At 37.5% G+C, this 72089-nt stretch overlaps 3 protein-coding genes across 8 annotated transcripts in view; 2 read left to right on the forward strand and 1 right to left on the reverse strand.

Moving 5' to 3' along the window:
* Nucleotides 1-22877: 22877 nt before the first annotated feature.
* Nucleotides 22878-27693, reverse strand: LOC114314748 (receptor-like protein kinase BRI1-like 3). 4 transcript variants are annotated; one of them, XM_028261213.2, is made up of 3 exons: nucleotides 27279-27656; nucleotides 25224-27085; nucleotides 22878-25145 (listed from the first exon to the last, which is right to left on the reverse strand). In XM_028261213.2, exons 2-3 carry the CDS (start codon nucleotides 26956-26958, stop codon nucleotides 23275-23277), a joined length of 3606 nt encoding a protein of 1201 aa, XP_028117014.2. In that variant the 5' UTR covers nucleotides 26959-27085; nucleotides 27279-27656; the 3' UTR covers nucleotides 22878-23274. The 4 variants fall into 4 exon arrangements, with proteins under 4 accessions (XP_028117014.2, XP_082740658.1, XP_028117013.2 ...); XM_082884532.1 differs by having other exon boundaries at nucleotides 25224-26989; nucleotides 27279-27644; XM_028261212.2 differs by having other exon boundaries at nucleotides 22878-26989; nucleotides 27279-27693.
* Nucleotides 27694-65734: 38041 nt separating this feature from the next.
* LOC114314747 (putative 4-hydroxy-4-methyl-2-oxoglutarate aldolase 3) lies at nucleotides 65735-70023 on the forward strand. 2 transcript variants are annotated; one of them, XM_028261209.2, is made up of 2 exons: nucleotides 65735-66073; nucleotides 69182-70023. In XM_028261209.2, exon 2 carries the CDS (start codon nucleotides 69246-69248, stop codon nucleotides 69774-69776), a length of 531 nt encoding a protein of 176 aa, XP_028117010.1. In that variant the 5' UTR covers nucleotides 65735-66073; nucleotides 69182-69245; the 3' UTR covers nucleotides 69777-70023. The 2 variants fall into 2 exon arrangements, with proteins under 2 accessions (XP_028117010.1, XP_028117011.1); XM_028261210.2 differs by having other exon boundaries at nucleotides 65934-66073; nucleotides 69268-70023.
* Nucleotides 70024-71238: 1215 nt separating this feature from the next.
* LOC114314746 (RNI-like superfamily protein) overlaps nucleotides 71239-72089 on the forward strand; it is a 4135-nt gene continuing 3284 nt past the window's right edge. Inside the window, exons 1-2 of one of the 2 annotated variants that reach the window (XM_028261208.2) lie at nucleotides 71239-71554; nucleotides 71640-71851. In XM_028261208.2, the coding sequence (XP_028117009.2) occupies nucleotides 71348-71554; nucleotides 71640-71851 (419 nt within the window). In that variant the 5' untranslated portion in view covers nucleotides 71239-71347. The remainder of the gene's footprint in view (nucleotides 71555-71639; nucleotides 71852-72089) is intronic. The other variant, XM_082884533.1, reaches the window with a different exon arrangement.

The raw sequence follows: 72089 nt of genomic DNA on the forward strand, positions 1-72089 counted from the left end.
CACATTCTCTTCGAGATGGCGGACGATCTTCCACAGGGCGGGACCCCTCCAGAGCTCGAGATGGATCCCGAGGCCGACCCCTTGCCACTTCACATCCCGCCGTTCGATCCGGAGACCTACAGGCCTACGGTTCATGTGATGCTCCCCGATGGACTATGCCAGTTTCGGAGCTTCGAGAGGGGTGTGGCACCCGAGCTTCTCCTGCGTGAGCCCACCTCCCATCTGTCCTTCGGCCCTTCCGAGGTAACATTCTTTTTTCTGTTTTATTATTTTTTGCAACGTAGAACATAACTGCCATTAGTTGATTCTGTTCTTTAACTGCTTAGCCCGGATGCACCGATACACTATAGTTGATTGCAAACAAACTTACAACCGATATCTGTTTGAAACTCACACTTGCACACACACTGCACTGACCCTGAATCACTCAAACACATGGCGCACACTGTATTTTACTGCATACATTGCATTTTGTACTGATAAACTGCTCACGGCATTCGCACGTTGTATTGCATTCTGCACTGATAAACTGCTCACGGCATACTGATACGTTTGCCTCTTATACTTTTCAGTCTCCTTTCCCGATTCCCACTGTGGGAGGTGTTCCAGCTGGGCCCTCTATTCCTGCTCGAGGAGGGCGTGGAGACGCTGTACGTCCCCGTACCAGGGCGGGGCGTGTTCATGTCGAGAGTAGCTCTCGGGCGCCGATCCCTGATAATGACGATGTCCCTGGACCTTCGTCCAGGAAGAGGGTGAGGACAGATCCCCGGGCCCGAGACTATTGATGATGATCCAGATTGCTGCTTTTCTTCTTTTTTGTACTTTTTTTCTTTTTCTTTTTTCTTTCTTCTCTTTGCTGGTAGTTAGATTACCTTGTAATGCCGCAGGCAGATTTTTGTTTTCAAAGCTATGTACTTGAAAAAGATAATGAAATGAACAAACTTTTGGTTTAAAAAGTGTTACATTTACATATCTCATGTATTGCATCGCATCACATCATGTTACACCTTAATGTAAATGGAATTGACCTGTTGTCTGAAAAATTGAGCATTTGTACTGTAATGATCAGATAACCAAACGACCTCATAGCAAAACAGCCCAAGCAACACACTGCTCAAACTGAACGCACAGCCCATACTCTGTTGGGGTTAGTCTGCATATAACCCCTAACACCACACTCGATTCATTCTGCACACAGCAAATCCTGAACAAATGGCCCAATCTGACAAGACGGAACACAAAGATGGAACCAGTTGAAGTTGAAGCACGCTCAGATGCGATCTGAAAACCCAGAGGCTTCGAAGAGGCCCGTGTTTTCCTGTTCACACTTATCAGGGGTGGACCCTGCAGTTGGTATGAAAGAACCAAATCATGTTTTTGCACAAATGTGGAGAATGGCACTGCATTCTGAGCACAAAACGATCAATTTTTGAAATTGAAGAAGGGTTTTCCACCGGGTATTGAGCCTACAACTGAACACAGCATACCACGACTCAACAAAAGGTACATGGCCTAAACACATTGAGTAACACTCGGAAAAGACTCAAAACAAAGGTTGAGATAGACAAAACAAAAGACACGACACGAGGACATGTTCAACGAAAGACCTCAAATCTCGAGGAGCCAGTTCCTCCGGGTATATTTCCCACCCTTTCTGATTTGTGATTCTCATGTCACTCGGCCTTCAGGCTCGTTTTTTTTCTCTCAAAACCCTTTTTTCTTACTTTTCTCTCAACTTACACCTCTCTATTCTTTATTCTCTCATTTTTCGTCCCTCCCCAAGGTGATTGATGAATGAATAGGAAGTTGCGGGTTCATGCCCAACGCCGTTAGCTCACAACTATTTCTTTTGGTGGGTAGAGTGCCCTCCTGGAAAGTATGTTGACGACGGGGGAAAGACAGAACGCCTGACTCAACTGTGCCCCTAGTTCATCATTTTGACCATTTTTTGTTTTGGTTTTCTATTAAAACAGTTTTGATCAAGATGAGAGTCGGATCAGCGTACTTGTTCGATTTTTGATTTGAAAATCACGCAAGTCAGGCTGTAAGCACTGAAAATTTTCCTTTTTTGGTCCAAGAAAATGGTCCAGTTTTGGAAAATGAAATAATTTTTGAGAAAATGGTCAACCTCAGTAAAAATTCTCAAAAACTATTTTTGTAAATGGCCGCCGCCCAACGAGCGCGGAACTCACCCTCGAGATGCACAACCTCGGATCGGAGACAATGGAAAATTGCCCCTGGCTTGGAAGGGGTGGATGGCAACGGAAAGTTACCCCTTGTCTGGATGACGCCGTAGCATTTGGTAAACAGTCTTCGTCAGTGATGATTGCAAACGAACTCTCGGATGCTGAGAAGACGGAGATGGTCAAAACCAATATATGGACACAGTCACTTTGAAAGTGCGTAGGACTGGACTTCAGGGCGAAACTGCCTAGATACTCCAAACATGGGAATCAAGGATGATTGAAAACCATTGCATGGACTTAGTCGCTATGAGAGCATTGGGGGCTGGACTTCAGGACGAAGTTGCCTACGTATCCCAAACATGGGAATCAAGCCTTACGTAGTTTCGGCTGAGGTACACTCGGGTATTTTAACCTTCACTTTTCAGGCTTTAACTTTTGCCAAGGTGCCCGATGCGGGTTTTCGACCTTGCGAGCTTCTTTTCATTTTCTTTTCTTTTTTTTTTTCTTGATTTTTTGTATCTTTTCATTCTCTTTTTTTTCTTTCTTTTTCTTGATTTTATTTCTCCTCTTTTTTTGCATTTTTTGTATTTTTCTTTTGCTCTAATTTTTGCCTGGGTTGCCCTTCCGGGTTTTCGGCCCAGCGAGCCTCTCAAAGGGTAAAAGTGTAACAAGTCCATGCCAAATGGTTTTTGGAGTTGAAGCCTCTCTGTATCTAGGAGAACGGCTGTTGCAATGATTTTCAGAAGAATCCATTATGGCTGCTCCACGAGCTTCTTCTGGTGAGATCTAATCTTTTTTATTCGACTTTGGTGCCTCTTGTTCGAGGGTTGCTTCAAAACTGGCCACACGGGCCTCCTCTGACAGTTGTCCATTGAACGTTCTGAATGAGTTCGAGGTTCAAAACAAACAGGTCGAATCTTGAGGCTGAGAGCGATCCTAGGCTGCACAATCTCAAGAGCGATTCCACACAGGTCTTCACAGGACTGCGCAAAACATTTGTTTTTGAAAGTTTTTAAGAAAGTGACAAATCGCTCGCGCCGAAGATAGTATGGAACCAATCTGGATCAAGCCAGGGTCCTTCTCAGTACTCACGCTAACAAGCATGGTTTCATTCATTAAAGGCTTAGCATGCCTCTCTTTCTCTCAATTGATCAAATTTTTGCAAAACCGGAGGAATTCCTTCCTCTTTGTTTTTATCACAATGTTTCGAAAAAAGTTTTGAAGAACTTAGGTCAATGCAATAATTCTCAAGGCACAGAAGAGCAGGTAGAATGCAGGGCCGTTCCATTCAAAACCTCTGGCACAACTAGCCCAAAACAAACAATAAACACGGAAACATGATAGCCACAGCTGTTTCATTCAGGTTTCTCGGATGTAACTGGCTCCACAGCAGAGACAGACTCAAAAAGAAAGCAAAAAGGGTAAATACAAAAACGGTGTTCGAGGCAACAACCTCGGAATCACTCGACATCCAATACAACGGGACTGACTCGGTACCACAAGACAGACCCAAAAACAAAAAGATTGACTCAAAGTAAAGAGGCAGACTCAAAAACAAAATAGAGAACTGGCTCACAACCCAAGCCAGAAGCTACAAAACTGCATTTACAAATGCTCAAAAAGTGCGTGCCAGACGCCACATCTGAAATACACCGAGCGCCGCCCGCAGGTGGTCCAACCCCTGATCACATACTCGCAATATCCTCAAAGTCCAACAGCTCGGTGGTAACAGACTTCGCTGAGGTGGGTGGAAGAATGACCTCATTATCGATCAGATCCTGCACTTCATGGCGAAGGTGGAAACAGTTATCGGTGGCGTGACCGGTCTGTTGGTGGTACGCGCAGTACAAAGCAGCATCATGTGTAAGATGGAGATTCTTCGGGAGAGGCCGAGGTTCAAGGGGTTTGAGGTGCCCCCTTTCAGCAAGAATCTGAAGTGCCTTAGACAGAGGCATGTAGAGAACATGAAAGATCTTGCGCCCTCGGGGCAGGTACTTTGAAGTCTGAGTATTCTTACTAGGCGCACTAGCAAAAGGGTCGGCAGACACTGCCTTGGTTTTCTGATCTTTCCCAGGTGCAGGGTCGGGAATAAGAGAAACTGTTCTGGCATGACGGGGCCTATCCCGATTTTCTGACTGACTTGAACTATCCTCAGGTGGAGTAGGGAAAGCATCCTTCACAGTTTTTGCCACAACTGCGGATATCTGTTGCTTGTTCATCCCTCCGGCTTTCAAAGCCTCGACTGGCCGCAGTAGTTGTTCAATGGGATCGGCATCTGCCTTCATTTTGTTCTTGCCTCTGGCCTCGGCCTGATCAAGGGTTTGGGTTGCTACATCAGAGCGAAGCCCGGTTGTTGCTGACACGTCGTTGCAGTAGCTGGAAGCAACCTCTGGTTGGCTGAGCTCTATCACAATCTGCCCCAGTAGCGGGGGCTCCTGTGGTATGAAATTCCCGGCATACGGTGCCGCTGGCGGTGAAGCCGACATTCCATAGGCCAGATCGGCCACGGATCTCTGGAGGTCACCAATCATTCCCATCAGCTCGACTGTAGTAGGCTCGCGAGTCTAATACAACTGGGGGGTCCAGACCGGGTGCGCGACAGGCGACCTGGGCGGATGCGATACATCAACATTGGTTTCATCCCGCAGGGCGATCCCTTGATCTAGCGTAGCTGTCATAACCACAATCTCTTCTGAATTCTGCGTCATCATAAGTCCTGCCTCAGCAAAGGGGGAACACTAGCTATTCTGTATCAATTCTTTGGACACTCTGAACTGAAAGGAAAAACAAACAGCATTTCAGCCCAAACAGATCAATCACAGGTGTAGCCGAACAACTGCACTCTACTACTGATCACTATTCCCCAGAATCACTGTTCCCAAAACTGAACTTGATACCCGCAGATAACTGATTTCTCAACAACACTGATACTGGTGCCCTCGGGCCTGATACTCAAACTTGCAAACTAATATGTACGTTCCTGTAGAGATACACTTTAAAGCACATAGCAGATAAGTGAGAGCCAAAACACCCCTATGGAGGGGTAGGGTTTACCTGTCCTATTTTTGTCAGGAGCTAGGGTTTCACTATGCACGCAGCAGTTTTCAAACAACCTAACATCGGGTAAGCAACCTGTCTTAATTTGGAATGGTCACTATAGATTTCGATATGCACTAGGTCGAATGGTCGAAAAGGGTACCCTGGTAAAACCGGGGTTTGTGTTCCCATACTGTTAGAGCCCACAATTAGTCAGCCTTATGGTCATGTCTTGACAAGACAAGCCTCCGGTAAACCGTTCAGGAATAGCAGATGGCAAACACGGTGTCCTAGGCGCACCAATGCACATGCAATGCAAAGAAACACGTAAATGAAATCAAAATGGGATATCACGAGTTCGAGTCAAGCTCTCTAAAAAAATCCCCAGCAGAGTCGCCAGAAACTGTAGCACGTCCGCAAGGGACCCCGCTACAGTTCAGACTCGATTTGTGTCACGGTTCTTAATCTGAACCAGAGAGTCCAAATCCGGCAAATCATTTTGAGAAACAGATTTTTGAAAAGAAGTGCCAAACATGGACTGCTTTGCCAGATACAGAGTCGCCACCTAAATATTTTTATGGGGAAATTTAGGAAACCCTGACTCGGTGCCAAAGGCCACGTGTCCGTCATCACCAAAGTTGCCTCGGCTCGGGAGCTTGGGTACGATTGGGGAAGGTCAGCTATGAGCACCCCCTCTTGCCCGATCTGAAGATCGGCCTCTACTAACCGTGATATCCTTTTTTTGAAAACGTTATGTGTTCTTATTCCGATTATTAGCCTAGAATTACTATGCTATGCGCACAGCAAACAAGTATAGACCAAATTGCCTAAATTGGAACAAAACTTTTCATGTTTGTTTTGAAAATGGTTTGCTACTCGCAAGTAGGCTAAAATGCAGGTTTTGCCACCCTCAAGTGGGCTTTTAGAAAAGATGGTTTTGCCACTATCTAGTGGGCTTAAAATTCACAGTTTTAACGCGTTATCCCAATTTAAGCAATTCAACCTCCATCCACAGGCATTCAAGCAGTTATATCACATAAGCAGCTAGCCTCATGGTAATCATATTATCATGGCAACACTCACATGCATGCAAGGATGCTAAAGCATAAATACTTACATCGTACTCCGTGCCAAAACAAAGAACTCGTTAGCAATCAATGCATGATCCAAGTCCATGTTTAAATGTCTAATGCAACGCATACGGAATGTCACTAGAGTAGGCTCGACTAGTCTATGAATGACATGTGAAAATGCACAAGCAGCATACATTCAAGTTAAATTTGAAATACTAATGCAGTTAGCATGATGCGCCGAGCCCGGTGCATGCAATACTGCTGAATGATGCACACATGCATAGCATAAGGTATGCTAAATTAAACATGACCTATTACTAACCATCAAAACAGGTAAGTAAAAGGGAGAAAGAAGTGGGGGTTGGAAGACATGCACACACTCACCCACACTTATTACAAATTCGCCCTCGCTCGGAGGGACCAAAAGAATAATACAATTCGAATAATGAATTAACTATCCTAGCTAATTAATTATTACAGACCAACTAAATTAATTAAACAAATTAATTAATTTAAGAAAGCAAGAAAAAGGGCCTCGGGAAGAGGGCTCAATGAACGCGTGCTCGGGTCTTGCTCGGAAGTCCACTGCCATGCACAAGCTGCCTCTGTTTTCCCTGCTCTGCTTCCCTAAAGACTACCAAAGTCTCAGGATGTGCTCACTAGATGTTGGGGAATGCCACCGGCTGGAGGGAATCATCATCGGTTGTGATTTGGTGTCGATCGGCCAAAAATGAATCCATCGGCCACATATGGATTGCCGGTCGGCACTCTGTGCAGTCGATCGGCAAAAAGTTCCTGCAGAATCTGTTTGACAGCAGCAGAGGACAGGGCTTTGCATGGCAATGCAATTCAAGTAATGTATGCACCGACCATATCCCTTATCATGTTTTTGACTCAAAGGGACATGGTCCTTGGTTCTCGGACCATCAATCGCGCATTTCAATGCATGATGGCCCAAGAGACCAAGTTATGCATGTTGATTTCAAATGCAATGCAAATCAACAAACAAAGGCCCAACTCCCATCACTAAATCAAGGAACAAGGCATGCATGCTAGATGGAGTGCAACCTAGGCATGTGAACTAGCATGCAACATGGGCATACAATGCATCTATACAAGTATGCAAGCAAATATGCAAGGTAAGCATGCAAACAAGCAAAGGATGGACTTATGCACGGTTTAGGCAGCCTTTACTAGGCCTAAAACAGTGGCTAAGGTGCTCAAAAATGAAGGACTAATAGGCACACCAACATTCGTGCGAATGATCTCCAACACTTCAAGCATTAAAGAGCAATTCTCAAGCACACTCAAGAGGATGCAAACATGGACATATAGCATGCATTAAGCTCTAAAATCATGTTAATGATGGTGCCAAAACAAGCAAACAAGACAAGCATAGCATACAACAAATGATCTAAAGCCTCAGGCTCACCAAAGAAGCATTGAACTACACTTAGTGCAACCACACATGGCATGAATTAAGTGACTGAAAATAGAGATGTGACATGCTAAAATGAGCCTCAAAACCCACCTAAATGGCATCTAAATGGCTTAAGTATGGAAGCATGCACAAGGGCCCAAACAAGGAGCATAAGACAACAACCTTTTAACATATTAAAGGGATATCAAATGCAAGCATATAGGCATGCCACAAGGAATGAAATAACATGACAAGTGGTTCCAAACCACTGAAATGATGCAATGATGGCATGCTAGAGGGGTCAATGCTCAAGGTATACAAGAAAGTTCGCATGGTAGCTATACAAAGCAAAGCATGGATGACTCAAATGACCAAAAACAGTCCCTTAGCATACTAAAACAAGCATAAAAGCTTCACAAAGCTAGGCCAAAACAGATGAGCATGGTAGTCTAAATGCTAGGCACATGTTGAGGCAAATCATGGCATTACAAGGCATGTATGCTAAGCAAGCATGGTGTACCAAAACCAACTTAAAACAATGCTATTTCATGGCAAAATAAGCATAAATAACAGCTAAGGCATGGCCAACAAGAGCCTAAGCTAGATGCTCCCTCAAGAGGCGAAAATGGTCCTTTTCAAGGACAACAAGGAGAGGGGGTGACCCTCTCCTTCTTGGGACGTCAAGGCACCATTCTTACCACTGAAATCCCTCAAGATTTCAATGGTGAGGAGGCCCAAATACCAAAGTCCCGGAGCTCACACAAAATAGCACAAAACAAGGGCCAAACAAGGCTTAAGAGGGGTCAAACAACCCCAAAGCTTAAAACACTCTTAACAAACTATTTAGAGGCCTTAAAAATAGAACTTTTATGTATTATATGCAAAGCCAAAAAATAGTTGCAAGATAGGCAAAAGTAGTGTGCAAAAATGGGGTAAAAAGGGACAAGTTTCTTACCCTTGAAGTCCTTCTTCACAAATGATGATCTTGTTGCCTCCTTGAGCTCAAATCCAGTCAAGAACACCAAGAACAACCCTCTGGTCCCTCAACAACCAAGAGAAGGTGTAACACTATGTGTTTGTGTGCAATAGTATGAACAAACACACACTAGACACACACAAGAGAGAGATATAGAGATAGGAAATATGTATCAACCCTAACCCTAATCCAGAGCTCCCTCTGAAAATTTTGTAACCCTAATGCCAAGAGAGGAGCCCTCTTCTTATAGGCGACTCCCTCTTGTAAGGCTTTCAAAACAAGCCATCTAAGAGGGAAATCCCTCCATACACGTGTATGGATAGCTGGCACAAAATATCTACTAAAAGTAGATGAACAGTGATTGGCCATTCAAAATTGCCATTTTGGCAAAATAAATGGCCGACCGGCAATATACATTGCCGATGGCATAAAACCACTGGCCGGTGGCCTCAAGCTATGGCCGGTGATGTGTGGGGATGCCTCACAAGGCATTCCCTGCCCCTCCAAGGCAAAACACAAGTGTTTGGTGCAAAACCAGACGCAACACGGTCAAGTCGAGAGATCTCGAGGCAAGGCGCGCAACCGAGACCTCCGGGAACTCAAGACGAACACAAACTAGGGTAATCACCAAGTGTTCTAATGGTGACGTCCAAGTCTTGAGGACGGTCAAAAATGGGGTGTCTACAGCCTAACTCGTGGGCTGGCTGAGGCGCAGGTTGATCGGCGCTTGCGCTTGAAAACATGGCCGACCAAATTAGTAAATCTGCCCTTGCCTTAGCCAGGGCGTGAGCTTGGGAAACCGAATGGGCCTAACTCGTGGGCTGGCTGAGGCGCAGATTGATTGGCGCTTGTGCTTGAAAACATGGCCGACCAGATTAGTAAATCTGCCCTTGCCTTAGCCAGGGCGCGAGCTTGGGAAGCCGAATAGGCCTAACTCGTGGGCTGGTTAAGGCACAGATTGATCGGCGCTTGCGCTTGAAAACATGGCCGACCAGATTAGTAAATCTGCCCTTGCCTTAGCTAGGGCGCGAGCTTGGGAAGCCGAATGGGCCTAACTCGTGGGCTGGCTGAGGCACAGATTAATCGACGCTTGAGCTTGAAAGTATGGCCGACCAGATTAGTAAATCTGCCCTTGCCTTAGCCAGGGCGCGATCTTGTGAAGTTGAATGGGCCTAACTTGTGGGCTGGCTGAGGCATAGATTGATCGGCGCTTGCGCTTGAAAGCATGGTCGACCAGATTAGTAAATCTTTCCTTGCCTTAGCTAGGGCACGAGCTTAGGAAGCCGAATGGGCCTAACTCATGGGCTGGATAATTGTCATCCGTGTTTGGACGTTTGGGATTATTGACGTTGCCTCGGGAGAGCTGCATACATTGAAGGATAAATGGGGCGGAAGCACGCCAGAGGCCCTACTTATTTCTATTCAGGCGACTTGGGAGGGACGAAGATTGGCTGAATTAAATGTCGCAATGAGTCGCAGTAGTAAGCCTATGCGTACGGGAAAAAGAACGTCCAAGGATCGGGAAACACAGCAGCCCCTTAGTCGTCGAAGCAGATTGCCTCGAAAGGATAGGCAACAACGGGGAAATTTTTTGCGCCCGCAACCGAGAATTGAGCCTGATGCGACGCCACAACCGTTGAGTTTTGTGGTTTTTGTGAGGAATAGACCAATGATAGAGGCAGATTCTATCATCAAAGACCCAGGTGTGGCAGTCGAGTTCACTCGACAGATCTTCCCGCCGGAAGTCCAACAATCGATGGTCAGACGTCAAGATTTCGAAGTATTTCGAGACGGCATACATGGGGCCGTGAAAGGACTATATACTGCTTACGAAGTCGGCATGCGTCTGCGAGAAGCGCGACGTGAGAGTGAGAAAAAAGACAAAAGGAATCGTAGTCTGGAGATTCGCACGGAAAAGGTTGAGCGTGAGCTTTGGGAGCTGAAGAATGTTCAAACGAGCGCGTTGGTGGCGGCCGGTCAATCTAAATTGGTCGTTGAGGAGAGAGTGACCCAACGGACCTCGGGTTATGAAAAGGGGTTTCAGGACGACCTGAAGGTCGGGATAGAGAAGACCAAACGAGATCTTGCCGAGGAGGTCTGCCGATGTGAAAATCGTGGATTCAAGCACGGTTGGATCAAGGCCCTTCAAACCGAGAAAGCTCTCGAAGCCGTGGGCATTGATTCGACTTCGCCCCTATATCATCGTCACTACTTACCCTATTCTGATTTCGAAATTGAGAAGAGCGACGATGAGGGTGCCGAATAAATAGACTTTGGAACGCGAGAACAGACTTCGCGCCGAATAAATAGAATTTCTTTTATTTTCAACGTTCGTATTTGGTCTTGAAATGTTATGTGCTTAATTAAACGTATTATTTCAACTTAGTGGCAAGTTTTGTCTTGCGTGGTGCAAACGTTTAAACATGTATTGACCGGCTCGAATTAAGAACAATTCTCAGTGAATATTTATTCGGCCAGTGAAGTGGTCCGAATGCATCTCTCACAAAGGCTCCGAATCCAGAGACTATTTTGGCCAATCGTGATATCCACGAAGGGCGCTCTGAATTCGGAGTCTTAATCAACCTTAAGAGGTTTAATCGACCCTAAGATGTTATGCGCCAAAAGGGGCTCCAAATTCGGAGACTTTAATTTGGGCAATCATGATATCCACGAAGGGCGCTCTGAATCCGGAGACTTAATCAGCCCTAAGGTGTCATGCACCAAAAGGGACTCCGAATCCAGAGACTTTAATTTGGCCAATCGTGATATCCACGAAGGGCGCTCCGAATCTAGAGTCTTAATTGGCCCAAAGGTGTCATGCACCAAAAGGGGCTCCGAATCCGGAGACTTTAATTTGGCCAATCGTGATATCTACGAAGGGCGCTCTGAATCCGGAGTCTTAATCGGCCCCAAGGTGTCATGCACCAAAAGGGGCTCCGAATCCGGAGACTTAATCGGCCCTAAGGTGTCATGCACCAAAAGGGACTCCAAATCTGGAGACTTTATTTTGGCCAATCATGATATCCACGAACGGCGCTCCGAATCCGGAGTCTTAATCGGCCCTAAGGTGTTATGCACCAAAAGGGGCTTCGAATCCGAAGACTTTATTTTGGCCAATCGTGATATCCACTAAGGGCACTCCGAATCCGGAGACTTAATCGGCCCTAAGGTGTCATGCACCACAAGGGGCTCCGAATCCGGAGACTTTATTCTGGCCAATCGTGATATCCACGAAGGGCGCTCCGAATCCGGAGACTTTATTTTGGCCTTAGAAGGCTTAATCAACCCTTAAAGGCTTGGGGGCGAGCTTAAGAAAACGAGAAGCTTTGTATTGCAACCGTGGAATATGTATAAGTATCAAGCCCACAAGTCGGGTCAATGATAGAATTTACGTAAATGTGTTGAATTCCAAGGCCGTGGTTGGCTTCTTCCTGACATGTCTGAGAGCCGGTATGCCCCTGTTCCTGCGATGGATTCTATCTGATAGGGGTCGTCCCAGTTTGGACCCAATTTTCCATCGGCCGGTCTCCGGTCGGCTAGAAGTACCTTCTTTAGGACCAACTCTCCTGGCGTGTATCGGCGCAACTGAACTCGCTGATTATACGACTTGGCGAGCTGCTGCTGATACCGTGCCATGGATGCTAGGGCACGGTCTCGTCGTTCTTCGATTAGAATCAGATCCAGGGTAAACATCATGTCGTTTCGGCCCGTATCAAAAACTTGTGATTTCTGAGTTGGGAGGCCGATTTCCAGGGGTAAGATTGCCTGGGTTCCAAAGCATAGAGCAAATGGCGTTTCTCTAGTGGATCTCCTCAGCGTAGTACGATGAGCCCACAATAAACTCGGAAATTCTTCGACTCATTTGCCTTTAGCTTTTTCCAGCCTCGTTTTGATGCCGTCCAAGATAGATTTGTTAAAGGCTTCGACTTGACCATTGCTTTGGGGGTAGGCTGGTGTAGAGAAGTAAAGCCGAATGCCATATTTGCTGCATAACTCTCGATATACGCCACAATCGAACTGGGTGCCATTGTCTGAGATGAGAGCTCTCGGAATGCCGAATCGTGTTATGATGTTTCTCCATACAAAGCGTTTAATGTCGGCATCTCGTATATGTGTTAAAGCCTCCGCTTCGACCCATTTTGTGAAGTAATCTGTCATGATGAGTAAGAATCGCTTGTTCCCTAGGGCCCTCGGCAATGGTCCTACGATATCAAGTCCCCACTGAGCAAACGGCCAGGGGCTGGTGATAGAGTTCAACCCTTTGGCTGGCAGATGGGTTAATGGGGAGAACTTTTGGCACTGTTCGCATTTTTTTACATAACTCTCTGCGTTAGCTCTCATTGTCAGCCAATAATACCCCTGTGTTATAGCTCGATGGGCCAGGGAGCGTCTGCCAGAATGGGCACCACAACTGCCCTCATGTATCTCTGTTAGAAGCTCCTCCACTTTGTCGGGGTGCACGCATTCCAAATATGGACCAGAGAGGGACTTTTTATAAAGCCCTCCTTGCGGATCCAGATAGTATCGCAGGGCTTTATTTCGCAGCTTGTGTGCTTCTTTTTTGTCTTCTGGGAGTTGTTCAGAAGAGAGAAATGCAGCAATGGAGTCCATCTAGCTTGGTGCGGATTCTATAACGTTGACATGGATTTCCTCCGAAGGGCCAATACTCGGCTCCGGGATGAAACCTACTTCGATGGTCCGTTTGATCTCAGAATTGATGGTGGAGGCTAGGCACGCCAAGGCATCCGCGTGTGTGTTCTGGTCGCGTGTTATTTGGTTCAGTTCGTGATGGTCAAATTTTGCCAGTAAGGAATTGGCCATTTTCATGTAGGCCGCCATACTGTCGTTTCTTGCCGCGTACTCCCCCTTTAGCTGACTGATTACCAATTTTGAATCACAAAACACAAGCAGACGCCGAGCGCCAAGAAGGTGCGCATTTTGCAGATCGGCTAGAAGGGCTTCGTATTCGGCTTCGTTATTTGATGCTTCAAAGCCAAGCTTGACGGCCTGCTCAATTACTGCGCCGTCTGGAGACATGATTACAACTCCGGCGCCGCTGCCCATTTGGTTAGACGATCCATCACAATATAATTGCCAAATATCCTCAACATAAATTCTCCAGTTCGCCTTTGGTCGAACTTCGTCAGGTTTGAGGTTGGCAAGCTCGCCGGTGAATTCGGCAACAAAGTCGGCCAACACCTGCCCCTTGATTGCAGTTTTAGGTATAAACTGAATGTCGTATTGGCCGAGTTCAAGAGCCCGTTTTGAAACACGTCCTGATACTTCTGCGCTCCGTAGTACTGATCGGAGGGGATAATCTGTTAGCACCCCAATGCTATGTCCCTGGAAGTAATGCATCAGTTTTCTTGCCACCATGACTAGGGCTGAGATGAGTTTTTCCAGCGGAAGGTAGCGTGTTTCGGCGTCAACCATTGCCTTGCTCACATAATACACTGGTCGTTGCTCCCCCTCCTCTTCTTTTAGCAGTACGGCGCTGATGGCCCTATCGAAAACTGCCAGATATAGAATGAGCGGGTCACCAGCGGCGGGTGTTGTCAAGAGAGGTACTGAGCGGAGGTAGGTCTTGAGTCTGTTGAAAGCTGTTTTGCATTCGGTGGACCATTCAAAAGCCTTACCCTGTCGTAGTGTCTGAAAGAATTGTCGGCAGCGATCTGGAGACTGGCTGATGAACCTGTTGAGTGCAGCGGCCATCCCCATAAACTTTTGGACTTCTTTTACTGAACGGGGGAGCCGAGTTCCAAGATTGCTGTGACTTGCCTCGGGTTAGCTTCGATTCCTCGGTGATTGACGATGTAACCTAGGAATTTGCCAGAGCTGATTCCGAACGCACACTTGGAAGCGTTCAGTTTCATTCTGTATTTGTGTAAGATGCTGAATGTCTTTTCTAGATCTGCTATATGATTCTTTTCTTCTTTGGACTTGACCACCATATCGTCGATGTATACTTCCATAGTGTGGCCGAGTTGCTCTTTGAACATGGCAGTGACCAGTTTTTTGGTAGGTTGTCCCTGCATTCTTCAGCCCAAAAGGCATAACTTTGTAGCAGTAGGTTCCTCTTGGGGTGAGAAATGTAGTTTTGTCCTGGTCATCTAGATGCATGGCGATTTGATGGTAGCCTCTGTAAGCATCGAGGAAGCTCATGCGTTGATGGCGTACCGTCGTATCATTGACAAGCTGGTTGATTCTGGGTAGAGAAAAATAGTCTTTGGGGCAAGCTTTGTTCAGATCCGTGAAATCGAAGTACACTCGCCAAGTTCCATTTTTCTTCTTCACCATCACTGTATTGGAGAGCCACGTAGGGTAAGTGACTTTTCTAATTGCCCCGGCGTCAAGCAGTCTGTCTACCTCCTCAATAGCAGCGGCAGTGTGCTTCGCGACTGACCGCCGGCCTTTCTGAATGATCGGCTTACATTTGAGATCGACGTTCAGATGGTGCTGTGAAACTGACGGGGTCTATTCTCGGCATTTCGTACAGAGTCCACGCAAAAACATCGAGGTTGTTGAGCAAGAAAGAGATCATTTGCTGCCTGTCGGCTTGATTCAGAGAGGTGGCGATCATGAAGAACTTGTCTGGGCTTCCATCGATGTCAACTCGGTCTAAACCTTCCGTGGCCTTCTCATTTGGATGCCGCCCAACGTCATCAAGGATCTCCCGATTCGGCACCTCAATGGACTTTACTTGCAGTTTCTTTGGCATTTTGGCGGCAAGAAGATAACATGCTTGTGCCGATTTCTGGGAGCCGCGGATTTGCTCAATGCCGTGTTCTGTTGGGAAACGTAGCAGTTGATGATAGGTGCTTGGGACGGCTTGCAAGGTATGCAACCACGATCGCCTCATGATGAGATTGTACGGCGATGGTAGCCTAACGACCAAGAATTCCACATCCACTGTTCTAGAACCTGCTCGAATGGGTAAGCTGATCTTTCCCAATGGGTACTCTGGATTGGCATTGAAGCCGAATAGTGGATAAGGAACCGGAGTCAGGTCTGACTCGTTGAATCCGAGTTTGGTGTTTTGATCGCACTCCTCCGGACGCATTGTTGGAGACATTCGTCCTTTGCCAACTTCTCAAGATAATCTGTTGAGGCACAGCGGCCATCAGTATCTTGCTGTCGGGCTCGAGATCGTCGATCATCTGCCCTCGGGGGTCGCTCAAAAGCCTGGCGTACTGGTTGTTTGGATTTTGCTATTTCCGAGGCCAGATCGCGACGGAGGCGTTCGTTCTCAGCGATGATGTTGTCCAACCTCTGTTTGGTTTGCCTAGCTTGTGCCATGGTCGCTTGTATTGTCTTTTGCGTTGGGTTTGAAAATGACCAGAGGTCCAAGGCAAGTCTTGCTGCGATGGTTTTTGGTCCAAGCGAGTTTGCTGGAGTGAGGTCATCTCTCTATGTGGTCTCGTCAGTGGCTATCGGAGGATTTTCAGTCACGCCTGCCATGGATGTATTTGAGTATTCCCATAGACGGCGCCAATTGTGGAGAAGTGGTTTGGAAATACTCTTTAGATCCTGGGAGACGCTAGTGATCCTCAGCTAGTCACCTGAAAAGATACAAACACTCCGGTCGGGGGTGCCAGAATTAGCACTCCGACGGACAAGTCAGTTCAGATACTCAGGATAGCTTGTTTACTAAGTTAAGTGAAGTGATTCTTACATACCTTTCTAAATCTGTGGTTCTTGTATTTATACTTGCTTTTTGAGCCTCGAGGCCTGAGCTTACTTTTATCTCATTCCCCTTTTATTTGTTCGGAACTACTGATCTCTGGCTATTCGGCCTTCCTAACGTATTCGGCATCCTAGTCACGCAGTATGGAGCCAAATAATATCTGATTTCTGGGGTACGCACCTTCCGACTCTTCTATTTATTCGGCTCCCACAATATTAGTATCAATATCTTCAAATTTCATCATAACAGGTAATTTCCAATCAAATGAGTAAAAAAGATTAGCAAGTGCAAGCTCTACTGTTGCAACTCCCAGATTGATTTCACAATTCTTTTTGACCAAATCCAAATGGAATTAGTCCAAAGTCTTGTAAAATCAATATCACCGGTTTTGAGTGGTAATCGAACGACGAGTGACCAAAAATAGACAAATTGAGGCACAAATACAAACACAGAGAGGGATCTACCAGTTTTGTGTGGCGTCAAAGCTTATCGAAAGGGTGGCGTCGTCGTCGTTCATGGTGTCATCGTTGTCTTCTGCCGTTCTTCAGCTCTCATAAAGAAAAGAAATGAGAGTCTGAGAGAGATGGAAGAAAGAATAGATAAGGTAGGGTTGTGTTTTTAGTTTTAATTTAATGGTCCAAATAAAAGATGCTAATCCAAAGGCCAAAGACCACCCAAAAAAATATAAAAAAATTAAGGGCCAACTTATACATATATTTTATAATTTACATAATATATTAAATGCAATTCGGGTTCGAGCTGCTTGGGTTAGCCACTGACTCTGCTCAAGCTCGGCCCGAATTACAATTCGGACATCAAAAATCTATCCAGGCCAGTCCAGATTACATGATATGAAGAGATCTGGAAATGAAGATTTCTAAAGAGAGAAAATATGAGACAACAGAGTGCTTGTTTGTGTTAGGGATATGTCAAGACACTACAACGCCTCTAAAACAAAATGATTGCAAAGGGGATCTGGAGAGATCTGGAAATGGAGATTTGGAGCCTTTTGAACAGATCTGAGGACATAACCATCAACGTTTTGTAAAATATTCTCAATCTTACTTCATAACTCCACAGTTCCTCGGACATAAATCTTTTATAAATTAATATATATAACAACAAATCAAGTTAAAAACTAACAAAAATTAGCAATTCCATAGCTAAATAACAGGCTCTAGAGCTGACCATCACTATCAACTACAATTGGTTACAATGATCAACTTATAGATCTTGCAAAACAAATATCAAAATTTTGTGTAGGCATAAAGGAAAAACAATTAGAGTTCTCAAAGTCAGGACCAAAATGAAGCAAGTTCTTTAGCATGTAAAGAATAGGTCTGCTCGTCTTCAAGGTCGACGGTGGTGGACCCGCCAGAGCTGTCGCGATGCCTTCATCGTTATCACCATTCATCTATGCGGACAAATTAATGACTAAACAATGCATAGCGAAATCATAACCACACTATAGTTAAAAGATTAGATCTGTAACTTGATCTGGAAGAAGAAAAAGAAGACACAAGAGCGCCGGCACTAGTCGTTGGATTGGAGGTGGATGGTTGAGTGAATGACGTTGATGCTGACACCTTGATTGTTTCATCGCCGGCGTCCTCATCAAGAGCAGCTTTCTTCACGACGGTAGTGCGACTGCGGATCTAGTTTTAGTGGTAGCTGTTGGACAATCTTCACTATATTTAAATAAATAAATTCTATTTGTGTACTAAATAACAAACAGGATACAAAAGAGATATAAGAAAGGAGAGAGATTGTTTGATTACAAAAATCAAACCAATAAAAAATAATAATAATAAAAACAGATTTTTATTTCGTTACAAAAACAAAATCAAAATCAAAATCAAAATCTGATTTAAATAAATAATAAAAAAATAGAAAATAAATTAACAACTTACTCGATTAATTTCTTGAACAAACTTTTGATCAAGTTCAGTGTTTAACACTGTGTCCTTAAGACAGATTCGTCCTCTCCACGGTGCTTTCAGATTTTCGGACGTCTATCTCCCAGGATAAAATGATCAACAACGAATAAATGCAGCACTATAATTTATTCGCACAACGAACACACTTAGTGTATACACTCTTTCTCACTGGAAAATAAATGTAGTAAATGCAGCAAAATATGCAGAGAGCAAAACAGAATTTTGGACGAAAAATTAGAGTGAAAAACAAATGAGAGACTTGTCTTATTTATAGATGCAGTGGTACCCTGTTAATTTGAATTAAACAGGTAGCATACCTGTTTGAACATGTATTTAACCTGTTGGGTTTGAATTGGAACTGTTTGGGTTCAAATTTGAATTCGAACAGATATCAACCTGTACAGAATTCCAACCGGGTTTTTTGAAATTTAAACAGATAATATGTCTGGGTGGGAAAAAATTGGACCCAATTTTGAATTCAATTTCCGAAATTCAAATTCAAAAAATTAGAATTTTATTTTAGAAAAATAAAATTCAAATGTTTTTGGCCCAAAAAGATAGGTATTGGACCGGACAAGCCCAAAACAACCACACACTACGCACCTGCGCCCAAGCCAGGCCTAGGATAGCTCGAATGGACGGACGGTTGTAGCACGTGTGTGGTTATTTTTAGGTCCAATAGGTCTAGCCCAATTTGCCTATAACATTTCCCTTCTACAAACTTGGGATGCCTCTTGGGGCCCTTCCCAAGTTAAAATTCCAAGCCTTATAAACCCACTCAAAACTTGTCCACCAAATCAATGTGGGACAAGTCTTAAACCAAACCTTTAGGAAATTTCACCAAAAACACCGTTTCTATGGAGCTCTCTTTGACTTTAATTTCTCATTCACCTAATAATGGTTTTGAGCAACCAAATATACCACGTGAATCACAACGCGGCATAGAACGCGTTACCACTTAGACCCGCGAAATTCGAGGCATGAGTCTCACCTAAAAATTTGACCAAAGTTATGGAAAAATCAGATTTTTCCAAAACTTCCAAAACCATTTCTAACAATGGCAAATCTGAGAAGGTTTGAGTGGTTGATCTTCTACCAGATCTGGTCACTCCGACCAGATCTAAGCGCTAAGATGAAGTCATTGTCAAGGGTGAGGTGGAGGAAGTGGCAGCCGCGATAGTAGTAACAGTGGCAGTGGCAGTGGCAGTGGCAGTAACAGTGTCGATGCTATTGGCATTGTCAGAGACGAGAGAGGGCTAATTTAGGAATATGATTGAATTTCTTTTGGATTATATTATCTTTTTATTTTTTTATATATTTATTTTTAAAAAATTAAAAACTAATTTTAAATCAACTTTTCAAAACAATCAAAAAAGTGTGTATGTCCGTTGTGTTTGGTTTGCACCGTTACCCCATACATATATATGACAGGTATTTTAATCATTTCATTTAACTATGTCCTTATAAACATGTTAAAATATCGCAATTTTTTGACATATAAAATTTAAAATTGAATTTTTCAAACGAATGCACTTCTCAATTTATAGGATTTTCATGTGAATATTTATATAAAATAAATAAATAATTTTATTTTTTGTAGACTATTTTTGGGAGATTGTATTTGCATCCAAAAATCATTTAGTACGTTTAATTTCTCAATACTCTCTATTAATTATTTAAGGTTATATTTTACTCAAATAATAAATAAATCAAAACTCTAAATTAAAATATTTTGAAAAATCCTTCTTGGTCACATACTAAACGAATGGCACGGAAATAAGGCAGAGCTCACTTGCTTGCTCCCATGTCCATCCAAGGGGAGGAACAATTTGTGTTTGGATGAAGGGGGTCCCACCCCCTCTTCTTTCTTATGTTTTGGCTAATAGAACAATAGTTGTGTAAGCTGTTTGGCTCATGCCTCCCATGAAAAAATAAATAAATAAAATCTTTTGATAATCATTTTTATCTATTGTTTAATTTTGTTTAAGCTTTATTATATTTGAAAATAATACCTCAATAAAAAACAATAATGTTGATGATAATTGTGAATTTTGGTGTGGTAGATTAGAATTTTGGAGTGAAAAAAAAGATAAAGAGAAAATAATTGACACTTGAGAAAGAAGACGAAAATGGTGTACAATGAGAAAAAAAAATTATATTGGGGTTTAGCTTGTACTATCCTTATTACTAAATTTATATTAAAGCAAAATAGAAATTAAAATTTTAATTAGATGTACTACAAATAGAATCACTGCTGTTTTTGGTTGAAGAACCTCATAAAGTCCGGCCCATCAAGGTAGGGTGATTATTTGCGGAAGAAAATTAATGGGCCCAGAAAGGAAGGCCCAATATAACCAGAGGAAATAAAGATACACAGACTGCCAACTTTGTGTTTCTTTTCTTCTCAGTGGAGCACAAAAGTGCAACTTTTATAAAGTAGTGCTTAGTACATAAATTATATAAATAATATAAAAACAAAAATATATATAAATATATATATAATGATGTGACAGGGTTGTCTTTCTATTATTATTTATTTTATTAAAAAGAAGGAAAAAAAACTCATTAGGATGTTTTTTAATATTAAAAATGCTATTGACACATCATTTTAACGAATGATTAAGTATGAAAATTTTAAAAGAACAGTACTTTTCAAACTAAACTTATCTGCTTTTGAATAAATGTAAATAATAATACCATACAAACATAATCTTTATATTGAATGACGTGAGTTTTTTATAATCTTTTCATTTTATATCAAAACACTACTTACGATTTTAAAAATATTTTTAAATAAAGTGTACAAATTTTATTTGTTGGAAAGCAAAATACAGAAACTATAATAATATGTAACCAACCAACCAACATGTAGGAAATTTTGAATACAAAACCAAATGGATCATAATTGAACAAAGTTACACTTGATTGCACAACTATTTAGCCACCCCTTAGTTTCAAAGCAAGCTATCATGATCATGGGTAATTTATTGGATGCATTAGGACCCACTGCATACTCATGAAACCATTATGGAGCAAACAACAACAACAGCAGCAATGGTTGTTATCCAACCTTGGAAACAAACCTTTTTTTTTAACAGGTAAACAGACACTTGATAAGTGGACCTACCTCTGTTTTTTCTCTGATCTGATAATATCAGAACTATATCCATTTTTGCAAGATAGATAGGACCTCTCAACTACAAGAATCAGGTGAGAGTTAAAATATGTTTGGATCTTATATTTGTAAATTAAAAAAAAATTAAATTAATTGTAGAATAATATTTTTTCACTTTTTCTTTTCTTATCATAAATTCAAGATCTAAATCCGGTGTTACCAATAGTGCAAAGAAATTTCCTCTCGGCCAACCATACATACATGCATTATAAATACACATTTTCCAAATGTTATAAACATAAAAATGTGAAGCAAAATCAAAAAATTTCAAACCAATAATAAAGAACATTATGATAACACATGCAATGATGATCTATCATGGCTAATATGAATTTGACTAAAATGGTTAAAGCCTACAATTTTTTTATTATTTTTATTTTAGATGTAACCCTAAAGCCTACAATTTTTATTATAATATTATTATGGGATAGCAAAGAAAAAGCAGTCAGGCAAACAGTAAAATTACCCCCCCAAAAAACATCAGGCCATGATGATATCAGCAGAATTACAACTCTGAATATTGGAATGGGCCAAGCAGAAGTACAATAAATCTCATCTTAATTACTAAAATAGATATCTAAAAAAAAAATGAATGCTAAATATAAAAATTAATTAATTAATATTTAAATATAAAAAGCCCACTTTGAAATTTTGTCTAGACTGCCCTGCATTGTGGAATCGATGATGGATTAAAAACAATATTTAATACTGTCCATTCATAGTACATTAGCATGGACTAATGAGGTTATGTTAGACTCAACTTTCCTTGCAAAACTCATTAATGGCATCATAATAGCATGACCTTTGATGATTTCAAATAAATTTCTACTCACCTGTGTCTAATTCAAAAAGAACCACCATTGAACTTTCAATGCTCATTTGCCTTCAAACAACATCAACAAAAATGTTCCGAACCAGTAGATCATTGAAATTCATCTCATTCACAGTATGATGATAGCATCCACACAAAAAATTGCAGCCATAAGAAGGAAATATACCACGCTCTTCTCCTGACAGTTGCTATTTACGATTATGCCATGTTTGGTTACTGAGAAAGTGAATGACAAGAAAACAAGACTCGTGTTAGAATGACATTACATGAACTTTCTATTTTTCTCTTCACAATTCACATACTATTAAGCATTGCATAACAGACCGGGATGAGAGCGAAAATAAAGTCTTACAACATCTGCTCAAGTTCGTATGATTGTTCATTTTGCTCAAGTTAATTTGCAACCCAAAGCAATGGCCCTAAGCACACTAAGCAAGAATGACACTGGGCATGCACATAATTGTAAAACATGTTTTGAAGGTCATATTATTGTTGAATCAATCATCTAAGCCTTCAAAATTATTTTCAATGATCATTGCAATCACAGTGCAAACAATCTAATTGCAAACAGGATACATTTCTAATTTCGATTATCAAACAGGTTAGTGCCTAAAAGGCTGCAACTGTACATAACCAGAGCCATACTGGTTTTTCTCGAATTCCTAGCTCTCTACTAACAATAGCAATCAACGACTGTAAAAAAAACAAACTGGAAAACAAAGTTAGCAAAACTGTGACAGGAAACAGAAGCAAATGGAAAAGGAACAAAATTTCCAAATCCTTACGAATAGACAAGATAAGCAAAGAAAATAATTAAGATGAAGCAACCAAGAAGATCCCATTTGTTTGTTCACTTTACCCTTTTCCATAACTTCTATCTCCTTCAGTGTTCTATTATTTACAGTAGGCAAAATGTGAAGATAACCCGTCTCCAATTGGACTCAAATGTCGTCAACTAAGTAGAATCTTTCTCTTGTGGTTCCTCAATTACTGCATTTTTCAGTGACATACCATCAAGGATATCGCTTTCTGAATCTGTCTGAAGATCTTTAAACATGGCCATCACTTGAATCATGGTTGGCCTCCGGAAAGGCCTGTCATCTAGGCACTCGAAAGCAATCCTCAGATACTGGTACAGTTCAGCCTCACTGTATTCATTTGAAATCAACTCAGGGTCCAATATCTCGTGAATTCTCTTCTCTTTCTGAAGCTGTTTTGCCCACCCCACAAGATTGTTGTCGTCACCAAACTCTGATGGATCGATTGGTCTTTTTCCAGAGAGAAGTTCAAGCAGTATGACACCATAACTGTAGACATCACCCTTTGTTGTGCACCTAAAACTCTGATAGTACTCTGGGGGAACATAACCTGGAGTCCCTGCAAGGGTGCTCACACTGAGATGAGTGTCCAGCGCATTCACCAATCTTGCCATACCAAAATCAGACACCCTGGCTTCAAAGTCTTCATCAAGAAGGACATTGCTAGATTTCATGTCGCGGTGGATGATGTGGGGGATGCAGCTGTGGTGAAGGAATGCTAGTCCTCTCGCTGACCCAATTGCAATCTTCTTTCTTGCTGCCCAGTCGAGCTTTGAGCCCCCTCCTTTGGCCCTTTCATGAAGAACAGACTCCAAACTTCCCCATTTCATGTATTCATACACTAGAAGCCTTTCCTCACCAATTTTACAGTAACCCAGCAAGGGGACTAGGTTTCGGTGTTTGATCTTCCCTATAGTTTCCATTTCAGCCATAAACTCTCTGTCTCCCTGACCTGTGACATGAATAAGCTTCTTGATCGCAACGACACAACCATCTTTCAGTTGGGCCTTGTAGACATCGCCAAACCCTCCAGAACCAATCAAGCTGTCAGCACTGAAACCGTTGGTAGCTTCAAGCAAATGGGCAAAGGTCAGCTTCCGCAGAGGCTTCTCAAATGTGGCAACATTGATGCTCAGAGGCTCGGGAACACTGGATAGTTTCCAGCTGCTGCTACCAGACGTTGGAAGGCTTTCAATGTACTTGTCTCTTTTCTCCTCCTTTTGCTGGTGCTTCTTTATCCTGTAAAGGGCCAGCCCGAGCACGAAGATACAGAAAAGAGAGGTTACAATGCCAATTACCATCTCTACAGTCACTGACTGCTTTTTCCCTTGATGTTGAAAGCCTGGTGGATTGCGCGATCCATTTCCAGAGCCACAAGGAGGCAACGGAAGCCCACATAAACCAGAATTGTTCTCATATCTTGAAGCTGGGAAAGTAGTTAGCTGAGCACCTGAAGGGATAGGCCCTGTGAGGTTGTTGTTTGACACATCGAGATCACTGAGAAACGACAAGCCCCCTATTGATCCTGGAATGAATCCCTGGAGATTATTATGAGAGAGATCAAGAACTCCAAGAGCCTTCAAACCTCCAAAGCTGAATGGGATGTTTCCGGTTATATTGTTGTGTCCCAAATTCAAGACCTGCAAATAGTTCAACGACCCAAAGTTATCCGGAATAGTCCCTGACAAGGAATTGTAGGAGAGATCGAGGTAGATCATGGTGCCATTGCTTGCAAATGTGTAAACCGTCTTGCCAGAGTAGATTCTAGTCAATGGGCAAGAGTGAACCATAGGAAAATTTTCCAGCCTTTCTGAGCGAATGTCCTCAAATTCAACTAGTCCTCCAGCACCTCTGCAAGATGTCCCGCCCTCATTTCTCACAAACACAAACTGTTTCCCAGAAACAGCTCCAGGAACAACTAGGCCAGCATTGTCAGCAAGATCAAGTGGTATGGGACCGGTCAGGGCATTGCTATTCAAATCAAGCCAGATTAGGCTCCGACAAGCACCTATTTCCAATGGGATCTCTCCAGTTAGTAAATTGTTACCCAATTGGAGGATTGCAAGATTAACAAGATTCCCAATACCTGAAGGAATTTCTCCGCTCAGATGGTTGCTGGAGAGTGAAACCCAAATCAGGTTTGTACAGTTAGCAATGGACATGGGAAGGGTTCCATTAATGAGATTGTTGTTGAGAATCAGGGTCTGAAGATTTCCTCCATTGATGCAAATGTCTTCTGGGATTTGCCCTGTTAGGTTGTTAGCCCACATAACAATGTCTGAAAGTTTTGGCAGGGTCCAAATCTCCAATGGAATTTCACCTTCAAGATTGTTGAAACTAAGATCAATTGACCTCAAGTTCCTGCACTTTCCAAGCTGAGATGGCACCGTCCCGGTGAGATAATTGTTGGACAGTAATAGTTTTTCCAAGGCTGTGGACGACGAAGATGAGCAAAATACAGATGGTATGTTCCCTGTGAAGGCATTAGAACTGAGGTCCAGCACTTGAAGCTGAGTATTATTCGTCAAGGACAGTGGCACAGGACCAGATATATTGTTGAAAGGAACATACAAATACTTGAGACTCGGGAGAGCACTGATTACCGTGCTGAGAAAATTGCCCGAAAGCTGATTCTTCCCGAGGTTGAGGCTGAACAACGAAGAACATTGCGAAAAAGTTGAAGGAAGCCCACCAGTAAGATTGTTACCAGAAATATCAAGCACCTCAAGAGTCCCACAAATCTGCCCTAATTCTTGGGGAATCTCTCCAAAAAACCCATTTCGAGCCAAAGAAAGCTGCCTCAAATGCTTGAAATTCCCCAAGAACACCCCCGGGATCTTGAATTGAAGCGCATTGTACCCGACATCAAGACTCTCAAGAAGCTGGCAATTCGTCAAGCTATTCGGAAAACTCGTGCCGAAGAACCTGTTATAGGATAGATTGAGTATGCTGAGATTGTTGCAGCTCTCGAACTGAAGACTAAACAAGTTGCCGGTGAAGTTATTGTGTGATAGATCAAATACACTGAGAGACTCCGGTAAACCTGTCACGAAAGTCACCGGAATCTGGCCGGAGAAGAGGTTGTTAGAGAGGTCTAGCGTCCAGAGGCTCTTGCAAGACCATAAAGTACTGTTACCCAAATTTCCAGTGAGCTTGTTGTCTGAGAAATTTAACAGATTGAGGGTCTGACAGTTGGAGAGAGAGTAAGACAAGAGAGATGAATCGGAAATCCGATTGCGAGAGAGGTCGAGCTGAGCGAGGCTAGGCCCGAACTTGAGGGTCCCTCCGGGGACGGAGTTGCGAGAGAGATTGAGAACTCGAAGGCGGTCACAGGATTGAAACAGAGTCTCAACAGAGAGAGGTTCTGAGAAGTTGTTGGAAGATAAATCGAGGGTTTCGAGGCGGCAATACGGCGGAGCTCCGGCGGAGGAAAGGTTGCCAGAGAAAGAGTTGCGGCTGAGATAGAGGGAGGCGAGACCCGGCAACGCCATGAGTTCGTCGAGGCGGAGGCGGCCGGTGAGTCCACCGCCGCTGAGATTCACGGCGGCGACCCGCCCGCCGGAGCATGAAACGCCGTGCCAATAGCACGGGGTTGAAGAAGGAGACCAGTCGGTTAAGAACCCATTTGGATCTGAATCGATTGAGGAATGTTTAAAAGCCAATAACGCTATCAAATCATCGTTTTCTTTTGCGTCTGATTTCACAATCAAAATACAATAACAAGTTATGAGTAGCTTGAACAGAAAGTTGAGAGAGGAAATGAGTTTGTGTTCCATCGATGATTTTGATGATGATGATGACACCTTCCATTCTCTTCTCATGTCTTGAATTTTGATGGGTATACACCACCAACTGCATATAAAAAAACAATCCGTCAAATGCTTTTATATTTGGTGGGTAGAAGAAGAATCTTTTTCGCTTCTACTGTCTCTCTCTACATTTCAAAACCTGTAATTGAACAAAACAACAATTCAATTCACCGGTAAACCAAGAAATCCAAGAATAGAACAACCCATATCTTCTTTTTTTTTTGATTCATGAACAACCCATATCTGACTAGTTATATATGTAAAGATTATAATGTTACTATGAAGAATAAGAAGAGCTCAGAGAAAGCTAACAATGGATAGTGAGAAGGTACCAAATCGAAGTCTTTTGTTAAGCAAAATGACAGATTACTGCTGGGTTCAGAAGGGTTGGGTACGACGATGTTTCAGAATTGTCGGATGTCACAGGAAATGAGTGAAGTGAATTTATGTGGGTGGGTGGTGTGATTTTGGATTAGCAACCGTGAAAGGGATTTGTTTGTAATAAAACGAATCTGAAACCCAACTCCAACTCCTCTGCAGAATTTTGGGGACCAAAAGGCAACAAACAGCAGTATTTACACATAAGAGAATTTTTTAGTGATATCAGGTGATAATGATATGAGCAGAGAAAAGAGGAGAGCTAGTAGGAGAGGAGAGCAAAAGTGAGAATAGATAACAACTTGAAGTTTCAGTGAGAGAGGGAAAGAGAGGGTGCGTGTGTTTCAATTAACCAATTTTATACAAAATAATAAATTTTCATATAAATTTTTTGAATAAATTGTACTCCGTTCACTTGACTTAAAAATAAAAATAAAAATAAAAATAATAAAAAAAAGAGTAATTTTCACAATTTTATACTTTAATAAGTTTAAAGGGAAATTTATGAAAGATGTAAAGCCAAATAATGTAAAAACAAAAATTAGTATAAAAATGTATGATAATAATTTTTTTTATTTATATAACTAATGATTTTTTTCAAAAAACGAGACTATGGATTTTGGTGTAAAAAAGAAAGGCAGGAGAGATGTAAATGATATACAAATTAAATTTTCTCTCATTATTTTTTTAAATTTATTATTTAAATTTATGATTCAAATATAAAATAAAAATATTTAACATTATGATTCAAATATAAAATAAAAATATTTAACATAATTATGTCAAATTTAGGGCTTGTTTGGTTTGTTTTTGAGAGAGTTATTTTTAAAAAAAAATTTGAGGAGAGAGTTTAGAAATTTTTTTAGTTTGTTTGGTTGTATATTTTAAAAGTAGTTTTGGAGTTTAGGAGTTTGGAATGATTTGATATTTTGTTGTAATTAAGTAGATGTGTGTGAGAGAAAAAGTGATTGAGAAGGAGAGAGAAGAGAGAGAAAAAGTGATTGATTGATGTGTAAGAGAGAGAAAGTGATTTTGGAAATTTTTTGAGAAAATCTCAAACCAAACAATTTTTAGAAATTTTTTTTCTAAAACTCATCTCTAAAATCAAACCAAACATACAGAGTTTATTATATTTTTTTCAAACTTCATAAAATGTTAATGTAACGTATCCAAAATTTGTATATAAAATAATGCAATTTTTGTAATTTTTGTAATTTTAAAAAATTCCATCATTGTCATTTGAAAATTACAAAAATAATACATCATTTTGAATTTCAATTTTGTGTGTTTCTTTCTATCGTGGAAGTTTGAGAGGGGGAGGGAGGGAAAAGGGGGTTAAATTGTCATTTTGCAATTTGTGTGGGTGGTCCAGTCAAAGTTGGGGTGGAGGGGGAGGATTTGATTCTTTACTTTTGTTTTTTCTCCCTCTCTCTCACACACACCTAACGTAGCGTCTCGCTTTCGGAGGTTACGGGGCATCTACGTCTTTCCGTGACATTTATTAAGTAAATAAATAAAATCCCGCATCCCCCTCTTTCAATGCTGAAAACATGATTTGATGTAGTAATTGTATTACGAATGTTTTTCCTGGCGTGAAACTCACATAATATAAATTTTACATTTATGTGAAATTTTTATCATCTCTAATATTTGATACAGTGATTTTATAGACATCAATTAATATGGTGTTGTTTGAGAAGTGGGTTGGATTTTTTGATTTTTTAATTTTTTTAATTATTTTAATCTAGGGTTAAAAAGTTTGATTTGAGAAGACTTTTGACTTTTTTTAATTTTTTTGATTTTTTGTGAGAGAAATAATGTAATAATTATAAGTTGGATGTGATATTTTATTTTATTAGGCTAAAAAAATTATTTTATTTTTTGTGACTATTTTAGTAAAAAAAGCCTAAAAAGCCTCTTTTCAAACAGAGGCTACATGTATTAGTATATTAATTAATGTTATGTTATTATTATTAACATCTCTTATTATACAAATTTTAAACACCTAAAATCTATAAAATTATATTACATCATCTATTAATATACTAGTTAATACATTAATTAATACATATATCATTATTCTTTTGATTATATCACTACTCTCTAATTTTCTTTTGAGTGCATGGGAGGCAACTCCTACTATCCTCTATTTATTTTTTATTTTTTTAAAGTAAATTGCAGGAATCTCTTAATTTTTTTTTAAAATACAATCATAATTTTAATTTAATTCTATTGATTTTTTTTAATTTTAATTTATATAGTACTTAATTTTATTTTTATTCAAATGGATATAAAAATAATGTCATCTCTTTTATATTAAAATGTATATTTTGTTTTATTTATCTTTATATCTGCACACTATTTGCATTAGTTCGGATTCATTTAGCTTTATTAGAAAGAGGTTAGTGCACTACTATTAGACTAGTTGTATTTTTTTTTTTTTAATTTTAAAGGAGGCTGGTGTAATTTATCCTCTTTTTAATAATTTTAAGTACATATAAACAATTAATGTATAATCTATATTTATTAAAACAAAAGTTGAGTTACATAATAGCGTTATTGTTATTTTTTACACAAATTAATTAATGAATAATGTTATGCAAAACTTAAAAATTTATACAAAACTTAGACTTAACCCTTATCATATTAAAAAAAAAAAAAAGTTTGTATAAAAATTTGAAAAGAAGAGCATTTCATCAGTTGATTACCATGACACAATCACAAAAAAATAAATAAATAAATAAAATAAAAAAACGTAGGCAATTCTTTTACGAAAAAAAAAGAGTCAAATTAGTGATAAACTTAACCAACTTTAATGATTGGAGTTATAAATTTTTACATAAATTTATAAATATTTAAAAATATATCACTGATTTGTAATTTTTTTATTCTTTTGCGTGCTGATAGGGTCTTTAATAATGGTCCCCAATAATGTTTGACTTAAACTCCAATTTATGACACTTTCCTAATGGTCACTTGAAGATAAATATATGTTAGGTATCGGGGTTGTTTTTGAGAATATGATTAAAGGTAGTATTTTGAGAAGTTAGTAAAAAATTAATTTTTTAGTGATTTTTTTGGTAAAAAAATGATTTCTTTTGAGAAAAAAAGATTGATTTTTTTGGTTAAAAAAGTTAAAAAGCTAAAAAGTTGACTTTTTTAGCTTGTTGCCAAATTGAGCCAAAGTTGTTTTTTCATTTTTTTTTTTTTGAAAAAATATGTAAAAAATATATTAAAGATAATATGACTCAAAATGGATTAAAAGTTGAAATATAGTTTTTAACAATCTTCTCAAAATAACCCTTAGAGCTCGTTTGGCATAAATGGTTTGCGCTAAAATAGATATAAAAAAATCAAATAAATTAATAAATTAATAAGACAAAATGTCACATTTAAATCATAATTATTTTATTTGTTCTCTCACAAAAGTCAAAAAAAACCAAAAAACTCATTGGAAAAGAGATTTTTTAACCCTACACTAATAGTCAAAAATTAAAAAACCAATTCAAATCCAAAAGAACCCTTTAAAGTTAAGATTTTTGTGTTTTTTATTTTTATTTCTAAAATATTTCAAAACGAACATGTTTAGTTGGCTAAAAAATAGATTTTTTAAAAAACTTTTTCACTCATTCAAAGCATTGATTGCAACTATAGTAATTTTGAGCTTTAAAGAACTCATAAAGTTATAAGATTGAACAGTTCATAAACACATCTTTAGATTTTTTTATTTTTTTTATTTTTTTATTTTTTTTTGGAGTTAGTTAAAAAATTAAATTTGTTTAACATATTTTTAATTTTTTATAGTTTTTCTTTTAATAATTTTTTAGAGTGGTTAAACTGAAATTTTTGCGGGAAATGAGTTTAGAATTTTCACTAAGGATCCTCTAGAGTGAAATTTCCCTAAAGTTTCCTAGAGTGCTATATTGTGTGGTTGAGATTTACTGGCAAGTCACATCAGAAAAATTGATGTGACTTGTCAGTAAATCTCAACCATACACTGTAGCACTTTAGGAAACTTTAGGGAAAAATCACTCTAGAGGATCCTTGCTCTAGAATTTTTAGCAAGTAATTTTTTTAAATCAATAAATTGACTTTGGAGCCAACCAAACAAAGCCTTGAGCACCTCATGATTTTCATGGTTCACTGTGGGTTAATTATATGGGATCAAAATACTTTAACTTTTTGAATTGGAAGGCAACCATTTCCAAATCACAAGATAAACTTAGACTTTTTAGTAGACCGACTCCGAGTCAAGCCACACATAAATGCCGTGAAAAGTTGATTACAACATTCACTATGTTTGAACTTTGGAATTGTTAAGAATAAGAAAAAGAAAAAGAAATAGAAAAGATAGAGAAAAAAATTAAAGAGATATAAGTTGAAAAAAAAAATTCATTTTTTAGTTATCTAAAAAAATATGTAAGTTTATTACATTTCTATTGATAAATTTAAAATTTTAACATATTGGTCAGAACTCTTTTACCTCACTGGTAATTAGCATTATTTGATCTCCATTATTATAATCGGTGATATTATATGTATTAATTGATATATCAATTATATATAAATCATAAAAATTTAAAATTTTTAAAATTATATCAATAATCGTTAGCACATTAATTAATATATAAATTAGTACGTATAGTTTTATTCTATTATAATTATAATTTATTAAATTTGATTGTAATATTTTCTACTAATCAAATAAACGAAAAACTCTTTTGTCAAACCATTAAAATAAAATTTAAAAAATCTTTAACATTTCTTAAAAGATTCTAAAGTCAAGTTTCGAAAGTCCCAAATAATTTATCTTTTTATCTTTTTTTCATCACATTAGCTCTCTATTTTTCTGCACATCTTTTCGTAAAAAAATAAAAAGTGTACTTAGGCCAAGTTTGGCATCCCCAATATAATTTATCTTTTTATCTTTTTTTCATCACATCACCTCTCTACTTTTCTGCACATCTTTTCGTAAAAAGACAAAAAATACACTTATTTAGATCATCCCAAACAACCCTTTATTTAAGTCATCCCAAACAATCCCTAATATTTTGTAATTTTCGATAGTTCAATTTATTATCATTATAAAATAATAATAATACTTTTTTTTTTAAAAGTATGAAAGTGGATGCCAGGATTTTATAATCTAGGGAGGTGGAATGGCACTGTGAAAAAAACGACATTAGGCACGGGGCGCGGGGGGTCTTCGGGCTCGGAGCTTCGGCGTGGGTTGCATTGCGTATCTTCTCTCTCATCACATATATATATATAATTTGTAATTTTAAGGATAAATTATAAATATATTTTTTAAAATTGATTTAAAATACAGATTATTCTTTATAATTTGAAAAATTATAAATATCTTCTTATTATAATTTTTTATTTAATAAAATTAATTATAAAAATAAAATTTATAATTGTTCTCCTATATAATAATAAAATTACTTAAATTATTAATTAAAACATATTTTAACATCATTAAAAATTATTAATTAACTTAATAATTTATTAATAAAAGAGATGTTTTATTATGAAATTAGAAATTTCAAAAAGTGAAATGTAATTTATCTTAATTTTAATATAAATATTTCATACATATTATCATAAAAATATGTAATTTTAATATAAAATTTTATAATATTAATTATAAAATACGTAGTCTAATTATAAGTTGATGTAATAATGTTAAAATTTTATGACTTATTTACTACATTTTTCATTACATAAATTTATAAAAAAAATTTATACATTTTATAAAAATTGACGTAATATATATTCTTTGACAAGATGCACACCATAGCATAGCATAGCATTTCACACCAAGTAGGTAGGTATCATTATTTTTTGAAGGAGGAGAAATTATGTAGGTGAGTTGGGGGGTGCATTTTGTCTGTATGCACCGTGCACGAGCGTATCTTATTCTCCTTCTCCTATCAAATATCAATGCTCTCTCTCTCTCTCTCTCTCTCTCTCAAAGAAACTTTGGTAGAAAGAGAGAGGGGTGTCCTTTTCTCAACTTGTTCGGACAACTTTCGTTTTATTGAAAAAATAGTACATGTATATTATTAATCATTTTATTATTTAGGCTTGGTTTGTCATTATTTTTTTAGTTAATTTTTTTGTGCTGGAAATTTTTTATTTTAGTTTTTTAATCTCATTTGATTTTTATTTTGAGATTTTTTTAATTTTTATGAAAGAAAAAAAATAATAATTATTGATAAAAAATAATATTTTATGTTATTAATTTATATAACTTATTTTGTTTTTTTTAGTAATTATTTAGCTCCAATTTATTGGCCACACCATGGCTTATATTATTATATGTTTGTTTCGTTCTAATTTAATCCGTATTCCTCGCAAAGAAACCTGGCAACGATTTTTGGACCTCCTGACATTATTATTATTAGTATTTTGTAAATTAAAATTATATAATTATTTTTTGAATAAATACATGCTGAGTCTATGGGTTTTGAAAATTATATTTTATTTTCAAATTTCAAATATAAATTTAAGAATAATTTTTAAAAACAAAATGTTAGAGACCTTAAAAAATTGCAAAATTTATACACAATACTTACATAAGTGTAGGATTCACATTTATGTAAATATTATGTAAAGTTTTTAATAATCTTTTTTTCATAAATTACACTTTGTTCCGTTTAGTTTTGTTATTTTTGTCACTTTGACCTTTTATATTTTAATAATAATATATTTTTTATGTCATATGATAGCTAAATTTCTATTTTTCTGATGTAATTTCAAACAGAAATTAACTTTAAATGTAAATTAAGAAAATTTCAATTAGCTACCATATGACGGGTCAAAATGAAAAAAAAAAATTAATATTCGAAATAAAAAAATAATCAAATATAATAAGTATAAAGTGTAATTTACCATTTTTTTTTAGTACCTAACGTTGCTCTTTTAAAAATTTATAACGTTACTCGTAAAATTAAATTTTATAAATTGTAAATAAATTTTGGCTCTATTTAGTGGAGTTTTTTTAAAGTTAAAAGTTGATAATTAGAACAGTAACTAAAATTACTCATTTCTCAACTTTTAAATAATTAATTTTTTTTAATTTATTTAAACTATTTCTATTTAATAAATTATAAATAAAAATTATACTAAACACTCTAATATAAATTTTCAAATTAAAAATAATTATAATCATTCCAAAAGCGGTAACAAACCGTCCCTTTGCCAAACAGACACACAAGGAGGGGGCAAAAGAATTGTTAAGGCCCGTTTGTTTTCAGATATAGAAGGAAGGGGATTCATAGTGAGAGAATTAATAGTGAAGGGATTATTAGTGAGGGGATTGATAGTGAGAAATTGTTAAATTATTTTTATATAAAATAATAAAACAAATAAAAAAATATAAAAAATTAAACATTAATATTTTAAAAAAATTTCAAAAATTTCAAAAATAAAAAAATTTCTAATCCGCTCACTATTTTTTTAATACCATTTCTACCTCCTTCTTATCAGTCCCTCTTCCAAGGCCTTTACTAATACTAAGAAATTAATAATCCTCTCCCATCTCTCAAAATAAATATCTCATATAATAATCTCACCTCACTATCAATTTCAATTCCCTTCTTATAATCTCAAACAAACGGGGCTAAGTGTCTTAAAATTTCTTCAGCCAGTTGGGTTGGGCTTTTTCTCCACACGAGTGTTGTGGGGCCCATTTCCTCGATTTTTTTTTGACTTTTGTCCTGTCCTCATTTTGCGTGTTGTATATCTATCTAAAGATTGCGACTGTGGGTCATGAGTTTGTTAAGAATTAGTTTAACTTAGATTAGACGTTCTCCTTTGTACGCTGTAGACTCTGGTACTGTACCACCTGATTCTAGGATATTTGTGATGAGTAATGGATTAAAATATTTTATTAAAAAATAAAATAAGTTAAAATAATAAAATAAAATAAAATATCACATTAAATTTATAATTATTATTATTTTTTTATAATTATCAAATCAATTATTAAAAAATAAATTAATTTTCTAAATACAATTATTTTACATAAATTAAAGTAATTAAATAAACAATTAAAATCATTACTTATTAAACAAGGTTACCATTCAACTTGTTTTGTTTTGATTTTCATAAAATATTTTTCAAAAAAATTTATTTTTTATTTTTCGTATTTTTTTTTGTTTTCAATAAATTTTTTTAATATTTTAAGTAATTTTTTAATTTTTAGACACACTTAACATAAATATACACTTAAAAAGTATAATATATGTGAAAAAAATCATTAAAAAACTCACTAAATACCAACAAATACAAAAAAATAAATAAAAATTCAGTACATTTTTCATATTTTTATATATTTATTAAAATTTTAAAATATTTTTTTACAAATATTTTACTATTTAGATACATCTAAATAAAATGTATATAAAAAAAAATTACTTAAATTTTTTAAAATACTCATTAAAAATAAAAAAATAAAAAATTTAATTTTTAAAAAACTAAATTCAAAAAATTAAAAACAAACACACTAATTAATATTTATCTTTCACCACGTTCATTCACTTATTCACATGTGGGAGCTTATGCTCATGCATGACTCATCCATCCTCATCTATCTATCCTCTCTCTATTATAAATGGATCATTTTTTCATTCAAATTATCATGATGCTCTAAAAATTTAACCTCCTAGGCTCAATGCAGTTAATTAAGAGGAGGTCTCAAGTTGCTACCAACGTAACATTTAGTGTAGATTCGATTCTCTCCCATTGCACAAATCTTATCTTAAGCAAAACTTATGTTGAGTTATCGGTACAAACTCCAAGATTATAATCTGTTGGCTGTATAATTTGTATAAACCAATCATGATTCAACACGTAGCATGAAAATGGCAATTTGGAGAGGTAATACAAATTGCCAACCATAGTTAGACACGTGTCAACCCATACTGATAATAATGGGTTTGCGTAGCACTGGAATGATCAAGAGATATAAGGTGATGTGGCCCAACGGTTACTCACAAGGTTTAAATTCAAAATCAGGACAAAAGCCTAATTGCAAACATGGCGTAGTGGAACTGATTGTGAGGAGCATGTTCAGCGATCATAGAGGGACATTTCGACGGTTAGGAGCCCACTTCGACGGTTATCATTGAGAAGTATAAATACCAAAGAAGGTCCTAGAAAAGAGGATTCAGACTCAGACCAAAAAATCAGTTTTATCTACTTTATTTTCCTTTCCAATTTTTACAGTTCTTCACATTTCTATACTTCAAATTCCTGTATTGCACTTCATTCATAGGAGTAGGGGTGTGCGCGGTGCGGGTCGGTGCGGTTTGAGAGAAAAATAGAAACCGTATGGCGGGTGGCGGATTGATAAAAGTGTCACTAGAATTTGCCATTTTCCTTATCAAAAACCGGCGGTTCGGTTGGCAAATAATGGCAGATTTGCCTTGGCGGTTCGGGTGGATTGGCGGTTTATAAAAAATATAATTCAAATTATAAAACTTAAATCAAAAAGTAAAAAAAAGACGAGAGATATCGTGATGTTAAGCATCTTGCGAAACTTTCTTCTTATGCAGCAAGTGTAGCAACAACATGATAATATCAACGACTATGCCATCAGTTCATTACAAGCATCTGTGGAAGCCACAGTGATCAAATACAATACATAAAATTCCCCTCGAGCAGTAATGTAATACTATATTCTAAGGTATAGAACAATAAGAAAACTTAAGTAAAAAAGAATTTTTAGAATCCTATAAAACATGATTTAATAGCGGTGCGGGTCGGTGCGGTTTGGAAGAAAAATAGAAACCGGCGGATTGATAAAAGTGTCACTAGAATTTGCCATTTTTCTTACCAAAAACCGGCGGTTCGATTGACAAATAATAACGAATTTGCCTTGGCGGTGCGGTTCGGTGCGGTTTTGGCGGTTTCGGCGGTTTTGGCGGTATTATGCACACCCCTACATAGGAGTAGTTTCAAATAGCTTGGTGTTGTAAACCTCTAAGTCAGATCATTATAAGTTTTTCATTTTTACTTAATGAAATTCTGCGATTTTCTTCACTTAATTGTTGTTTACTAAATTCTCCTAAACAAGCCACCAGTAAAAGTCTTTTTTATTGAGGCTGAAATAACTAAAACACAATCGTCTGATAATTGGTTGGTAATTAATCTTCTGTAAGGACTGATTGATCCTTACTGGCACGCTTAAAATTACAATACTAACCTTCGAAAGCCAAAAAGCCAACATATATTTTTGGCATGCTCGGTGGGACTAATTGAAATGGTTAGACGTAGGAGATAAGGAGAAAATAAACGCCTAGAAGAATGTGTGAAAGGAAAGGTAAAGGTATCTGATCTAGAGGATAATGTGATAACACATTCTATGGAAGCACCTATCTCATCAGAACCTATGGTTGAATAGACTAGTAATGTAGAACATGCCCCACGTATCCAGAATAGTGGACGAGACCATGGAATTAGACCATCCACTGTTCCATCTACTTAGCCAATGAATCCATGAAGAGGCCTAGTAGATGCCATGGGACAACAGTTAATGAACACAATAGAAATATGGGCAATATCCTTTATGGATCGGATGAATACCTATCAACCAACTAACACAAGGCATATGGAGGAAATTTCAAATGTCCCTCAACAAAGATTGGCTAGAAATAAACAGCCTATGCAAAGTAATGGACATACTAATGGTCAAACTAGTAATCAAAATTATGAAAGACCATTACCTCAGTCTTGGTATGAGCCTCTTTCGAGGCCTATGGTAAATCAAAATGCCTTATTACTTAACAGTGAAGCCATGCAAATTGGTGGATCTGGGCCAACACAAGAAAATGACATGAGAATGTTTCCAAATCCCATGTTTGAAGCCATACTTGGCACAAGGGGGTTCACTAATCCTTTGTTCGAATTTGTACCCGAAGGTTGGAAGGGTTTCCTGCGGTTGGAAGAGAAACAACACATGCTCCTCCTATTATAGCATCTTTCGCAGGATAGGCTCAGAGGGGTTAACCATACCCTCAACAGCAGCCAGTACCACAGAGACAACCAGTCCCAAATATACCTTCTTATGGACCAAGAGGACCTCAGGCACAAGGTTTTCCACCAAATCATGTGTTTGTTCCTCCAGTGGTAGTCCAACAAGCACAGAATATGGTTCCTAAGGACCAAATTGCTGATATTGTCAGAGAAATGTATGGACCTATGGCTCGGGGGGTTCAAACTCCTGTGTATAGGAAACCATACCCAAAATGGATGGATAAGGTACATAAATACCCAAGAGGGTTTAGAATACCAAACTTTGCTCTTTTTTATGGGAATGAAAACTAGTCAACAGTAGAACACATTGCTAGGTTCATTGCCCAATGTGGTGAATTTACCAATAATGATTACATGAAGTTAAGACTTTTTCCAAATTCCCTAACTGGGGCAGCTTTTGTATGGTATATTAACCTTACACCTGGCTCTATCCAAACTTGACAACAAATAGAGAAGGCATTTCATGCCCAATTTTTCCAAACGGAGCCAGAAGTTTCTATGGCAGACTTGGCAAGGTTGAGTCAAAGACCTGATGAGAAGGCTGTTCAATTTATTGCCAGATTCAAAAGAGCACGAAACAAGTGTAGGATCATTCTACCAGAGCCTGAATGTGTGAGATTGGCTCAAAATGGTTTAGAGTTTAGGCTTCGAAAGAAGTTTGCCTCAACTGAGTTTCGAGACATAGTGAAATTAACCTATAAGATGTCTAGATATGAATCATTACTTGAGGAAGAACTAGACTGAAGTAATGCGTCATACAAGACTTATTATAGAGATCCTAATTATGAGATTGATACAGCAGAGATCGTAGGGAAAAATCCCATGATATGTGAGGTATTAATTCATAAAGACACTATAATAGATCAGCAGTTTAAAAAGAAAGACCTTCATAGGAAATATTCTTTCGATTTAACAAAGACAGATGACATTTTTGATCATTTGCTTGTAGCAAGTTTCCTAAAGTAACCAAAAGGAGTTAAAATTCTTTCTCCAAAAGAACTTAAAGGAAAAATGTATTGTAAATGACATAATTTTGGGTCTCACTCAACTAAAAACTGTATTGTTTTTTGGGACAAGATCCAAGAACAGATTCGAAATGGAAGTTTAAAGTTCCTAGCTAAAACAGAGAAAGCTATGGGGATTGACATTAATCTATTTCCAAAAATTGGAGAAGTTACAGCCAATGTTATTGTGCCAGACTTCCAGAACTTATCCCTGAAGGAATTGGAAGAGGTTAGTGTGCAGATGCATGTTGCTAGCCAGATTACTGTTAAGAAAGATACCAGAAGTTCACTAGCGAATGGGCAGGGCTTTGCAGACCAAAGGGAGTATTCTAGTGAGGAGGCACTGGACGATGACTCTTTAGAAGCAGCTGTCATGCAGAGGATGTGTCTCAGATACAGGTTAAGTTACAAATGGTTGAAAGGGCTTCCAATTGATAGGAAACAGTATTACAAGGATGTGCAGAAGCGCCCAAAACCAGCCAGTGCCTACAACAAAAGGCCATACCCAACTGGTCCTAGACAACAGCCATTCTTGGCTGGACCAACAGCCACTAGAGTGCATTCCAAGGGCAAGAGACCTCTACATAAGTTTAGACCACCCAACTACTACAGGATGGAGGGCAATCATCCTGAGAGGAGGCCTGAAGTGGGCTCAAGTTATGGGATCAGAGCCAGAGATTGGTCTCTTAGACCAGCCTCACACAAGATGGAAAGCAGCCACCCTGATGGAAGGCCTGAATTGGGCTCAAGACAGGGGATCAGGGCTAAATAGTGGCCTCCACAAGCAGCTTCGAAGCTGGCTTCAAAGGTAAAAAGAGACAGTTCAACAACCGGGCTAGTGAATTCATGGGTACCTGGGGTTCCAAATAGGTTTGTCATGCAGAACAAGCCTAAGGAAATTCCTACCCAGAGAGGTGTTGTTGAAGACCAGGGCAGGATGGTTAAACCTCCCTTGGTTGCTCCAAATAATTGGGTTGTCACGACCCAAACCCGTCTCTATAGGTTTAGCGTCGTAACTGGCCAGTAATCTTTGGATTACCAAAGGCCTTTTAACAGAACAACATATAGTTAGGGGCTACGGAAGCAAATATACAAAATATACGCAGTCCATTGAGCTATGAAAACATAAATGGGACAAATAATTTTTTTTAAAAAAAACTTTTATAACCTTACGAGTGACGTCAAAAGATATGTTATTTACACATCACTCCATGAACATATTATTTGAAATTTTGCCCGATAATCAAAAGAAACAAAGTCTAGTACATTCACAAAAACAGCCACTAAACTTGACTTAATCTGGAACCTCCTCGGGAGGCACAAAGGTTGGCTGACAAATACCGAGACGCCAGGTCCTCAACTCTTGGTCTAGTCACGTGCCTAATCACCTACATACATAATATATAAATAGTGAGCAGAAGCCTAGTGAATAATAGCGAAGTAAAGGATTTAATGAATGAAGTCCATACCAGATTTAGAAATCATAATTTAGATTCATAAACAGATTCATATTCATATCCTTGTTCAAATCATACACAGAAGTCAGAGTTCATGCTTAATTTTACGTGGTACATCCATTAGCGCTAACAGAACAGATATAGAACAGATACAGAACATATGGTGGTTATGAGTAACCAGTCCTATAAAGGAACATTCGAATCCGGGTAACAGAGAATAAACATGCTAAGCCCCATGATGGAGCCTCTGGTACGGGTAACAGATTGCAGACATATTAAGTTCCATGATGGAACCTCCGATACTGGGTAACAACTAACAGATATCACATGATGCTAAGGATGCCACAGATACATTATTAGAAATTGGACAATCATTCATTGTACAGAACATATCATTTCAGAAAACAGATCTTAATTCATTATACAAAAATAAATAAATAAATAAAGTTGAATATAACTTTACTAAGTTATTACTCACAGTAGGCTTTGGGTACAGACAGACAGACAGAGCAAACTAATCAAACAGTTTACGGCACGTGACCTACATAACACATAATGAAAACACATTTAAAACACATGTTGGAATATAACTAACTCATTATGTTCTATTTATAGTGTGTTTCTACACGTTACCCTAATTATTATACCTTAAACTTGGCCTAGGAATGCCTAGGATAGAATGAGTATGTAAAAATGCATTTGAAAACATTTGATCGAATTTTCTGAAAACAGGGTCCCCGCTCGAGTGTAGCTTCCTTTGTTCGAGCGAACATGCAAAATGTGAGGGGATGCTCGAGCATAACTTCCTCCGCTAGATCGTTCTGTAAACTTTAAAAAAGTTCTGGTTAAGTGATTTTCACACTCGACAAACGCTCGATGGTCGCTCGAACGTGAGACTCATGCTTCTACTCCAGCGCAACTCTTGCCGCTCGAGCGATCTGCAAAAATATAAAACTTCTGAGAGCATGCATTTCATGCTCGAGCGAACTCCAGGTCGCTCGAGCGGAGATGCAATAAAAAAGATGGCCACTCGAGCGCAGAATCACACGCTCGAGCGGAGAGGTTGAATTTTGGAATTTCCAGATTCACCTCCAAGCTCCCAAATTCAACTTCAAAGCTGCAATTTCTGTTCTTTTGGGTCAAAAACTTAAGGAAACATTTAGAATCTTGTATAACAATATGAAATAAAGATTAATTCACAAAATCAAAGCCCAAAACCAAATCAATTCTTCAAAACTAAGCTTGAAATTTTGTATATACAACTAGGGATGGCAATTTGAAACCGGCTGGACGGGGACCCGACCTCCCGACCCCGATTGGAACGGTTTTTCCTCGAAAAATACTCCCGACGGGCCGGGGATGGAACTTGAAAATAAATCCCCGACCATATTCGGGCCAGGAACGGTGATATGTTTTCCAGCCCCGGCTCGTCCCGGCCCCGGTTTTTTCCCGAATTGAAATGACCATGGTACCCCTGTCTATATATATATATATGTTTTCACTCTTTCTTTTCTCATTTTAGGGTTAGGGGGACACTGAGTCTGAGACACTCTCTCTTCTCTCTCTCACTTTCTCTCTTCTCTGTGCAGTCGGCGTCGTGTCTCCATCCGAAGTTGGCGTCATCTCTCAATCCGCGGCAGGACGTTGCTCTGTCGCCCCGTAGTCGGCGTCGTCTCTCCATCTACGACAGAACGCTGCTCCGTCGCCTTCTCCTCACCGTCGTCGCCTCCTTCCCCTCCTCCGTCGCCTCCTCTGACATGACGGATATCGTCTCCCTCTCTCTTTCACTCTCACTCTCCCTCTCATCGGTTTGGTTTTTTATTTTTTACATTTGAGACACTGATCTAAGACATTCTCTCTGTTAGATTTTTTATTTTTTACATTTGATCTCAGATCTGTTAGATCTGTTGAAAATGTTGTTGTTGTTGTTGTTGTTGATGATATTGATGTTGTTGTTGATGAATTCGTGAAGAAAATTTGTTAGATCTGTTTAATTGTTGTTGTTGTTGTAGTTTGAAGAAAACATGGAACTGCGTTTTTTTTTTTTTTTCTTTTGGTCGGGGAATTTTCGGGTTTGAGGAAACCCAATCCCCGTTAGGGGGCGGGGGCGGGAGCGGCAGCGGGGGCGGGGACGGGGGCAGTGATGGGCTCCCCGTCGGGGTCGGGACTGGGCACGGGGGGAATTTCCACCGTTGAGGATTGGGGACGGGGAGGGTGATCCCTAGCCTCGCCCCGCCCGTTACCATTCCTATATATAACATGCATGCAATGATATAAGATATTGTCTCTCAAAACATAAGAAATTTGGGATTATAAGTGCAAAGCTATGGTGAGCTCTCAACATTTAACAAAGATGACCTCTTGCATGTATGGATTGATTGTAAATTAAACACTTAATTCATGAATTATGCATACATGCATGAATTAATCTTTCACTCTACATTCTTACTTTAATTCCCACGCTTAATCTTCTAATTTTCTTGAATTCTTGCACTAAGTAATTCAAATTCATGTTTAAGGAGTTGAATTTCTTACCTTAAGCCTTCAGCTAGCAAGTGTTGGAGCCAAACTTCCCTCCAAGGTTGAGTAATTCTAGATTTTCCTCTAAATTTCCTACAATTCACTCTAATTGTTGAAGTTCCTCTCCTAACTCTTACACTCTCTCCTCTCTCACGTTTGAGTCAAAAGATGAGGAAATTAAAATGTGTATAATAGCCTTGAGTCTACAATTTGCCTTATATAGGCTTGGGTAAAGATGTAATTATTTATTGATTAATTAATTAATCGGGTACTAATTATTCTAATTTAATCGTTCCGAATCAAATTTCAGTTAAACCTACCACAAAATTCTATATATCCTAAATAACACATAAATTAAGTCAATTTTTGAATCGGATGCTGATAAGGCCTTCAATTTGCAAATCAAAAGAGAAACATGAACAAATTTTCCTACGTTAAACAGATATAAACACAAATAATGCAACATACATATAATTAATTCAGAATTTGATCTTAGTAACTTATTAGACATATGAAATCATGGATTAACGTTAATCATGGATCGGGGTTGTTACATGGGTATTACTGAAACATCCAAAAACAAAAGAACCAAATATGGTTCCAGTAATTTCTAGGTCCCAAAGGAGGAAGATCCAGTGAAGGTACACTCAGTACCAAAAAGATCTGAAGGAAAATGGGGAGAGTTCTTCATTGGCTCAACTAAAAGGCCAGACAGAGGAAAGAGAAAGTCCAAAATTAGACCATAGTCCAAAATTGACTCCTCAGAACAGAAAGAGTTTCAACAAAGAGCAGTTGTCTAAAGTTCACTCTAAATTGAAAGCCAAGGAAAGATCCAGCTTAGCAGGTCTTGAAAAGGTTTTGATGGACAGCGACAGTGAGACAAAAAGAGAAGTTGACCTAGGCCAAAGGAAAGAGATGGTTGAGGAGGAGATGTTTGAAGCCTTCATGGCTGAACAAACATTTTTTGTCGAAAAACCAGCAGGAACAGACCATTCGCAAGAAGTCGATAGTGCTGAAGTGCCAGAATGTAGCATGGAAGATGCTTCTGAAGTAACTGAACAAGTTAGCCTGGAAAAGAAGTAAGTGCAACCAGTAGTTCAATTTGGCTCATTTCCTCCAGTATCAGTGAATATGGTGCATATACTACCACAGGAGGCTGAAGATAGAAACCAAGAAGGTCAAGAGATTGACCTTATTCCAGTTTCTAGTAAAGATTCACAGGTTAGTATGGTTCAAGATAAATCTGAAGTGGCCACACCGATGGAAACTGAGGACGAGAGTGGAGAAGAAGTGAGTATTAATCTTTCATATCCTTTTGAGTATTCTACAACATCCATGACACAACATGTCAAGCCCTTGTATGTCAAGGCTTTTTTCGATGGGATACAGATGAATAGGGTACTGGTGGATAATGGAGCAGCAGTGAACCTGCTTCCGAAATCTTCTTTGAAGAAACTAGGGAAAAGGAACCCCAGATTAATTCCAACCAGCACAACCATTGCTAGTTTTGCTGGAGATAAACAGATGGCTCAAGGTATTTTGCCCATCAACCTGAGTGTAGGAACCAGAGATTGCATGACGACATTCTTTGTTATTGACAGCAATGCTAAGTATAATGCCTTACTTGGCAGGAATTAGATTCACACCAACAAATGTGTGCCTTCCTCTTTACATCAGAAGATAATGATGGCCTCGTGAAATAGAGAGACAGAGGAGATCAATGCAGACCTTCAACCCTTTGTCGCTTATGCTGACTTTGCAAAGGCCAAGTTATATACCGAAAGAGTAACATCACTCAGTATATTGAGAAAACCTAATGGTTCAGCTAAAGTGACGGCTGATAAGGAAGTAGCACACCTAAAGCACTTGGTACAGGAGAGTGCTGATGAAGAATTCGTCGTCAAAGATGATAATGATGCCTGGTTGTAGGCAAGAAGATGAAACCCAAGAAGCCATATCTTTGGCTTTAGTCAAGTTCATAGCATTGGACTTAAAAGCAATAGTCCAAAAGATTTAGGAACAAGAGAAGGAAGCCATGGTAGTTAGCTGTAAGCATAAACAACAACAGGTCAGACCTCAGACCTTTGACCTTTGATAAATACTGTGCATTAGACATCGAAACAAAAGTCCAAGAAATACAGGAGGAAGAAGCCTTATGAACAGACTTTGTCTATGAGGAGGAGGGCCAAGATGTTGAATCAGAGAAAATGAGAGCAGAACAAAACAAAGAAATTGCTTCGAAGACAAAAGAAATCAAAAAAGAAACATTAGTGAGTTCTCAAATACAAGACCCTTTGGAAGAAGTCAATTTAGGAGAAGGGTCTACACAGCAACCCACCTACATCAGTGCTTAGTTAAGTGCTCTTGACAGGGATCAGTTGTTGATGGTCTTAAAGAGATATAAAGATTGTTTTGCATGATCTTATAATGAACTGTCAGGATTGGATAGGTCATTAGTGGAACATAGGCTCACTATGAAGCCTAATTTCAAGCCATACAAACAGAAACCAATAAGGATGAGTCCTAAAGTGATTTAGAAGGTCAAGTAGGAAATTCTTAAGCTCCTCAAGGCAAACTTTATTAGAACAACTAGATATGTTGAATGGCTATCCAATATTGTGCCTGTGGTTAAAAAGAATGGTAAAATGAGGGTATGCATCGATTTTAGAAACTTGAATTTGGCAACTCCAAAAGATGAGTACCCCATGTCTATAGTAGATTTATTAGTGGATAGTTCAGCAGGGCACAAGATTTTATCAATGATGGATGGACATTCTGGTTATAACCAAATCTACATTGTAGAAAAGGATGTCCATAAGACAACAATCAGATGTCCTGGGAACATTAGCACCTTCGAATGGGTTAAAATGCCATTTGGCCTAAAGAATGTTGGGACTACATATCAAAGGGCTATGAACACTATCTTTCATGATCTCATTGGAGGATATTTAGAGTGTTACATTGATGACATTGTAGTGAAGTCCCAATCCATGGAGGAACATTTGTTTCAATTGGAAGCAGCTTTCGAAAGAATGAGAAAGTTCAAGTTGAAGCTTAATCCTCTCGAATGTGCTTTTAGTGTATCAGCTGGAAACTTTTTGGGCTATGTAGTACACAAGAAGGGAATACAGATTGATCAAAATAAAGCTAAAACAATCATTGAAGCCAAGCCTCTATCAAGTAAGAAAGAAGTACAAAAATTCCTTGGACGGGTTAATTTTCTTTGAAGATTTATTTCTAACACTGTAGGGAAAACTAAAGTATTTTCTTCCTTATTAAGGATGAAAGATGAAGAGGAGTTTGTCTGGACGCCAGAGCATCAAACTGCTTTCGAAGGAATTAAAGCCTACTTGGCCAAGCCTCTAGTGCTGATGCCATCAAAGAGTGATAAGCCTTTGAAGTCGTACATTGCTACAACAGAAGATTCATTGGGAGTTTTCTTGGCCCAGGACAATAAAGAAGGCAAAAAGCAAGCAGTTTATTACCTTAGTAGGTTCTTAAATTCTTGTGAATGTAAATATTCAGCTGTAGAAAAGCTGTGCCTTGCATTGTATTTTGCTACAATGAAACTAAGATATTATCTTTTGCTTACAACTGTCTTGGTAATTACAACCACAGATTTGGTTAAGTATATGTTATCTAGACCTATGTTGAGAGGAAAAATTGGCAAATGGATACTAACTTTATCAAAATTTCATCTAGAATATGTTCCCAAAAAAATAGTACAATGACAAGTTTTAGCTAATTTCTTGATAGATAATCCATGTTAGACAGAAAGCCAAGAGATAATGGATCTTGGTATGGTTAATATTGAGCCATGGCAAATGTGGTTTGATGGATCAAAAGCCAACTGTCTAATTGGAATTGGTGTGGTGATTAAGTCACCACAGGGGGTAGAAACCACACATAGTTTCAAAGTTGATGAAATTAATTGTTCCAATAATCAAGCTGAATATGAAGCTTTAATAATGGGACTGGAAATACTTATTGGATTACAAGCTCATGCAATTGATATATTTGGGGATTCTTAATTGGTAGTTAACAAAGTGAAATGAATTTTCAAATGTCAAAGTGCAAGCATGTTGCCATACTATGTTGTTGCCTTACATTTGCTCTCTTAGTTTCAGATAGCAAATGTGACTTATATCCCAAGATTCATGAATAACAAAGCCAATGATGTGGCTCAAGAAGTTTCGAATTTCAGGAGAAGGGATGACACTTAAATGAATATAAGTCAAACAACATATCAAAAAGTAATATCACCCTTAACTAAAAAAAATGTGGTGCTAGAAGTCAATCATAATGACTTACAAGACCAAGATTTGAGATATCCAATGATACAGTACCTAACTGGCCCGTTTTCGAAAGCCAGCAGAAATATCAAATAAGAATCTATGCAATACATAGTGTATGGTAATGCTCTTTATAGAAGGGGAGCAGACGGGTTGTTATTGGAATGTTTAGGGCCACATGAGGCATTAACAGCCATAGCTGAAGTTCATGAAGGCATCTGTGGTGCTCATCAGCCTGGAGTGAAGATGAGATAGCTGCTTCAAAGACATTCCTACTATTGGCCAACCATCCTTAAAGATTGTATAGAATATGCTAGAGGTTTCCAGGCATGCCAAAAGCATGGCACGGTAAAACATGTACCAATAACTGATTGTATGCAATTGTGAAGCCTTAGCCATTTAGAGAATGGGCTATGGATATGACAGGGAAAATACATCCACCATCTTCGAAGTATCATTGCTTCATCTTAGTGGCCACAAACTACTTCACTAAGTGGGTTGAAGCTAAACCATATAAGGCTGTAGACCAAACTGAAGTTATTGGATTCATTAAAGATCTGATCCATAGGTTTGGCATCCTACAGACCATAACTGTGGATAATGGGACTGTATTTGATGGGAAGATGGTAAAGTCTTTTGTGGCAGAGTTTGGAATTAGCCTCGTTAATTCTACCCCCTATTATTCACAAGCAAATGGTCAGATAGAATCATCCAATAAGTCTTTGAAAAAGGGAATACAGAGAGTTGTGGAAGACAATCCTAGGGATTGACATAACTTACTATTGGATGTATTATGGGCTTATAGGACTTCTCCAAGATCAAGTACAAGAGTTACTCCTTATGCGTTAATATATGGGCATGATGCAGTGTTACCTGTAGAAACTAACATCAAGTCTTTGAGAGTGAGATGCCAGGATCAATTAGTTCCTGAGCAGTACCATCAGAGTATGTTCTTGGAATTAGAGAATGTGGATAAAGCTAGAATTTTGGCATTAAATAGCATTTTTTTCCAAAAGAAGAAAGCAACTAAAAACTATAATAAGAAAGTCAAACACATTAGCTTTGATGAAGGTGATTTGGTATGGAAGACAATACTTCCAATAGGAATTAAAAGTCATAAGTTTAGCAAATGGTCACCTAATTGGGAATGACCATATGAAGTTCATAGAGTCTTGCCTTGGGAAGCATATCATTTGAGAAATTTGAATGGGTATGTACACCCTAAGAAAATTAATGGCAGGTATTTGAAACCTTATTACCTAACTATGTGGAAAATACAAGGAGTACAGTAAGTGTTAAACAAGAGAAGCATGAAAACACTCAAAGCCAGGTTAACTACTAATAACTCTTCTTCTAGTTGAGTTTTTTTCTCCAAAAGTTGGGCTCGAAATTAGGATACAGAGGAATATTGTTCTTTCAATTCAGACACCTCAGCATGTATCTGGGAAACAAATTTCTGGTCTCTCAACAATTTCTCCTCTGCAGCTTTTGCAACATGACAGATATTAGCTGTTGCCTGAGATAAATGACTTGAAATAGCCATGCTGGATTGCTCAATAACCTTACAGCATTAGAGGAATCTATTCTTGATAATAGGTCTTTGCAAGGCTTCGAAGGGGATCCTGAAGAACAATGTCAGCAACTCCAAATAGCTACCCAAATCCAGTGAAGGTGAGGAAGCCCTATTGATGGTGGAAGAGCTCTAAAAAATTTTCAAGAGAGAATCAGCCAGAACCAATGGCTCAGTTTCATTACTGGCTGTTGGAATGGTAGAAGGCATGTAAAAAAGGCTAGCTATTCTACCTTTGAAAATGTCCACCTCTTTCATTGACATGGTTGGTGCAGAAAGGGCTTTGGTAGAAGAGAGAGATGGATGCATAGGAATAGAAGAAGAGGATGAAGTGTCCCTAGCAGTTTCCATAGTCCTGGCTACCAATAGATCAAGAGAAGAGGGACTGGAGCTGGATAGGGATAGTGGACAAAGAACTGGTGAGCTACCAGTATTTTCTCTGAGAGAATCTGCTATCACTAGAGATGAAGTAATAACTGGAATCTCCTCAGGAGGGAAAAGAGCAGCAAGGATTGTAGGGAGAATAAATTGGGTTGATTGAAAGGTTAGAAGAGGAAGGTATGTAGTTAAGCCGAATCATAAGGATACAGGAATGCTTTGTCTCACAAAAGATGTGAAAAGTGTAGAACCAGGGAGTGGGAATATTGCTTGAATAGGCTCTACACTTCGAGGCACTTTAGTGCCAGTCTTCTTTTTCCTTTTTGAGGGTGCTTCTAACAATCTTTCAACTTCAGATGAAACTGAAGAAGTCCTTATTGAAGAAGAAGGTAGAATAGTTGTTGTTCCAAAAGAAGAAATACAAAGCAATGTTAAGTTTCAGTATCAAAACTTGAGAAAGGAAATTAGAGACACAAAAGGAAATTACTAGTTTCAGAAGTGGTAGCAATGGTTAGAGAACTGCGAAGGGTATAATGTTCAGCAATTTGTTGTCTCCTTGCAGTTTCCCTTTGGAGTGCATTAATAGCTGCAGCTTCATCCCTAAGCATTTGTTATTGTCTCCTCTTCTCAGCCCTCTGGAATACAATGAGTTCTTTGGAGTGTTCCGCTTCCGCTGCTTTAGCAGATGTTTTGTGAATGGGGTCCCTAGTGAAATTAGAGAGAGAGATCGTCATCTTGTTCTTTCTTTTTAATGGTGTCTTTTGCTCTTTTTCTGTTTCCTCTTCTTCTACATAAGCCTCAGGTATCTCTTCTTCAAGATCAAGCAAGAGCTTTCTTTTCCTTTGTTGCTTCTGCTTGCTCTTGAGGAGATTTAAAGCTTAAGCTCTTTGAGAAGAGTCTCCCTGTGAGGCACCTACACCACTTACACCAAAGAAGAAACTATAAGTAAAAAACAAAAGTATTATAAAGAAGGAGAAAAGAAAAGAAGCAGCAGTGCATACTTTTCTTCGAAGCAGCTCGAGTAACTCTAAGAAGAGGTGAGGCAGCAGAAGCAGACTTTGTAGTAGCAGGGGTAAGAATTGGGGTAGCATGAGTAGTGGAGGAAGTAACAACTCTAGTCCTTCTAGACTTGGCTTGAGGCACATCTAGTACCATTAATAGATCTTGAAGAGAAATGGCCAAGTGCACCTCCATATTGGCCATCCACCAGTTCTGGTACCTTTTCCATGTATTGCTTTGACGAATGAAGGGAAGGTACTCAAAATCAATTAGGTCTTGGATAAACTTGGAGGTTGCTTCTTCTAATCCGAATCTTGAAACCTTCAAATCTCTGCTGGCAAGGTTTGAATTGGACTGACTGCAAAGAGGGATATGGATCCCTTGTGAGAGTCCAAATTGCCTAGCAAATTGGGCAGGGCAATAGGGCTCAGAGATGCACTTATAAGCTCTGGGATTCATAGTACCAATGAATAGTTCCCTTGGGATTAAAATAGAAGCCCACATATTTTTGTGCTAAGGCCTAGAGCAGGACCTATCACTCAAAAAGGTCCTCAACTAGGCCGGGCCAATATTAGTAGCTTCGAAGGGGCAGAAGGTGTGAGAAGAAGGGAAAGTTGGGAGTTGGTGAAAGAAAGAAAAGTAGAAAGCGAAATTGGAAGAATAAAGTGAAACATTGGCTAACTTCATACCATAAGTGGTAGGATTTGGCATAAAAAACTTTAAACATTTAGATTGCAAATCAGTGAAGTATGTAAAAAGCTAGAGTTGAAGTATCCAAAATGGGCCTCTTTGATTGGCGTCTATGGTTTTTTCACAAAAGAGGGAACAAGTTCTACAGACATGACCCAAAACATATGGAGCTAAGGCCACCTTTTTATGCAAAACAAAGGCTTTGGCAAGAGGGGCAAACTCATGCATAAACCTCTGAGAAGAAGTACAGAAGAGGAATTTGCAAAGCCAATACAATAAAAAAGAAAAGAATTCCCTATCAGTCATAAGGCCTTCTCTTTTGTTCTCAACCTTGACAAAGTCATTATAGGAAGAGTTTAAAGGGAGGAGAGAAAAAGGGATTTTGAGGTCAGGATAGTCTGGACCAATGTGAGTACCAATAGGGGATAATCCTAACAGATGGCAGATGTCAAGGAAAGTAGGAGCCATCATCCCACATCTAAATTGGAAGAAATTGAAAGTAGAATTCCAAAAACAAAGAGCAGCAGGTATTAAAAATGGGTCCTCTGAAATGGTGAACCTAGACAATTGAAGGGCGTTGAAGAGGCAAAGTTCCTGAAGATCCAGTGTCTTAGCAGGGACGACCCGATCATACAATTCCTCTCATTCTGGCCTTACTGTAGGACAACAACGATGGGGTCGGTTCATTCTCCAGCTTCCCCAATCAAGACCGCCTTCATAAAGAAGGCAACGGTCCTCTAAACGTGGATATATAGCTGGGAGCTCAGTGGGGACCTCTTTAAAAATAGGCCCAAACACATATTCTTGTTGTTCATGGCGACGGGGAATGAAGATGCGCCCATCAATAGCACTCTTCTCGCCAGCTTTGTATTTCTCACACTCTTCAGTAATGATCCTTTTTAAGGCTACGGATGGACTCATACGCTCCACGACTGGTATCTTCGAGGAGGAAGAAGCCATTAGCAGAAGTTTTCAGAAGACGAAGTTGAGAAAGAAGGTAAAGGAGAGGAGAAGTCAATGGAGATGAAGGGTTTGTGTGTTGGGCGAGCAAGTAAATTAAAAGTACGAAAGGAAAGGATTTTTTAAACCTTACTATCCAAAAAATGCTCAATCGTTTTAAAATAGGTAGAATCCATAAAAAAGTACTAAAGGTACGAATGTAAAAAGTTTCTCTCAATATTTATAATTTGGGAGGGAGACGTATCTCAAACACTTATATTGGCTTCGAAATCAAATATTTGGCTTCGAAGCCAAGCTTTGGCTCCAAAGTTAGGTGACAAGTGTCCAACTAAGGCTTCGGAAGCAGGAAGTCGACTTCGAAGCACAGTTCATACCTAAGAATACAAGAATGCTCAAGTGTTTGTTTACTTCAAGAGGATTAAAGACCTGTTTTTAGGTTTCTTGTTGAAAGTAAAATCCTTCGAAGTAAAATTTGAAATACTTTACAATTAGAATTTGTTTGTTCTAGATTTCAAAGTGACATAAAACCAATATTTGGTTAAGTAGTGAAGGACACAAAGGGACTCACTCTTTTAGAGTAAAACAGTGCAATCCTTAAGGGAAGTTTCCATACTTCGAAAAATCTAGACTGTTTATTCGGAGCAAAAATAGTTGATTCGAAACTGTTGATTTTGTTAACCATATGATTGGAATGAGAAGGCCTAAGGCAAAGATTGTCAATTACACTCCATATGTTGGGAAAATTCAAATTAGTTTTCCAGTATTCCATTGGAAATGTTCAAATCAAGTTTCGATGGACAAAATTGGTAAATTCGAAACTCTGATTTTGTTTGCTTTGGGCGAATAAAATAAAGTCAGACCATGCCGAATAAAGAAAGGAAAACTTAGCTTTATTAAGATGAAAGTAATTACATCAGAAAGCCTTCTTGGCTACAAATTCAATTTCATAAAAATAAGGAATAGAATAAATAACAAGGTCATGGAATTGGTTCCAACAGTGGTCAATGAATTTTTGTTCTTTTTTTATTTTGTCTTTTATCCTCTCCAAGCTAGGTTAATGAAGCTAATATGTTCTTATTTGATAAAAGAGTTGTTTAACTTTTATTTCGAACTCTGTTTCCTTCAATCCTTGTTTTATCTCATTCATATCTAAATCATCCCAATATGCAGAGTCTTTATTCTTGAAGTCATTATATTCGTCAATAAGGTTCTCTGCTGCACACTGGGTATGAATTCGACGGGCTGAGATTTTTTCCAAAGATTGAGTGGTAGCCAAAGAAGTTCGATACCAATGAAGAAGCAATGGGAGTTTATCCAAAAATATCTGAAGTTCTGCTTGAGCGATGGGGTTGAGGACATGACTCTGAGTCATTATGTCATAAGCCCATCGAAAGTTCTTAAGAGGAACATCACCTCCAAGAACATTGAAGGGCAAGTGAAAAAAGGTTGTAAGCAGGAGCTGAGCTTGATATCGCTCAAATATAGTGGGGGGAGCTGGAGGTTCGTAGGAAGGAAGAAATTGATTCTCAAAGAGAGTAAGTCTCAGTTCTTCCATCCAGTGAGGGTTTTGAGGAAGAGGAGGCACAGAAGGATCCATCTCAAAGGAAGAAGGGAACTGGGGGTTATTTACACATTCAAGCCAGTCAGAAGAGCAAAAATTTTCCCTCTGGGCTAAGAATGATGGGCTATACCCTTGTGTTTCCTCTGGGCGGCAAGTGGCTTGCATTATCTTCGTAGGCATGGAAGATGTGTACCATGCTATAAGTAAGTTGTCTTCCAAACTGCGTTGGCGATCGATGGATACATAGGGGTAAACCACCGAGCTCCGAGCAAAATGAGGGAAAGGCAGAGAGGATTAGCGAATTCGATGAATCGATGGTTAATTCGCTCTCTTAGCTTGGATTCCTCAGGTTCTGGCCAGCTTCCTAACCAGAAGCTTTAGAAGAAGAGGAGGAAGCCACAACCTCATCCTACACAGAGGGTTTTGGGGTAGAAGAAGAGTTTCCAATATCCATTTTTGCAAAGTCTTGGGCTAAAGAATTATGAAAAATAGGTTCATGATCCAAAGGTCGATGTGTCACGCCCCAAATTTTAATTACTTAGAAACATCACCAAAGCCTTTAAATTAGGTCCCTTTTTTTTTTTTTTTTTTTTCCTTCTTAAAACAACTATCTATTACCCTTGAGTAATAGAAATACAATCATACAAGTTCTCTCTCTCAATGAATATTACAATGACAACAGTACATGCCAAACTCCTACTGTGAAGCTACAAATAAATAAAATACAAATACAAGATCCATTTCTTTTACATCTACTATGAAGTTATACAAAGAGACTCAAGGACTCCATAACTTTTCTATCAAAGAATCCACACTTTTTTTCTGTAAAAAAAATAGAACAACAAAGGGGTGAGCACTAATGCCCAGTAGGAATCTCATAGTTCTCAATCAATAACTAACACACAGATAGAAATGATCATGCATGTAGGGTGATACCATATAGTAGGGTAACATTTTATAATTTCAAAATATCATAAGTAAGGTACCTTTTCCTCAAAAACTATTTAAACGTTTTTAAGAAAGACTGTTAGCCATTAAAAATTATCCCACATCGTTAGAAAGACTATAAATCCTCTTTGAAAACAATTATGTTCAAGGAACAACATCATTTTAAATTTTTACCCAATTCCAAAATATTCCCCGTTTCATTTCCTTTTTTCTCTTATACTAGTTTCAATCGCTATAACTCCATAATGTCAAAATCTAATTTCCTTTATGTTCAAAAAGACAATTCTCATATACTCACTCCACTTGTCCAACAATTACCTCACTTTAATGTTTGCATTACCAAATAGAATACAAGCATAACACAAGAATAACAATCCCTTTTAAATTTAACTTCTCAATTATTTACAAAACAAAACTCATAATCTTCCATTATAATCACAAGCAATCCATTGAGTGCATCATCACCAATCCCAAATCCAATTACCATTTCATTTTCCATTATTTCAATTAATTTCATATCAAATACCGGATCCAATAACAAGTTATCTCCATGAGTCACACGCTTTACCGGTCACAAGCCGGAAGGAATACGGAACCTCACGCTTTACTGATTACAAGCCGGAAGGATCGTGGAACCTCAAGCTTTACCGGTCGCAAGCCGGAAGGAACGCAGAACCTCAACATACCACACGCTTTACCGGACACTACTCTAGAAGGAAGGCGAAACCTATCTCAAGCGCCACGCTTTGCCGGCTCAACATACGGCGGGAAATGGACCCTAAGATAACATCACAATCCATCATTACAATTAGTGGGCAATGCTAACACATCTTCCATTATTTCTGTAACACATTCATTAATACACATCCACCATATATTAAAATTCCATTCACATAACAAGTACAAATAAGTTCCACAACCTTCTTCATTATCCATTAAATCATTCATTGTTTTGTCACACAAAAATATAACAACACATCCATAGAGGCAAAGATTCATCTTTAAAGTGTTCACAATTCTTGGGTTTAAACTATTTTTTTACTTTTCCATATTATTATCAAGTCTTTAAATTCAATTTTTTTACAACACATTGATTATCAATTACGATCCAAGGTTATAAATTAAATCTCTAACATTTAATTTCTTTGATACTGCTCCTTCATGTAACACCGCCATGTTTCACAATTTTCGTATCATCCATATCATTAAAAATTTCGTTCCCCCAAATTTCATTTCATATTATAGCATAATTTACAATATCCATAATAAAGGCTCAATTGCTAATTTTTAACATAATTTTCAAACACTTCCAAAATTCAATTAAACTTGTATATATATAATTCAACCCCTCAATTTCATGATTCCACTTTCAATTTAGGCAAAATCATCAATTATCATCATGAATCAACTTAGGGTTTTCAAGAAAAATCAAGATTTTCAAGAAAAATTCAAACTTCTCAAACCACTACTTTTTATTCCAATTTTCCCATTGATTATGTACCTAAGGTTCATAATCCATAATCCCAACCCAACAATTGAAACCCAACACTTCAAACCCTAAACTCCCAAATTCCATGATATAACATTATATGCTCAAAAATGTAGATTTTGTATTTATATAATCAAAATATCACAAATCTATCTATTAATGCAAGTATTGAAGAAGAACTAGGACCCCTACCTCAAGAATCGAGCAAACGAGTAAAGCTTTAATGAGATTCCTTCACAAATTCGAATTCCAATCGGTAGAAAATGTTGAGCTTCAAGCCTTCTTCACTTTTTGGCAAGAGATCTTGGCCAAATCTTTGAGGAATGGAAGATATTTGGGTCAAAAGTCTAGGGTTTTCGGACTAAGGGTGAGAGGGATGGAGAAAGGAGATGAAAGTGTGAAGAATGATCTAGAAAAGTGCTTTTAAGATTACTGAATTCTCACAGTCCGCTCGAGCGTCGATTTCCACGCTCGAGCGTACCTGCTTCCAGCATAGATTCCAAAACATCAAACGGGCATAACTCTCTCATCCGGACTTCGTTCTAGGTCGTTCTTATGTCCAAATTGAAGCCCCGGAAACAAGATTTCCAATGGTTCTAGCCTTACACCCAAATTCAAAATGTGGAAAAAGAAAAGGGCAAAAGAGTAACGGTCGTTCATAGGAAAAGTTATCCGAATTACATTCTTGGTTCACTCTTACTTTACCATTATGTTGCTACTTCAGTCAATATCCCAAAATAAAATAAGGAGGTTCCAAATACACTAATAAAAATGTCAAGGGCAATCTCACTTTCCACGCTCGAGCGGGCAGACCAACAAAGTCGTCTGCTCGAGCGACCACTCTTACGCTCGGGCGGAAATTCACAACTCTCAAAATTTCGGACCATCAACAAAAATGCTAGGAACCTCACAAGTCCGCTCGAGCGTCAACTCCCCCGCTCGAGTGGAGGGAAAAATTCTGGATCATTACACGATGATTTGCAAAAGCTTCCATGACTTGAATAAATGGAGATGGATAGGTGTGGCTAATAAATGCATGAAAATTCTTTCTAGGGCGAACATCATTATCTAACAACTCCTCGTATACTTGATCTATGTCAAAGAAGGTTTGTTTGGCCATGTGAGCTGTATCAGTCTTTTCGAATGCTCAGGTAGTGGGAAATATTCAAGGTATAGAAAAGAATTTAATGCAGTCGGTTGCAGTTCTAAGAAGATGTAAAACCCATGTATGTCGTAGGACATGGGTAAAGTGCTTCGATCCACTAATATCACCAAGTATTGGGTATATTAGTGCGGAGGGTAATGTTGGCTATATAATTTGTATAAGCCAATCACGATTCAACACGTGGCATGAAAATGGCAATTTGGGGAGGTAATACAAATTGCTAACTATAATCAGACACGTGTCAACCCATATTGGTAATAATGGGTCTGCGTATCACTGGAATGATTAAGGGATATAAAGTGATGTGGCGTAACGGTTACTCACAAGGTTTAAATTTAAAATCAAGAGGGAAGCCTAACTGCAAACATGGCGTAGTGAGACTGATTGTGAGGAGCATGTTCAGCGATCATGGAGGGACATTTCGACGGTTAGGAGCCCATTTCAACGGTTATCATTAAGAAGTATAAATAGCAGAGAAGGCCCCAGAAAGGAGGATCCAGACTCAGATCAAAAAACCAGTTTTATCTACTTTATTTTCCTTTCCAGTTTTTACAGTTCTTCACATTTTTGTACTTCAAATTCCTGTATTGCACTTCATCCATAAGAGTAGTTTCAAATGGCTTGTTGCTGTAAACCTCTACGAGGCTAGGTTAGATTATTGTAAGTTTTTCATTTTTATTTAATGAAATTCTGCGATTGTCTTCACTTAATTGTTGTTTACTAAATTCTCCTAAACAAGCCACCAGTAAAAGTCTTCTTTATTGAGGCTGAAAGAACTAAAATACAATCGTCTGATAATTGGTTGGCAATTAATCTTGGGATACTTACGTGTAGGTCCTAATAAGTAGACTTGTTGTCTAATAGGTCCTATGCAAAAAATTTGTCATAAAAAAACGTCACTAAGACCTCGTTTGGCAACCAAACTTTTTAGCAAAAAAGTCAAAAAGTTACTAAATTAACCAAAAAGCCAACAACTCATATCAAAAAGTCAAAGATTATCTTTTCTCTCTACTTTTTGCACATCTTTTCGTAAAAAATAAAAAAGTCATCCCAAACATACTAGTTTTTTTTTAGCTCATATTTTAGCCAAATAGCCAAAAAGTTACTAAATTAGCCTGCTCCCAAACGGGGCCTAATTGTAAGTTTTAGCAAAAATTTATAAAAATTATGACAAAAAAAGTCACTAATTGTCAATTTTTAGCGACATATACAAAAAAATTGTCACAAAAAAATTATTTTTAGCAACAATTTTACCAAGACTTATTTTCAATAGAATTTGATGGAAATTAAGTCCAACTATTAGGACCTATTGGTAGTTTACCCATTAATCTTCTGTAAGGATTGATTGATCCTTACTGGCACGCTTAAAATTACAATACTAACCTTCGAAATCCAAAAAGCCAACATAATCTCTAGTCCGGAACGAACAATAGAACACGTTAGTGATCTCAACTCGGACGGTGCCTTGGACTTGGAAGAGGATATGAATATTTTCTAGCCAAAACAAAAGTTCTAAAAATTTCCAATTTAAAACTACTAGTAGCTCCTTTTTTTTTTTTTTTTTAATTTATGAGGCCGTAGTAACATTTTTTATTTAAATTATACTTTTGACATGTGAAATTTTAGAATACTGTCTCTCTATTGATGCCATTTTTCTTTTATTAAGCCCGACAGAAAATTTTCACGTACTTCCTTAGTCAGGCTTGTAAGCAAATTAAATTATCCATCAAAAGTTTGAGTTCTATGAACTCGATTCATTTGCTAAATGAACCCAATCAAATTTAATTTTTAATCTTGTTTAATGTGGGAGCCAAGTAAATTTAACCCCTGATCGGCAAATAGGGCACATCCAAACCCATCTTTGATAGACCAAATTCGACTAAAAGCTCATTAGGCTTGGATAATTCATCGCCAAATAAATTACAAATGGATAGAAGAGTGCCGAATCAAGGGTACCTGTGTCGAACGTCTAGGTCGAGTATATTCAGTAAGTCGGCATGGTCCCATTAGGTGAGGTCAGGCTGTCCTTTTCTAAATAATAAAGTAGAAAGATGGATCCTGAAAAAGTTATGATGAGGAGCTAAGTTACAGGAGGAAATATCAAGGAGAATGCCTCCATAAAAGAAGGGAGAGGTTGGAGAGAAATATATGTTTTAAGAAAACTTGCACCCTAAGAAATCAAAAACTATTCCTTCGAGAGAATTTAACTTACTAATCGGAATGTTAATTCCAGCACCATCAACCGGAGTTTTTCTTATGTTTCAGGTAACAACTGAAAGATCTTTCAATGACTTATTTGGATTAAAGGAGTATTCCAAAATCACTTCCCCACATTTAATAATCAAATCAAGCTTTAGTTGATACAAGTTTAGCTTAGTAAGACTCACGAACACAATGAATATAAATTAATATTTATTTTTAATAATATATTAAATATATTTTTATTAATTTATTTTATTTTTCTCTTTATATTTGGTATTTGTATACTTACATATTTAATTGATGAAAGTTATTATTAATACATAATATTATATTTTTTTCTTTTAATATATATATATATATATTAATTTAAATTTAATTTTTTCTTTCAAATTTGAGTTCAAGTTTCTTAAATATTTAACAAAATGAGCTCAACTAATTTCTAGAGAGTCAAGCTAGAACACTCTAAAATTGAACCCAACTCATTTGTAACATTAAACGTAATGTGAGATTTTCATTAGTTTATAATATTGTCATGTAATATCACTATTATATTTAATATTTATTAAGCAAAAAAACTTTAGTTGCCACAATAAATATAATTTTATTATATTTTCGATCTTTCCTAACATGATATTATTAAGTAACTTCAAGCATACGACATGCATTTGGATTATTTTGTATCAATAAATTATCACGTTAGAAGTGGATAATAAAAAAATTAAGTTAAAACACTTTGTCCAGTAGCTTTTTAAAATTTTACTATACGGAACTGCTACGTAGCTCGAATTGTTGAGCTCGAAATTGGCTCGAATCCAATTTCAGAAGCAGAGAAGGAGAAGAGAAGGAGGAGGAGGGGGCATAATCACAGGGGGAGAAGAGAAGAAAGGAGGAGGAGGAGGAAGGAGGAATGAGGAAGGGAAGGGGCTCGGCTGACGGCAGTGGTGCTGCGACGAAGGGGAGGGGCTCGGCGGGACCGGAGGTGACGGTGGTGGTGCTGCGACGAAGTGGAGGGGCTCAGCCGACGGCAGAAGCGGAGGGGCCCTCTCTTCTCTCCATTCCCTCTTCCCCTCCTCTTTCTCTTCTCCTCTTTTCTTCCTCTCTTCTCTCCCTCTTTCTTCTCTGTTTCAGACCACCCAAAACGCCCAAAACGACATTCGAGCCAATTTCGAGACAACATTTTCGAGCTACGGCTCATTTTTCTTTACTATAATATGACCTGTGCGAGTTTACAAAAACTGAACCAATTCAATGGATATGAGACAAGTGAACTTTTCTTAATATAATTGACTATTCTTATAAATATATGAAGAGACTGTCATAATTTTTTTTATTTTTTTAAATCTCAACTTTATCTTCTCAAATTTATTAGGTGCCGTTTGGTAACACTTACGTTTTCAGTTTTCTATTTATATTTACAAAAATTTTAAAAACTCAAATAAAAACTTGTTTGGTAAATTTTTGATTTATAAATCAATAGTCTCAGTTTATAAATTTGGCAAAAAAATGTAAACTTAAAAAATGTGTTTCCGTTTTGAGTTTTGAGTTTTTTTTTTTTTTTTACCACCCAACACTAGCCACCACCCGCTACCATTTTCCACCACCGTCTTCCGCCACCACCACCCACCCCTCTACTATCACCTGCCACCACCAGCCACCACCCACTAGCCACCACCCACTCGCTACCACCACCACGCCACCACCCACCACCCACCTGTCATCCACCCGCCACCACCACTACCATCTACCGCCCGCCACCACCACTCGCTACCCACCTGCCACCACCATCCACCACCCGTCACCACCATCCACCACCACCACCAGCCACCAGCCACCTGCCACCCACTCGCCACCACCCCCCACCCACCTGCCACCACTACCTACCATCACCACCCACTCGCTACCACCCACCACCTGCCACTGTCACCCACCCACCCACCCACCACTACCACCACCCGCCACGTACCCGCCACCACCCACCACCACCCGCCATCCGCCACCCACCTGCCACAACCACCTGCCACCACCACCACCACCACCACCACCACCCACTCGCTACCACCGACCACCTGCCATCGTCACCCATTCACCCACCATCGCCACCCGCCACCTACCCGCCACCACCACCCACCCGCCACCTACCCGCCACCACCACCCACCCGCTACCACCCACCACCACCCGCCATCCGCCACCCACCTGCCACCACCACCGACCACCCGCCACCGCCACCACCACCACCCACTCGCTACCACCCACCACTGTTACCACTCACCCACCACCACCACCGCTCACTCGCTACCACCCACCACCCGCTACCCGCCACCGTTACCCATCCACCCACCACCTACCCGCCACTATCACCCACCCACCACCATCGCCATCCGCCACCCACCTGCCACCACCACTCGCCACCGTCACCCATCCACCCACCACCACCACCACCACCACCACCACCACCACCACCCACCCGCCACCACCCGCTACCCACCACCCACCGTCACCACTTTCCACCACCGTCTTCCGCCGCCACTTGCCACCACTTGCCATTTCTCACTCTTTTTTGTATTTTTAAATTTTTTAAACGTTTTGTCAATTACTAAACGCATTTGTAGTTTATGTTTTTCAAAAAATAAACAAAAGTCAGTTTATAAAATTTTTGTAAATATAAACTGAAAACGTAAACGTTACCAAACAAACCCTTATATTTTCTAAAAGTCATGAAGAGTCTTATATAAACTAATCATCTCTTTATTTTGGACTTAAATATTCAAAAACGATATATCTGCTTCCGAGAGTCCTATATAAATATAAACAAACTATCTTGCTTTTTATCAAAAAAATAAAATAAAAAAAATCATCTTCCTTTTTTACATTGATGATGATTGAAGAATAAAAAATAATTACTCTTTTTTATTTTCTGTATTTGCTTCTATACTGATATATATAATATTTATAATTTTTATCATGGATCAAATCACTATGAATAATTTTGGTTGAATCTTAAAGTTGTATGCATTCATTCGAATTTAGATACAGGAAAGCTTATGCATTTTTAAAACAAAAATTTGTATTGCATCTCAAAAATTCACAGATGATCTTCATACACTTTTTTTTTTCGCTTAAATTATATTTTATGAACTATAATATTTTACATGGTACTTTAATAACCAATGTATGATGTTAAAATTCTGAACAAGAACCACTTTTGTTGGTTTTATTTTTTTAAATCTGTTCTTCAATTTTTGATTTTTTTTGTATTTTCTCAGTTTTAGTGATTAAAGATATTGCAATTTTTTCATATTTTATATTTAAAGTATACTTTTACATGAAAATCTAATATGTAATAATTTAAATAGAATTAAAAAGTAAAATATTGGTAAAAATAATTATAAATTCAAATTTATTATTATTATTATTATTATTATTATTATTTAATATAAATAATTTTTCGAAAAGGAATAATCAACAAATTATTTTCTAAATGCATTTAGATTAAGTGAATCTAAATCTAGAAGTAAAATTAAAAAACAAATAAGAAAGTATTAAATTAAGTCAATCTAAAAAGAAAATAAAAGAGTTATTAAAAAAAGAAGTGTCAAAAGACAAAAAAAAACTAAAAAATTCAAAACAAAAGTTTGTAAAAACAAAGAAAACCAAACACTATGAACTTCTCTTTTTTTAGATCATTCTTCACTAATCGCTAATTTTGTACAAATTATTCACAAATTTCTTTCAATTTTTATGTGAATATAATAATGTGATTAGAAAATGGTGCGTACACAAAAAAATATAACACTAAAAATTTATATTATGACTAATTATTTAATTATGAATAATTAATATCTCATTACCTCTATTATATTGTTGTAAAATATTTCACATATTATTTTTGTAATATCTTATATATGTCAATGCCTATATATATAAATATATGAAAATATATATAAATGTAAATTTATATATTTTACTATAATGCTGTATTACCATCAAATAATTTAATTTTCTAACATGTTTCGCTTTAGTAATATTATTATATTTGTTAGGAAAAAAAATGTAGAATTGTGTATTATTCTCCTATCAACTTATGTTCAATACATATATACATACATGTCATACAAATAAGTACCCACAATAAACACTTTCAATAACAAATTAATACTTTGCAAAACACTTACATCACGACAATAATTATACTTTTATATTTATTTTTTCACAATAACTATATATCAATTGTATACTAATAATTAATGTTATATTTCTCAAATGATACTTAATAACTCTTGATGTATAAAAATATATTACATATTAATATTAATGTATTCTTATACCAATAGCATGCAAATAATATGTAATAATGGGTTCAATGAATTTGTACTATGAGATAAATTATTAAACAAAATTGTGTAATTAATTTCATACATTCAATTGTATTACAGGTACAGATTATGAAAAATTGAAGTGAGAAGTTAATAGAAAAATATTTATATAATACTATATATTTAAAGACCTATTGATTATTTATTGTTTAAGATAAAATTGTATTCTCAACAATGTAATTATAAATTAATGTTTAGGTTTATAACATTTCTCATTTATCATTTAAAATTTTCAACCGAATATGTATTCATTCATTGTTTAGTTGTATTTTGAATACAAATTAATTTACTTATATAAATCTTCATACTTTGTATACATATGATATACCAATTTAAAAGACAAACATAATTATAATACTAACAATTGATAAAAAAAATTATGTTCGTCGTATAACACACGTACCCAACCAAATATATATATATATATATATATGTAAAATAAAAAAAAAGTTAGGAAGACTTTAGGGGAGATTCCATTTATCAGATTTATTTATTGCGTATTTTGGAAAGATGATGAAAAATTAACTTTTAACTTTTTATCAAGTTTTTTGATTTTTTTAGAAGATAATTTGAGAAGTTAGTAAAAAATTATTTTTGACATTTTTTATTAATATTTATTTATACTGTTACATCATAATTAAATGATCAAAATATTTCCATCTAATTTAGTAAATTTATAATTCCACTTATATATGGCTCATTTTGATCCATGAAAAGTATAGTCGTAATTTTATTAGTAATTTTTATTTACCTCCTAAAATGATTTTAATGATAAGAAGTCATTTTGATTTTTTTGAAAAGAGGCGCAGAACACAACTTTTTTTGACAAGTTGCCAAAAAGGCATGTATAAATGGTGCTTTATTTTTTATTTATTAATATTTTTAGGAGTTATTTGGGATATTTTAAATAAGTGTACTTTTTATTTTTTTGAACTAAAAAGTTGAGGGAAAAAATATAGATGTTTAGGTTAATTTTTTGACTTTTTATAAAAAATGTGTAATAAAAAATTGTAAAAATTGATTTATAAAGAAAAATTAAGATTGGGAGTTGTGCAGCCGTAATGATTGACTTTTGGTGAATAGTGTTAACTTTTTAACTTTTTGAAAATTTTTTAACTTTTTAAATTTTTTCATATTACCCAAACTTGACCTCAGAACAAAATAAAAAAAATTTACACTTATATGAATACATTTACAAAAGCATAAATATTTTTTTAGAACAAAGTAAAAAATTTAAGGCTGTGTTTGGTTGTGATTTCAAATCACAATTTTACATTTTAATTCAAGCATTGTGTTTAGTTGTGATTCTGAAATGCTGTTTTGAGAACTCTGCACAGAACATCTGTGTTACTCTGCAACATCAGACGCGTTGTTTCTTTTTTTTTTTTGAAATTTATGCTACGCGGGATGTCCACCCGGATGTCCTTGGGATGTCCTCTAAATTCCGAATTTTTTTTTTTTTGCAATTGATTTATATAATCGGAAAAAATATTTTCTGAAATTTTTTAAATTTTTTATGTGCTTTAAAATAATTTTGAGTTGTATGTTTAGTTATGAGTTGTAAATTTTTGTATCACATATCAAATGTCACATCAATAATTCTCCACTCAAATCAAACCTCTTTTCCAAAATTATTTTCAAAACTCTTTACCAAACAAATTTTCTACACTCAAATCACAATTCTACAACACATAAACTCAAAATACAATTCATACTCTCAAATCACATTTACAAAATACAACCAAACGCAGGCTAAGACTTGCCCTAACTTACCCTAAAAAAATTATGGAAAGCAACCAATAAAGTGTAGGAAACAAGTTTGTTTTATCAACCAACACGCAATCCAAAGAGATAAGGTGGCCGCCATTGTTGAAAACTGGTAAAACGGTACGATGATCCGTGATCCGTTTCTTTCCTCTATTTCTCATCACACACGCTTACGCTACCCATCTCTCTGTGCCTAATAATATGTATATCGAAGTTCTTCGATTCGAGTGAGATATCGAGTATGAGAGAAGATCGTTGACATTGACGCTTTTCATCAAAAGCTTCGCCGACATTGAATTCGAGCTCTACCCATCTCTCGTTTTCACTCAATAGGTAAACTCTCTGTTTCGTGTCTCTCAATTCAAAATTAACACACACACACACACACACACACACACTCACTGTATTTATCTATTCTTTGCTTTTGAATTTTGATTTTAATGGAGCGTAGAGCTGATAAGAACCCTAATATCATATTAAATTTGGGTAGATAATATTAATTTAATCATGAATTCACGGATTTGGTTTGCATTGATTTAATAATAATTGGAATTACCAAATGAATGGGCCTACACGACGCAACCTTCTTATTATAATCTGTTTGATCAATTATTACTCACTGGGTGATGTATGTAGCTTTTCAACTGAGGTTTGGAAGTATTTGGGATTAGGGCATTGCCCAATTTATAATCTTTATTTAGCAAGAATCATGGGTGTGATTTGAATGGTTTGGTTATTGTTTTTCAGTAGGAAAAAAAAAAGAAAAGAAAAGAAAAATATTTTAGTGTGTCTCATAGTTTCTAGGTCATCCCAGGAATGTTTTTTTTTTTGGCATTGGAGGGCTTTTTGATGATAACTTGTGTAAAGATAGTTGTGTTTAACATTGAATGCAATAATCCAAGCCCTAGAGCAATATTAGGATAGTTAAGCACCATCGTGCTTGCAGATAAAGATGGCCATTTAGCGAAGAAGGCAATAAGAGGCTTGCATCTCTATGCATATACATATTGAGCTCTTGAAATAGAATGAAAATGAGTATGAGACAAGCGCTTTGACATTGACTGTTTAAGCAAAAGCTTTGCTGTCATGAATTGAGGTGTATCCATCTCTCGTTTTCACACTGTTTCCGCTTTGTGCCTCTCAGTTCAAAATAAACACACAGACACACGCGTGCGCAGTTGTTGTGTTTTGTATTTATTCATCCTGTTTTATAACATATTGAACTTGAATAGAAGTTACTAGTATGTAATAATTGTTTGATAGCAGAATATTAATTTAGTCATGGATTAGAGAGGTTAGTTGGGTTATCTTTCTATATTTTGAATTCACAGAGTTGTTTCACATTGATTGAATAATTCATATTATGAAATGAATGGGCCTACACGATGCAACATTCTAACTACAATCTAATTGATGAATTATATCTCATTAATTGTGTGTATTAAATTAAGTTTAGGAAAATGTTTAAGACCTCTCAAAGGCCTCTCCTAATTTGACCACATTGACATGGCATGCTACGTGTCAACTTTTTATTTGCCGCAAAAGCTAACTATATATGGCCCAACTCCCTTGCCAAGTCATTGTGGGTGAATTTGGAGAGAAAAATTGTGGGTCGCATTTCTGTCAAATTTGTCCTGTTACTCATTGGGTGATGTAGCTTTTTAACTGAGGTTTGGAAGTATTGGGAATAGGGCATAGCTTGTGAGTGTTATAATCAATTTCTATGCAAGTAATATTTTTCTAATTTATAATCTTGGTTTACACTATATTACTGATTTAGCGAGAATTTTATAGGTTCTATTTGAATAGTTTTGTTATTATCTCTCAGTAGTAGAAAAGTAAAGGAAAAAAAAATAAAAAGTTTGTATGTTGCTGCTCCCACAGTTTTTAGGTCATCCCAGAAATTTTCTTTTGGCATTGCAGCACTTTTTGATGATAATCTGTGTAAAAGATAGTTGTGTTACAAACCTTAACTAAAATAGCATAGACCCACCAAGAGTAATTTTTGGATAGTTATGCACCATCGTGCTTGCAGACAGAGACGGATTTAGTGGAAGATAGCAACCCGCAGTTGAGTGGAGAGAGCAAGACGAGGCTAGTAGACAAGATTACTTTTCTCAATGATGCTAGGGGAATAATGTTCCCTACCCCACAAAAGAAATCTACGATTTTGCATTCGGTATTGTGGGCATACTATGCCTGTGTTTGGCAAGTAGGTTTGCAGGCTTTTTTGGTTATTTTAGCCACAAAAAACAAAATAGGCTATTTTAGCCATAACAAACAAAACATCACATCCAACCCATAATCATTACATTCTTCTCTCACAAAAAAACTCAAAAAAGCCAAAAAGCCAAAAAGCCAAAAAGCCCTTTCCAAACCAAGCTTTTAAGCCCAGGCTAAAATAGCCAAAAAAGTCAAAAAGTCAAAAAGTCAACCCACTTTCCAAACGGAGGCTATGTATGCTAGGGACATAAAATCCCCCTTACATTTTTTTAATGTTCCTATCCTTTCAGGCTTTAAGAGAAGCTGTTGTTTTTTACCTGGCCTCCTGGGCCGTGAGATGTTATGTTTTGCGGCTAGGTCCTTAGTGGTTTGCTTTTGAGCAGGCTTCTTGGTGCCATGGGCACATCTTGTTAGCCTTGGGGGATGTGTCTTGAGCTTTGTTGTATATCTCTCTTTTTTTTGGAAATAAAAGTTCGATTGTTATTAAAGAAGTGTTTGCCCAATTGACCTCCTTGAGGCCTCATAGTGTAGGACACCTGAGTTTTCCCACTTTAGATTGTAAGGTGTGGGGCTAATAGGCTTGCCACCTTGTTCAATAAAAAGAATGCATGCTACTATGCTATATGTAATTGAGTTATTGCCTTGAGCATGTCTGTTAGTTAACATGATTACAATTTTTTGCAATAGAAAAGAAAAATAAACTCATATGTTATAACACGTCATTGGGGCTTCTGAAATATATTATTTTAAACGGGGAATCATAAGCAGTCAGACATGGAAGAGATTTGATCGTCTCTTCCTGACTAGAAGATGCATATACAGTCTAGATGTTTTATTTACAATCTAGATTTATGATTGTGCACATGGAGATCGACTTTGCCATTGAAATGTGTTTTATCTCTTAAAATTTAATGAAGAAACTGTGGGAAGATGTTATCCTGTAAAGCAAAATGCTAAATGCATGAGAAGATTCTTCCCCAACACCCCCTTTCCCCACCAAACAAAAAAAAAAAAAAAACCAAACAACGAAAACTAAAGTACTAATTATTTTTAATTGCATAGGTCAAATTCAGCTGTTAGCCGAGTTCAAATTTTTATATTTCTTAATTGAATTGCGAAGAAATCCAGAAAGCTATATCTATATCCGATGCTTGCATAATGCAACTTATAATATATGAATTCTTCTAAACGTTCCATTTCCTTTACTGGCTTTCTCAGCCTCCACAAGCAGACCAAAATCTCATTCTCTGAAGTTGCAATTTGTGTCCTGTACTTCCATGACATGTCGACAACTGTACTTGCAGGAGAATACATGGCTTATTTAGCAACCGCTGAAGCTTGTGATTCAAATACAGCACTTATAGTCAGTGGTGATCTGCGTTGTCTGCAACCTATCTTCCAGATTTACGGGCAGTGTAGAGCATTCTCCGGTCCGGTTGTAACCCTTAAGGTATTTGAAGATAATGTGTTGGTGAGGGAGCTTCTTGAAACCAGAGGTGAAGGCAGAGTTCTAGTTATAGACGGTGGAGGAAGCTTGAGATGTGCGTTGGTGGGAGGGAATTTGGGACAGTCGGCTCAGAATATGGGGTGGGCTGGTATTGTAATCAATGGCTGCATTAGAGATGCAGATGAGATTAATGGTTGTGATATTGGAGTTAGAGCTATGGGAACCCATCCCCAGAAATCAAATAAAAAAGGTTTTGGCGAGAAGCACATTCCTGTTCACATTGCAGGAACCTTGATTCGTGATGGTGAATGGTTGTATGCAGATAGTGATGGGATTCTTGTCTCAAAAACTGAGCTTACCGTCTGAACCTGCTGCTAAGCAAGCTGCCATTGTGAAAGACCATTTGATTTGATGATGAAGAGTACTATGTATGTAATAAAGAGGAGAGGAATGTGCTTGTTTTCCTCTCGTTATTTATAAGTCAGTTTCTTATGAACTTGGACTTTTTTCTTCCTTTGCCCAAAAACAAAATGTTCCCCTTGTTTGTAGTGATCATGAAATATTTTATTTATAGTTTCAAATCTGTAATGGAATATGATGGTTTCCTCCTCAACTCGAAGCCAATAAATTTGTGTTTTCGGTTGTTTTCCCTTTGTTTCCAATCATGTTAAAGCGACCATGTCAGTCACCGTCAGTTCCTGCAACATATTGGTCATTGGCCGATATCTCACGCTGTTACTGTTGACAAGATATTGCAAATATTGTGTAGACAGACCAATATTCTCCATTTTATCTCAGATATACTTTTGCACAGTATAAGTTTTGCTTTTAATGTTCAATAATATGAATAACAAAATGTGCAAGAAAGGCAAGGAGATCAAAATGAGAATGTTGAAGTTGATTCTAATTACAATGGTTAAACTCAACCTGAACTGATTAATTCTAGATATATATATATATATATATTATTATTAAAATCCAAAACCAAATTGAGATTCTTTCATTAATCATAATTCATGTATAGGGATTTTCATTTTCATTTTTTTTTTTTGGAAAGTTGATTACAATAATAATGTAATAATATTTCTTTTTAAAATAATGAATGTGGTATAGTAATGTATAGGGGTGAGCATGGTCCGGATTAGATTGGATTGGGATAAAATCAGGATCAATCCGTTATCTATTGAAACCAATCCAATCGGTTTAATTTATGGAACCAATCCATTTAAATATGGATTGGATCGGTTTAGGACCACGAATTCACAGAATTAAATAACAAAAATATATATATAACATTTTAATTTCATAAAAACAAAAAACATAACGCTATATTAATTCCACAATAGCAATATATTTTTTTATAATAGCGACATACTGTTCTACAATTTAAACAACCATAAGAAAACTGGTTTCACCATAAGTATTTAGACCATTACAAATTAAAATAAAAACTAACAAATAAAAGAAGATATTATACGATTTTAGGTTTGAATTTAGATTTTATATAAAATAAGAGAAGATACTATGAGAGAGGATGTATAATAAAAATATAAACTATTTATATAGGGTAATGCTAGGGATACCAAATTTTCTACCAAACAAATGACCAAATGTCTCACATGGGTCCGCAATTTTGTGGGCCCCACACCCATATGAGACATTTGGTCATTTATTTGGTAGAAAATTTGAGACTTCTAGCATTTTCCATTTATATACGGTCCAGATCGGTTCCAATCCAGAACCATAAGTTTCAATCCTCCGTAAATTATAAACTTTTAATTTTTAATTTTTTAATCCGAAATCGAATCACGAATTTAAAAATCCAATCTAAACCTATGAAATTAGAGTGGACTGGATCATATTACGAATTGGAGGTATTCGTTGCTCAGCCCTGGTAATGTAGTAATATTCCTTTGCTCCTTCCCCCTTCAACCCTAATGACTAGGAAAAGACGCAGTGGTGGCCACGGCGGAGGCGGTGGCGGTGGCGGTGGCGGTGGCTTGGAGAGGCTACCAGATAGCATAATCTACGAAATCCTGGAAAGGGCGGATTTAGAGACGCTTTGCTCCGCAGCTTGTGTCTCCGACACCATTCGATCCTCTGTCTACCGTGTCCTTTCCTCTCTCCCCACTCTCGATCTCTCTGTAAGTAATCGATCAGTCTTATTTACTGTATTTTCATCAGAATTTCTCTGCTGATTGGGAATATATACTGTGGTGGTGGTTGTAGTCGTTTTCTCCAGATGTGGAGACTCTGGATTGCATTCTGAATCGGTTTGGGGGAGGACTCAGAAGCCTCACCGTTGATTGCCTACGCCTCCATGATTCTTCTTTCGTCACCAATTTGCTTGGAGAACAAATCCAGGAATTGAATTTGTTCAAGGGTTCATTCTTATCGCATGAAGTTCTTGCTTCCATTGGACGAACATGCCCTAATTTACGGTATGACTCGATTCATATTCAGAATTTCAAATTTTAGATCTTCATTAATGCACAATTTGAATGCCTAACTATTGATTGATGTGCTTGTCATGGATAAATTACAACTTTCTGTTCATAGATAGATCGTTACCAAGGACTATTATTATAAGACTTGAATACATGGACTCAGTTTGTTAAATCCAGAATAAGATTGGGTGTGTTGGATTTTGGGAATTTAGATGTTGTCGATCTAAAGTAA

Source organism: Camellia sinensis, chromosome 8 (assembly GCF_055761805.1).
Source record: "Camellia sinensis isolate YWXY chromosome 8, ASM5576180v1, whole genome shotgun sequence".
Classification (NCBI taxonomy): domain Eukaryota; kingdom Viridiplantae; phylum Streptophyta; class Magnoliopsida; order Ericales; family Theaceae; genus Camellia; species Camellia sinensis.

Excerpts from the sequence above, each read along its gene's own strand:
- LOC114314748 (XM_028261212.2), bottom strand. The coding sequence starts at position 26,958 with ATGAGAAGAGAATGGAAGGTGTCATCATCATCATCAAAATCATCGATG.
- LOC114314747 (XM_028261209.2), top strand. The coding sequence starts at position 69,246 with ATGTCGACAACTGTACTTGCAGGAGAATACATGGCTTATTTAGCAACC.